This window comes from Ceratotherium simum, chromosome X (genome assembly GCF_057802395.1).
Source record: "Ceratotherium simum simum isolate JZ-2026a chromosome X, ASM5780239v1, whole genome shotgun sequence".
Taxonomy (NCBI): Eukaryota; Metazoa; Chordata; class Mammalia; order Perissodactyla; family Rhinocerotidae; genus Ceratotherium; species Ceratotherium simum.
Window position 1 is genome coordinate 51,117,410 of NC_141940.1, and position 60,948 is coordinate 51,178,357.

At 35.8% G+C, this 60,948-nt stretch overlaps 2 protein-coding genes across 3 annotated transcripts; one reads left to right on the forward strand and one right to left on the reverse strand.

The window, feature by feature from the left end:
- Positions 1–13,157: 13,157 nt before the first annotated feature.
- Positions 13,158–57,872, reverse strand: FAM133A (family with sequence similarity 133 member A). 2 transcript variants are annotated; one of them, XM_014792362.2, is made up of 4 exons: positions 57,801–57,872; positions 56,960–57,029; positions 34,664–34,752; positions 13,158–16,141 (listed from the first exon to the last, which is right to left on the reverse strand). In XM_014792362.2, exon 4 carries the CDS (start codon positions 16,036–16,038, stop codon positions 15,292–15,294), a length of 747 nt encoding a protein of 248 aa, XP_014647848.1. In that variant the 5' UTR covers positions 16,039–16,141; positions 34,664–34,752; positions 56,960–57,029; positions 57,801–57,872; the 3' UTR covers positions 13,158–15,291. The 2 variants fall into 2 exon arrangements, with proteins under 2 accessions (XP_014647848.1, XP_087283902.1); XM_087427776.1 differs by lacking the exon at positions 57,801–57,872 and adding an exon at positions 57,428–57,482.
- Positions 57,873–58,046: 174 nt separating this feature from the next.
- NAP1L3 (nucleosome assembly protein 1 like 3) lies at positions 58,047–60,664 on the forward strand. The gene has a single exon (XM_004436738.3). It carries the CDS (start codon positions 58,377–58,379, stop codon positions 59,796–59,798), a length of 1,422 nt encoding a protein of 473 aa, XP_004436795.1. The 5' UTR covers positions 58,047–58,376; the 3' UTR covers positions 59,799–60,664.
- The last annotated feature ends 284 nt before the right edge of the window (positions 60,665–60,948 follow it).

Genomic DNA, 60,948 nt, shown 5'->3' on the forward strand with positions numbered 1-60,948 from the left:
CCATTTATTGAAGAGATTTTCCTTTCTCCATTGCATGTTCTTGGCTCCTTTGTCAAAATTAGCTTCACTCTTCTAGAAGTCAAATATTCCCCAACATGTTCCATTCATCCCTTTGGTTCAGAGTGCATGTACCTCAAACATCTCTCCCTTCACTGAGTCATCTTCTATCTATTCTTTAAGATTTAGCTCAGATATCCAAAAAGACCCTGTTGACTTCCTCAGTCTGGGTTAGGTGTCCTTATTTTGTGCCTATCACTATAAATTCATTAATCACAATTTATTATAATGATTAACCTGCATGTCTATCTCCTCCACTAAAACCATGTCATAATAATCACCCTATCCCTAGTTCCTAGCAGTATCCAACACATAGTAGGGACTCTATAAATATGTGTTCAATGAGTCTTCTGTCTAGTCAAGCTCAATTTTATTAAGGTTTTGCTTCACTAACTCTCATGTAAAAACCCCAATATATAGCAAACATTACCACTAATTTCCTTTTTATTTCATAAACTACTTCTCAGATAGAAGTCAGTGTTTAAGTTTTGGCCTCGATGTTTGTCAAAAATGAGGAATCTCAAGTCTACACCTAGAAAATTTGATTCAGATGGTCTACCATGGGGCTCAGAAATCTATTTTTAACAAGCACCCCATGTGATTCTGATACACATAACCTGAGCACCACATTTTGAAAAACATTTCCTTAAATGAAATGCTTGAGATAAGGCTAGGTTAATGATGTATAAAGAATGTCCTGAAAGACATATTTGGTATGACTGTTTTAGCATTTTTCATTTATGACATGGATTTTGTCACACTTAACTGTGATCTAGTCATGTCAGTTAGTTTTATAAGAATGTTTTATAAGTATCTATAAATATGAGTTGAGTAGTTGATAGTATAGTGTATCATGCACAAAATGAAAAGATAGTTGTAGCCATGATTTATAACAAAAGTCTAACATGACTGGATTCTGATTTCTTCAACAGCTTTACCCAAGCATCAATAGGGAAAAAAGTTACTTTGTTAATCAGCAAAATACCATAAATTTTGTTCAATTGTTCATAAAGACAATTATTTGATTAAATAAAAAAAAAGGGTTTTTCATTATCTCAGTTCTCGTTTTTTCTTGTGTAATATGTTCGATATATAAAAAGGTAAGGAGAACAGTATATATATATACCCCTGTAACCCCACCCACCTTAAGAAATAAAGCATTACAAGCACAGTTATACTCTGGGATACTATTCTCCAATCAACTTTCCCTCCTCACACTCAGAAGTAGTCAATATCCTGAATTTGGTGATTATCCATGCATAACTTTTTAATTTTACCATTAATTTATTTATCTATAAACAAAACATGGAATTGTTTATACTAATTCATTGTGTGCCTATACTACAATTAATTTTTCCTTTCTCCTGTTAATGTTGCAGTTTCTTATTTCAATTTAGAGTTTTAAGTTCTCCAGTTTCAACTTCCCAGCTCCAACATCTTTTTAATGCTCCTAATTTGTCTAGTTTCCTTTTGACACACTTGAGAGGATCAAATTCTTCCCACTCTCTATTGCCACCATCAATTTTTCTTAGTTTTTTCTAAATTCTAATTTATATGAAGCCTTTTTGACAATTGAGTGTTCAAAGTAGACTTGCAAATGATTTTTCTGTACATAAAAGTTGAGATTATTCTTAATTTTTGTCTATAGAAACTTTTTGAATACACCTGGGATAAAGGGAGCATCTGTGTTTGTAGGCAGACATAGTGACTCTGCACTTCAAGGAGGTAAACAAGTGAAATCTTATCTTGTGCTTGGGAGGAGAACCATGAATATGAATATCTATTGAATAGCGCTGATGACTACTACACCAAGAAAAGTCCATCAGACAACTAGTGCATTGAAATATTTTATAGAATCCATCAAGTAGTGAAGTGATGATATGTCAAGTGGGATTTAGGACCTAGGCAACAAGATGGACAAGATTTGAGAGCAGGCTGGAGAGGAGGCCAACAGGAACAGACTGATCATCAACAGCTGGATCCCTATGCTCAATATATATTTGCCCCATCAGCTACACTCCAGCCTTCTACACCCTTTGCTTTCTGTCCTGGGAGTCTAACTATTATGGATTATATCAATAGGGTCCCATGCTATCTGGCTTCCAAGTGGGTTTAACAAAAAGGGAGCCCTGGAAGGAGATAGCTGAGAGGGGGCCAAGTGAGTCCCTAGTATTTATTCCCCTGACTATCCCTGTGAGGTCATTTCAGGCTTCCTGTGTCCCTTAATCTCTCTTGCCAGCAGAAGCAAGATCTCTGCATAGAACACTTCCAGTAGTAGCACCAGGAATGGTTGTCTCACAAATTGCAATTATTCCTCCTTGTGAGTTACCACCTATCAGTGTCTTCAGGGCTATAAAAGAGTGTGAAGGGGAGGCATGGAAGTGGATTATAAAAATGTTAAACCAAATTGGACAAAATTTAAGACTCAAAGAACTGAGTGCATTGACGTGGGTGTACTCACCTAGGATTCAAAGAGAACCTGGGAATAGCATTAACAGTCTTCCAGATTGACTAATTGAATTCTGGACTCAACAATGGCCTACAGTTAATGAGGTTAAAATGCTAGTATTTTCCTGACATACGCTGGAGCAGTGGTTCTCAAAGAGTAGCGCCTAGACCAGCATCATCAGCCTAACCTGGGAACTTGTTAGAACTGCAAATTCTTGTGGACCACCAAGATATGATTAAGTACTTAATCAGAAACTCTTGGCGTAGGACCCAGCAATGTGTGGTTTGACAAACCCTTCAGGTGATTCTGATGCACACTGATGTTTGAGAACCACTGCACTAGAGGAATGAGGCCAAAGGCCCGGGGAAATGGGAATGTTGGAATGAATTCATTATATGTAATCTTCTCAACTCTGTAGTGGCTGAACTCTGTAAGTCAGAGATAACAATAGGGGATGTTGTGGTGGATTTGGGTTCCCTGATATCAATGGAAATAATGGGATCCTGGTATGGTAGAGGTCAAGTAGCAGTATTTAACTATCAGAGACAAAGTGTGTGCAATTTCCCATTAAGCCCAGGAATGTAATGATAATCACAGTGTTTTGACCTAAAGCAAACTGTGGCTATGGGCAATTGATCACAGAGTCCCTAGAAATTAAATCAATTGGCAACTAGCCAATCAACTAAGTTGCCAGTTGGTAACAAAGATGGAAAAATTCCAAATCAAGTTAGAAGCCTAACTTGAGTCACTGGAGTGGGAATCCATGGTCTCTTCTCCAAATCTTCAACTTTGACAGAGTCAAAGCCCTTCAACTGAGGGGTAAACTGTGATCTTTTGAGGAGAGACGCTGCAACGTGGGCACAGGCTTACAAGGTGAACCCTCCCTCAACCCTTCTCCAGTGAGACCTGCAACAATTAACCCAAGTAACTGTGCAGTGAGGGAAAAAATACCCTGACCTTCTGGGGATTAATAGCTACTTACCTGGGATCTAGGTTGATGCCTAGAGACAAAAATGCCACTGTAGTCCACTGGTTAAAGAAGGTCCTTAGTGAAATCAGGTGAGAGATGGAGTCTTGGTCCACATCCATTTCCCAATACATCCATTTGGAATGTAGATCTGTTCTGTTATTTTCTCTGTTGCAGAGTATATAGTGGGAACAGATATATTAAGTAACTGGCAGAATTTCACAATGGCTCCTTGTCTCATAGAGTTAAGTTGAAATACTTTATAGAATTGATCGAGGTGTGAAGTGATGATATGTCAAGTGGGAGGGCTATTATGGTAGAAAAAGAACCTCATGGAGGGCTATTATGGTAGAAAAATTGAAGTGCTGGCCTCTTCCAAGATAACAAGCCAAAAACCCTGGAGAATTTGCAGTTATTAGTGCTACCATAAAAGACTTTGGAGAAGCAGGGGAAATGATTCCTATAACACTCCCATTTATCAAGCTTGTTTGGCTGGTGCAAAAGCCAGATGGATCATGGAAAATGACAGTAGATTATTGCAAATAATCAGGAGGTGATGCCAATTGCAGCTGTGGTTTCAAATGTGGTATATTTACTGGAGCAAATCAACACAGCTCCAGAAATCTAGCATGCAGTGACTGACCTGCAAAATGCTTCCCTTTACCTACTAATCAGTAAGGAATATCAGAAACAGTTTACATTTACATGGCATGGACAATGATATATTATTTACTGTATCACATCAGGACTGTGAACTCTCCTGCTCTCGGTCATAATACAGTCTGGAGGGACTTTGATCATCTTGACATCCTGCAGAATATCAATTTGGCCCATTAGATTGATGATATTATGCTAATTGGACCACTGAGTAGGAAGTGGCAAGCACCCGAGATCAGTTCTTACAAACTTCACCAGTGAAGGATCATTTCTTTTTTAATTTCCAATTTTTAAAAAGTTTTAATTAATTTTTTCATTTCATCAGACTAATACTTTTGTAAAATACAATAAATATAAATTACTAGAAAAATATTTATGTGATTGGATGCTGCAAGTATGTCAAATTTTTATATAAGCTTTTAAACATTTCTATCAATTTTCATATTTATCTTGTTGCAGACCAATGACAAACAGTTTAGGAACTGACACAAGTCCATGGACCATACTTTGAGTAGCAATGTCATAGATGCCTCAGTATGCCATATGAATGCCACAGAGTGGGAGGTGAACTATGCAAAATTTAAAGACCTGCCATATTATTGAAGCTTCTAGGAGTCCAGTGGTCTTGGGTATACTGGGATATTTCCTTCCAAAATGAGAGACAAGTTGCTTCACCTTTTAACACTCACCACAAAAAAATAGGCATAAGGCTTGGTGGTCCTCTTTGGATTTGAGAGGCAACATAAAACACATTTGTGCTGCTCTGACAGATCCAGTGGTAGTCTGTAAAGCTTCTAATTTTAAGTGGATTCTAGAAAAGAATGGGCTCTCCATCAGTTCCAGGCTGAGGTACAAAATCCTTCACTAATAAGGCTTTATGAACCAGAGGTCCCAAACGTATGGGAAGTTCTTGTGGCAGAGAGAGATGATATATGGAGCCTGTGGCAAACACCAAAGGAAAGATAATAGCACAGAACCCTTTGATTTAGGAGAAAGGTGTTACCTTACCCTATTCTCCATTTAAAAAACAGCTCCTGGCTTAAGACTGGGCTCTGGAACAGACTGTATTGTTCATCATGAACTGGTGCTATCTGATTCACACAACCATGAATTTGGATGTGCACAGCATCATTCATTATAAAGTGGAAGTGGTATGTACCTGGACTAAACAGATCTGGAAGGAAATGTAAAAATTATGAGCAGATGATCCAGTAATTGTGCTCCTTGGTATTTAACCAAATGAATTGAAAATTTATGTCCACACAAAAACTTGCACATGGATGTTTATAGCCAAAAGTTGGAGCAACCAAGATGTCCTTCAGTAGGTGAATGGATAAACAAACTGTGGTACATCCAGAAAATAGAATATTATTCAGCACTAAAAATAAATGAGCTGTCAAGCCATAAAAAGACATGGAGGAAACTTAAAATTCATACTACTAAGTAAAAAAAGCCAATCTGAAAAGTCTACATACTGTATGTTTCCAACTATATGGCATTCTGGAAAAGGCAAAACTATGGAGACAGTAAAAAGATCAGTGGTTGCCACGGGATGGGGGGAGGGAGGAATAAATAAGCAGAGCACAGAAGATTTTTAGGGCAGTGAAACTATTTTGTATAATGTTATAATGGTGGATACATGTTATTATACATTTGTCCAAATCCACAGACTTTACAACACTGAGAGAGTACTCTAATGTAAACTATGGGTGATAATAATGTGTGAATGTGTGTTCATCAATTGTAACAAATGTACCCCTCTGGTGCTTGATGTTGACAGTGGGGGAAGCTATGTGTGTGGGGGGAAAGGAGGTATATGTGAACTCTTTGTTCTTTCTACACAGTTTTGCTGTGAACCTAGAAGTGCTCTACAAATAAAATTTATTAAAAATTATAAGCAGATATCTCAGATTCTCATGGTACCTGGCTTATACTGCTTTACCACCTCTCCCTCAAACACACCTGTTACCTTATGAGGAGTTCCTTATGAGTAGTTAATGAGGAGAAAAAAGCATGGGCCTGATTTATAGATGGATCTGCATAGTATGCCAATATCACCTAGAAAGGATAGCTGTGAAAGTCACTGATGAAGGGAAATCCTTCCAGTGGGCAGAATATTTGTCAGTATATATGACTTTGCACATCAGTGGAAAGAGATGGCCTGAAGTATATATCTATATAAATTCATGAGCAAAGGCTAACAGGTTAGGAATTTGTAAAAATCAGAATTGGGTAATCAGTGACAAGGAAGTCCCAGGGGAAAGTATTTGGATAGACCTCTTCAAATGACCTAAGAGTGTGAAGACATTCATAATCTATACAAATACCAGTCAGAGGGCATCCATATTAGAGGGGGCTCTCAATAATGAGATGGACAAGATGACTTGCTCTTTTGGTTAGTCAACGTTTTTCCCCAGTCACTCTGATGCTTATTCAATCAGCCCATGGACAAAGTATACATGGTGACAGGGATAGAGGCTATGCATGGCTTCAAAAATATGGTCTTTCCATTGCCAGAGCTGACTTGGTTACCACCACCTCTGAGTGCCCAACCTACTCACAGCAGAGACCGATGTTGAGCACCTAATAATGGTATCATTTCAATGGATCAGCAGGCTATCCGATATCAGATTGATTACATTGGACCCTTCCTTTTACGGAGGAGGCAACACTTTGTCCTTGATGGGATAGACACATATTCTGGATATGGATTTTCCTTCTCTATCTGGAAAGATTGTGCCTGCACCACTGTTAATGGACTTACAGAATGCCTTTATCAATTGCGATGGTATCCCACACAGTATTATCTCTAACCAGGGGATATATTTTATAGCAATGGGCTCACACCTATAGAATTCACTGGTTTTTTTATGTGCCTTATTTAGTCTACTGAAGATTCATTTGCTATGACAAATAGGAGAAAACAACATGCAAGTTTAGGATGCTGCCCTAAAGGATGCAATGTATGCATTACACCAGTGGACAATAAATGGTACAATTTCTCTCACAGCCAAGAACTAAGTGGTGAGTGGGAGTGGCCCTTCCTACTATTACAGCTCATAATATACTTGAAGAATTTTTGCTTCCATTCTCACAATCTTGGGCTTGGTGGGTTTGTAAATCCTAGTGTACAAGGGAGGAATACTTCCACCAGGAAACAAGGTAATGGGTCTGATGGAAGGGAAGCTGAGACTACTTCACAGCCTTCCTTGAGCTCTTCATGCCACTAAACCAACAGGCTAAGAAGGGAGTCATTGTATTGGACGAGGTAATTGATTCTAATTTTAGGGGAAAATTGAGTTGTCACTACACAATGGAACAAAGAGGATTATGTTTGGAATCTAGGGGCTTCACAGTGGGGCAAGGGAGTAACAAGAGGTCCTCATCAACTGAAAACTGCAACAATCCAATACAGGCAGGACCACAGGGCTCATATCTCTCAGGAATGAAGGTTTGTTACACCCAACCAGGTAAAGAACCTCACCCATCCAGGTGCTGGCAGAGGGTAAAGAGAGCACGGAATGGGAGAGTAAAGGCACCTATAGTTGCCAATTTAGCGTCATGAATAGGTACAGAGGAGAAAAATGTAGCACTATGCTTTATGTTCCATTTATTCTCCTCCCCCACACTCCACCACTACTTTAATGAATTATGTCAGTAGTGCCTATTATTTTGGGTTGAGTATGATCAAAATGACATCATCCTGCAATGATATGGTAACTTGTGTGACTTAATGCAATCCCTTGTGGGGAGACATGAAATTTTCACTTAGATGAAGGACAAGAACGGATGCTGAGGTGTAAAAGGGGTGGGCAGTGCTCTGTATCTTTTATTTGCCCCTGCAGCTCTACTCTCCACCCTTCTTCAACCTGCTCTGTGCCCCAGGAGGCTGATTTATATGGACTATATAGATGAGATCCCATGACGTCTGATTTCCAGTTAGGTTCAGCTAATGGGGAACTAGGACAGGAGAAGAAAGGAGGAAAGTGAGATCAGGGTATTTGTTCTCTAAACTGTCAGCTCAGGTTGACTGTGACCATACTCAGCTCAAGGTGGCCTTCTATACACAACTCTCCTTCATAGTTCTAGTCCCATCAGGCCTAGAAGTACTAACAGCTCATTGTTACTAGCGCCGGGTTACTGCACTATCCCATGTGGTACTCCTACACTCCTACACTCTGCCAACATCTTTGTAAATAGCCCTTTTGTAAGTAATCCCTTTCATATTATCAGAATTTGTGTGTGCCACCTGTTAAATGATTGGATCTCTGATTGATACAATCCCCTGGGCAGTGCTCTTGGTACAGCCTACTGTCTATGACTGGGTGGGTATGTGCCAGATATCTATAGGCACTTTTCATATACATATATGAATATATATTGGGGGTAATCAAATTTTTTCCTGTTACTTGATTGCAATTGTCTTTTAGAATTTGATAGTTAAAGATTTATGCAATATTACAAGGGACTATTGGGCTTACAGAAATCATTCATATGGGATTCTTGGTTAGGTCTAGAAATATATGGCCATCAGGCAGGAGCAGTGACTGCTTAATTGCCATAATATGTCTTTCTTTAAAGTTTCAAATTTTTTGGTTGATATTTATTTTTCTATTTTTATCTTGCTTTTAGGTACTGAAATATTATTGAGATTGTTTTGAGTTATACTAGGTCATGGATTTTATTCACTGGTTTCCTTCCTGTTCGCTTGTGACAGATGTAATGGGGTTTTACTTACGGTTCTTCACTTTCTATTAAGCTTTTCGTACTGGTAAAATCTTTATCTGAGTAAAGAGGCCATAACAAAGGAAAACATGTTCTTGTGAAATTAATCGTGTGAAGGTTGAGGTAGGGAGAAAATGGGATACATCTTAAAAACAAATTTAGGTAAACTAATTGAATAAAGATTAGAATGCGGGGTGGATGGGTTGAAAATGAGATATATTGAAAATTAAATAATTAAGTTATTTTGTTTTGGGACACTAAAGACAAAAAGAAGATTACAATTACCTCTGTAAAAGGAGACAAATAATCTGTATCATAAAGAGAAGACAGGAGAAAATGAAGTCTTAAAAAATACAGAGAATTTATTTTATTATTTGCACTGTGGTGATAGATTGATGTAGATACATACACACATATGTAAGGCAAGGGAGTATTAAGAATGGGGGTGGGGTGGGGTGCAATATTGGGATGTAAGGGATATCTGCTGCTTTTGAAATGGAATAGATGGGAGTGGTTGAAAAGCTAGAGAGTGTTAAAACCTAAATATTTTCCATAGATTGACTCATTTAATTGTAGGGCTGCTGTGAGGCAGTCTGTCTGTCTCCAAGGCCCACATACTTAATCTCCACACTGTACTGCCTCTAAATTTGGCATTAAGTGTTTTCACCTAAGTTTGAAAATTAAGTTTATGGCAAAAGCTGCAACATGGACTAATCAAAACCAAATAACTTATACCAAGCCCCTGTTTCACAGCATTTAATGTCAACTGTATAATAACTGTGCTTAGGTAAAATGATTGGCAGCTAAAGTCTGGCCTAGGTTCTGAGTTGGGATGGGAAAGAGGTAGTCTCATGGCTATCAGTGGGCAGCTGCAATTGTCGATGTATAGAAAAGGCTTAGTAGTACCCATATGAAAAGGAAGTTCCAAGGCCAGAGACAAGGAAGTATACAAACACTTATTTTAAAAATATGCAACAACAATCCTGCCATGAGGTTGGCGAGGTAATAATACAAAGTTCCTTTGTTTGGTGTGAAACTTGCTTGCTTATGTAGTCCTTCAGAGCATAGGGGAGTCCTTTGGCCACACTAATGTATTTGAATCCTCTAGGTTGATACAATGCTGTCAAAGGAAAGAGGATGGGCAACAGGTGCAAAACTTCTCATTTTTAGTATAAACTGAAAGTTTTTGGAGATATCCTCTAGAATTATTTCTGTGCAAAACATCTTTTGTGAAAGTACTATGTAGTCAGAATCCTTAGGTAAAAAATAAATAAACAAATAAAAGCTTTCCTGAGTTGTCAGCATTATTGTCTAAAGCTCTTTGATGCAAATTCAGAGTCTAAACTATCATGGGATAGTTTTAATAGTGAGAATACTAACCTCATAGCCTGCAAGCCTGTCACACAGCAGGATCTACAAACCAAATGCAGAGACTCAAATTATTCAGGTTTTTTTCTTGTGTGGAGAAGCAGCTGGCTTTTACAAGCTCATATTTTCACTGGCTATTTTTAAATAGTACTATTACTAAAAATATTTGGTCAAGATTTTTTGAAAAATAAAGTCCATGCAAATATTTTATGACTTAATATAACCATTTTAAGTGATACAAATGGTTATTTTAATGGTTAATAAGTTGGTTTCTATTTATATTTCATAAGTTTCCATAGAGCTATAGCATTTTTAGTTCTCAGTAAGATAGCAGAATGGGTGATCATTTTGCATTATATAAAATAATTCTATAAACTTCATTTCAGCTCAAATTTACGGAAAAAATAAAAGATATACTTCCCCCACACGAGCAATAAGATGCTAAAAACAACTAGCAATAAGATAATTTATAATGGCAACATTATTAATAATGATAATCATTTGATTTCAGTAAACAGCTTCTGGGAAAAGACATCTGAAAGCACTGTATAGAGTTCTTGATTATACCATTCAAAGTAGTAGCTTATTGGAGGGAATATTAGCACATCTATGCTCACCTTAAAACAGTTCTACTCTTGCCAAGTTTCTGAGCACAAAATCATACTCACGTTGTGTTAATGTTATCAGCCTTCATCATAAAAATTGATCTAATTTCCTGTTATGAATCCTTATTTGAATGTTTTTGCATCCTGAAAATATAGTCCTTCAAATAGCCTGCTGTATAATCAGGATTTTTAAAGCAGTGCAAGACATATTAATCATGCCCAAAATATCTCAGTATGGAAGGTGGTGTCTCTCCTGGTTCTAGTAGAAATTTGGTAGGATGTACTAGATTTTCTTTCATTTTATCTTGGTATAAACATTCTCGATACATGCTACAAAATGGATGAACCTTGAAAATACTATGCTAAGTGAAAGAAGCCAGCCACAAAAGACCACATATTATATAATTCCACTTACATGAAATGTCCAGAACAGGGAAATTTATAGAGACAGAAAGTATGTCAGTAGTTGCTTAGGGCTGGTGAGGCTGGGGAGTGGTAGGGAGGATAGGATATGGAGTTTCTTTCTGAGGTGATTTAAATGTCCTAACATTGATTGTGATAATGCTTGCATATATTTGTGAGTATACTAAACAACACTGAATTGTATACTTTTAAATAGCGAATCATATACTATGTGAATTATATCTCAATAAAGCTAAAAATAGCGAGGCAGGGAGCTCATACATAGCATTGGCACATTGCATTCATTCATTCATGTTCTCCTTTCTCCCAGGGCCTGACCAACTAATTCAATTTAATGAAAATCATGTGGCACTTATCATATGCAAAACACTGTGTACCATCATTGCAAGAGATAAAAAATGAAATAGCATCTACCTTTAAGGAGGTTACAATACAGTAGGGGGATGATGATATAATGATAATGATAACAATAATGATGATGATGATGATGGTGATGATGATGATAGGGGGAGGAGGAAAAAGAAGAAATATCATTTATTGAGCATTTACTATGTGCCAGGAACTTTGTTAAATGCTTTAAATGTTATTTTGTCTTATTCTCATAACAATCTTAGAGATAGATACTACTATTTTTCCGATTTTGTATCTGAGGAAATTGAGGCACACAGAGGTGAACTAACTCACTTAGAGTCACATATCAAGAAATGGTACAGAGAGAATTTCTACTTAGTGCTTAGCCAAGAGCTAGTTCTCTTAACAACTAGAGTCCATAAATACACAAAATACATAATACAAGATAGATTAAGGTAAGTGTCATGCAAGAGTCAAGCAAAAGTGATAGAGCCATTTGAAGAAACAACACATCTTGTCTGTAGCTCAAGAAGGACGAGGAAGGTCAGTTCAGTTCTAAAGTACACAGGTATGTTCGAATGTTTGACTATAATTTTCATGAGTCATGAAGTAGCTACAAACCTATATCACAGATTAAATATTTCTTTTTTTGTAAAATAAATATAGTCAAACAGAAAATGACTACAGAGTCACAATGTCAACGGTACAACTAAGATAAACTTATAATACACAAAGGAGCTATTACAAGATATAAAATCAGAACCCCAAATTTTATTCGTTTTCCTTATCTCCAATCTAATTCTTTATCTTCAGCCTGAGATCTTTCATATTCTTCTCTTTTTGCCCGCAATTACATTCCTAATCTAGATTGTATTGATTTTTCCCCTCTCTGGTCTACTTTCTTATTGACTTTCCCACTGCTTCCCTTTCCACAGACAAAGTTAGTTGAATGTTATCGCTAAAGCTGTTCTTTTTATGAATCACATAAAGCAAATAACTAATAACTTTAGTGCTTTTCACATAAAGGATAAATTATTTTGCTTTCAGTCTGGAGGATACACATTAGATGTTCACCTAAATCTATTTAATCTGTTGTCCTCTACATATTTCCATATCACTTTTCTCTACCATATCATCTATACTTACATCTAAAAAATAGCATTCCTCTTCTTTATCAAGTCCCCATGAGTGCTTTTTAAATTTCCTTCCCAAACCCCTTACTGGAAGATTGTTTTGGCTATAATCAGAGGAATAATAAAGTAGTTTTACTTCCAAGACAGTCAGCATTGCTGATAAGCATGAAATATTATGCTAGACCACCCACTTCCTCAGTCATTACATAAAAACCAATGCAAATAAAATAACATTTCCTTCTACAATGGCATAAATGATCACCACCTCTGAATCAATCTGCAGACCACAGGAAGATCTTACAGAAGATAAGTGAGTTACTTTATGTAAATAATGAAACAGACATTCTAGAGTTATATGTTATTTTTCAGATTAGGTAAGGTGATGCTGTGGTAATAAAAAAGACCCCAAATCTCAGTGGCTTAACACATAACAGTTTATTTCTTACTCTCAATGGTTCACTGCAAGTTCATCAGCTTTCCAGGACAGGTCCCATACAAACAGTGACTTAGAGATCCAGGTTGCATCCATCTGGTAGGTACGTCATTTGGAGCACATTGCTTTCAGGTCACCATGGCAGGTAAAGAGAGAGTAGGAGGGTCATGCAGGACATTTTTACTGCTCCATTATCAAAATGACACATCACTTCTGTTTACAATCTCTCTGCTAGAAGTAGTCAAATGGCATTGCCTAACTACAGGGGCTAGGAAGTGAATGGGAGGACACAGATATTTGATAAACTGTTAATGTTTTTGCCACATTCCAAAATAATATGAGCTTTTTTTTCATATTTTAATGAAAAACAATTTCAAAAAGCTCTATATGGATACAAAATATCGCTTAAATATAATAGTTTTTATCAGTATTAGATATATTTTTAGGAAACAGCTAAAGTTATGAAGCTTCAATTCAAGGTGATCTAACATGGCATTACGTTTATAATGTTCTAAGAACCTTACTGAGAGATTCTGGTATTTCGATGGCAAAAATTTGGGGAGCCAATATGTTATTTATCTACTAGATATTTTTTCTATCTTCATAATAATTTTACTTGTGATTCAAGAAAGCCAACATGAAATCAGCTATTTAAAAACAAAATAGCTACTGATTCTCTCATCATGCCAAAATAATTTGTACATATGACATTACAATTAGCACATCCTCTGTAACAGGTGTTTTTTTGAGATATCAATTTATAATTCATATTACTCTGACATGTAAAAATGTAAAAATAAACTTCAACTCATGACAGCATTAGTGGTAAACATGAATCAGCTACAGACAGGAGACACCAAATATTAGTAAAATATGACACAGGAAGATCAATGATGTCATTATCTGCTAAACTCAACTCCTATTTTAATGCTTAAGACAACAAACTTTTAAACAGCATACTTACTAAGATTTTGGCAGTAGTTTATTAACAAGACACATAGCATACTAGAGGTCTGGCACTCAAATTGCTTACAGTAAACCAGCTTCAATATGAAGGCATTAAATATATTTTTTTAAAACCTTCTTGTTACATGCTAAATATTTTGGCAAGTGTGCAATTAAACACAGTAATGAAATTAATATAGTAAGATTAAGAAATTACAAACTTGAAACTTGCATCCTAAGCATAAATCACATAAAAAAAGGATTACTGGTTATATAGAATATCCCTGGATAATCAAAACTTAATAGTATAAAACATGCAAAATATTTCAGAATCTTTATTAATCAAAAAATACCAGGGTCTATTTAAAATGATTCTTCTCCAAAGGGTACCAAAGTTAATTCAAATCAAGTAACACTGTAATGCTAAATATTATTCAGTACTGTTGAAGTGGAGGTAAATTTCATAGAATTGGGGGCTTACTTGTACTGTAAATTGCTGTCTTTCTGTTCACCTGAAGCAGCATACAACAACATCCCAGAATTTCACTAAGTAAGAAAAGAATGGCTGCTGCACTGGCAAAAATAGAATGTGTAAGTATCAAAGGCACACTATTCAGCTAGCCAAAGTCATAGCAAAGTCTTTTTCCCCCACAGCCCTTTCCCCATGTAAACAAAAGTTTATTAAGGAGAAAAGTAAAATAAACTACACTTATCATCAAAAGTAAGGATTTTGAGACATCAATGTTAAAGTCCATGCTTCAAAAATGTCGACTATAGCTGTCTGGATGTTTCTGATTATATTTTAAAGATGTATCCAAATTAGATGCTTTTAACATTAGATACATTTTTTTTGTCAAAATTATTTATTATCTAAAACATTTTACTCTAATTCCAAACATTTTAACTACTAGTATGACAACAGGGTTTTAGCTCTCAGAGGAATGAACCACTGGAAGAAAAAAACACACAAACAAACAAAATCCTACACTTAAGCTGCAGGCAACAATTATGGTCCTTTCTGGCACAGTGGCATTTGACTGGCAACTCTAAGTTCAGGAATAATTCTACTAACACAGGGAAATCCATACGTTTTGGTAAATACGCCTTAACATTCACAGTTGAAGTTTCCTTTAGACCTTGCTTTTTTAAACAGGAAAATCCTGCTTTTATTCTTAATGTTATTCTGACTTGTGACTTGAACCTGACTTCTTTTTCTTCTTCTTACCATGTTTCTTGTGCTGTTTCTTCTTCTTCTTCTTTGCTTTTTCCATTGCTTTCTCTCGCTCTTCACGTCTCCTCTTCTTTTTTGCTTGCACCTCCTCTTCATAATCTGATTCTGATGAGGACTCTGATGATAAAGGTTTATCCTCAGGATAAGTCTTCTTTCTTTTTTTGCTGAGACTTCTAACATACTTTTCTTTCTCTGTTTCATCCTTTGACTTCTTTTTCTTTTTTACAGATTCCTTGCTCTCTGCTTCAGATTCATATGTAGAGCTTTGTGATGAGTTGTGTGAACGATTCTTCTTTTTCTTTCTCTTTTTTCCTTGTTTCTTTTCCTCATGCTCAGAATCTGAAGAACTGCTTGAAGAATCAGAGCTTGATGAAGACGATGAAGACCGACAAGATTTCTTCTTTTTCTTTTTCTTTCTTTCTCTTTTTTTAGATGAACCCTCATTTCCACTTAATAATTTCTCTCTGCTTTCTTCTAGTTCTTTCTTCCAATTCTCGTTCATTTTTTCTTCAAATTCAGCTAATGCCTTGGAGCCTTTCTTTTTATTTTCTAATTGTTTCTTCACTTCTTCCCATGTGGGCCTTGGTCGATTCAGATAATCTTGTATTGTTGGGCCTGCGGATTGAGTTGGGCCCCTCCATCTGGCCATTGCTATAGGATTCATATAGGCCACCCGATTATCCCGCTTCCCCATGGTGCCTGATGGTTCCCAGAGCAGACTCTCAGTTGCTAAGGAGAATAAGGATAGACATCCTCCTTAAATTCTTCATCTGCTGATATACCAAGCGGGTTCCATTCTGTGAGAGAAGCAGATGGAATGATTACAAATCACCTTAAATATAAGACAAAATAAACACATAAGCTTAATTGTTCACTGTCTATCACATAGTACAATAGAAATTTCCAAAATCTTAGACCTTGGGAACAAAGAATATACACATTTAAGGTTCTTGCATATTTTAGACATTGTGGTATGACTATAACATAAACTTAAAGTGTTTTATATACTTCATGTAAGGTTCTGACTATCTAAAACTTTTAATTATTATTTCCTTTTATATTGTATGATACTAACTTTTTTTCTTTCATTCTGCCTTATATGGTATAAAGAGAGAGAGAAATTTCTATAGCTAAATTCTATACCAGGTAGACCTTCTCCAACTTAGGAAAGTGCAGCACAATCCCCTCTATCTAGGAGTCATACCTGAAAAATCCTTCTTCAACTCTCACATCCAATCCATTACTAAATCCTACTGTTTAAACCTCCACAATAGGTCTCATATCCATTCACTTTTCTCCAAATATACTGTCATCAACTTAGTGCAGGCACTATCATCTCTCCCTTGACTATTAATCTCTAGTATTTATTAAGTATTTATTATAAGCCAGGGACTGCTCAGTGTTTTGCAATGGATTATCTCATTCAATATCTAGACTAATGTTATGAGGTTGATTCTATTATTATCCCTATTTCACAGATGAAGAAACTAAAGCTTAGAGAATTTGAGTAACTTGCACAAAGTAACAGCTAAAACTGGTAGAACCAGGATTTAAATCAAGGCAGCCTGACTCCAAACCCTGCACAGCTAACACAACACTATATTGCCTCCTTACATCAACCTCTTAATTGATAGCCCTATTTCTACCATTAGTCTCTTCCATTCCAGTCCTACACTGTAATCAGAAGGATCTTAAAATACTCCAGTGGCTCTACGTTATAATGAGAATCAAATCCAAACTCCTATAAAGGTCCTGTTTGATCTGTCCTGCTTATCTCTCTTACTTTCATCTAGAGTCACTCATCCTTTTCCTCAATTCTATCTTCTCCAGTCTTCTCTTGGTTTCTGGAACATGCTAAGCTCCAAGCTTAGCCATCATGGCCAGTTCCATCTCATCTTTCAGGTCTCAGTTTAAATGTGAATTCCTCAGAAAGGCAACTATTAGGTTGAACTATATAAAATTGCCAATTATATAGCACAAAAACAGTCAAATTTCATATGGTTCAACCTTGTATTAAAGTACATTGCTTCTGTATCTACCTTCATACTCACTGTTTTGTATCACAGTTTCTTGTTTCTTTTATTCATAGCACTTAGTAAATTGTTGATTATTTTGTCTGTTTGATATGTGTGTGTGTTTGTGTGTGTGTATGTGTGTGTATCTGTACCCACTGCTAAATATAAGGCCAAGAAAGGTAAAGGCCATGTTTGATCTGTCTTGTTTACCATGGTGTTTCCAATACCTAAGACAGCATGTGGCCCACACTAAATACTCAAAAAATATTTGCTCAATAATAAACAAACAAATGAATGGATAGATGGATGGATGGATAACTTTGGGAGAGAGGAGCATTCAGAGAAACCTTTTGGAGTTGGTGATATCTGTACAAGATTTTGAATGATAAATAGGAGTTCACACAGGAAACGAAGGACATTCCAGGCAGAAGAAACAATATGTGAAAAAATACAGGAATCTGAAAGAGCACCATGTATTTAATGTTGATGGAGCCTAAAGTGCAAGAGGGCAGTGGCAGGAGGTGAGGCTGCACAGACAAAATAGCCCAATCATACAGGCTCTCTTAGGTCATTTTAAAATCTTGCATATTGTCCTATAGTTGTTAGGAAGCCAACAAAGTCTTTTAAGTGGAAGAGAAAGATGCTCAGACATATGGTAGATTTTTCTGTCAGTCTCCATCTTGACTCTTGACTCTAAGTCAGCCTAACATACCTACCCATCATAAGCTGAATGCCACAGATGTTATAGTGACTCTTGGTGATAGTTTCCTGCATTTGATTTGTTGTGTTCCTGATCTTATTCTCCTTCCCCTTCAGTTTTGTCCAGCTTCTCTTAGGTCTTTCTGTCATTTTCATTCTTACCGCTACTCTAAAGATCTGTCAAATATCATTGTTTCTCTGACTTGATTATCAAAAGCACTTAAGGACCTTAGTTCATATTCAACTGGCTGGTTCTCTCTGCTACTGGACACTTAGAATAGTATAATCCATTAAAATTTCAGTTCCTTGAGACCTAGTTCTGACATCATCTAGAAAGATAGGCAAAGGCCCGTACACAAAGGCTTTGGATGTGATGATAAGGAGGTTGGAATTTATTCTATGGGACTTACAGTGAAGCTAACGGGGAGATATTGACTATTTTAAACAGGAGAGTGATATGGTCATATTTCAGTGTTTAAGAGACAACATTTTTAGAGTGTGAAAGATGAATTGGAGGCACCTAAGACTGAAGGCAATGAGATCATTTAAGTATTCATGTAGAAAAGAAATGAGAGTCTGAACTAAAAACAGTGCCACTGTGAATGAAAAGAGTGGGGAGGATTCTGGGAAGATGTCGGCATAGGAGGACTCTGAACTCACCTCCTTCCATAGACACAACAAATCTACAATTACCTGTGGAACAATTACCTCTGAGAAAGATCTGGAAACTGGATAAAAAGGACCCCCACAACAAGGGACAACACTGACAGGCGTGGAAGAGGCAGAAACATACCTCTGCTGAGGAAAAAATCACACACTAGCTGCAGCACTTCACAGCCAGGAGCAATCTTAAAGGTACGAAGCTTTTCCCAGAGGAGTGGGGGGATCTGAGCAGGAGATCTATGCCACAACAGGCATCTCAACCTTTAGATTCAGCACAACTGAGACAAGTTCCCATAATACCTGGCTTTGCTGGCTTTTAAAACCAATAGGTAATACCCCCAGAAAAGCTATGAAACTTCAGATAAATAATAGCCTGCTCTTAAAGGGCCCATGCACAGATTCGCCCATTCCAGAAACCAACACAAAAACCCCAGAAAGAGAAGTGCATAGTCTTTTGGTAAAAGAGACTCACTTGCTAAGCTCTGGATGCATCTCAGAGGCAGGAGGCAGGTAGGCCCACCTCCCCAGGAACTGAGACACTGGTGGCAGCCATTATTGTGACCTGGTGCAGTCCTGCTGACACAGATGCTGGCAGACACCATTGGATTTCTTCCTCTGGCCTGTTAACACAGGGGTTTGCCCCACCCATTAGAGTATTGATTTAATCCAGTGCAGCCAGTGTAGGTAGCCCACCCTAGGAACTGGCTCTGCTCACCAGCAACCCCACAGGGAACTGGTGGGCCTGTGTAAGGCAGGGTGCATGGAACCTCTGCAGCAGGGCAAGTGGGTCTGCCCCAGTGGGGCATGCACATGGGGCGGGCCTGTGCTGGCAGGTGTCTGAGCCTGTGGATGGTGGAGTGTGTCAGCCACAGCTGACATGTACCCCTGAAGAACTCAAACAGCCACACAGGGGTATGACACACCTTCTAAGGCCTGAAACTATTGTGTGTTGCAATGCCTGGGGCCGGTCCCACCCATCTGTGCTCCTTAGAGAGCTGACAACAGCCTCACACCACTGAGAGCCTCACTGGAGCCCAGCAGCAACTGTGATCCCATGAGCCTAGCAACCAGCCATGCTGGGGGCCTAACTCACTTAATAGCAAAACAACAGCAGTTGCGTGCTATTAGATCTTGCAGCCAGCTGTGCTGTGGCTCACCCCACCTGATAAAGTGACTAAGGTGACCATAGCAGCCACATGTGGCTGAGCCTTACAACCAGCCAGCCTAGGGACCAGCCTAGCCTATCCATGTGCCTGCAGCAAGAGCAACCCCATCACAACAGAAGGGTACATGTAGCTCACACAGGGGACACTTCTGGAACATCTGGAACAGGTGATGAGAGGAAAGCACATTGCTGGGCTCCATAGGGCATCTCTTACATAAAGCTACATTTCCAAGATTGGGAGACGTAGTTGATCTACCTAATACATAGATATAAGCACAGAGAAATAGGCAAAATGAGGAGACAAAGGAATATGTTCCAAACAAGGGAACAGGACAAATCCTCAGAAAAAGAACTAAATGAAACAGAGATAAACATTTACCTGATAAAGAGTACAAACTAATAGTCATAAGGATGCTCACTAATCTTGGGAGAAGACTAGATAAACACAGCGCAAACTTCAACAAAGAATTGGAAAATATAAAACAGAACCAATCAGAACTGAAGAATACAATAATGGAAATGAAAAATTCACTAGAGGGAATCAACGGCACAGTAGATGACACAGAAGAATGGATCAGTGATCTGCATGAAAGAGTAGAGGAAATCACCCAAGCTGAACAGAAAGAAGAAAAAAGAATTAAAAAGAACAAGGATAGTCTAAGGGACCTCTTGGACAATATCAAGCACACTAACATCCATAGAATAGGTCTTCCAGAAGGAGAAGAGAGAGACAAAGGGGCAGAGAACCTATTTGAAGAAATAATAGCTGTAAACTTCCCTAACCTAAGGAAGGAAACAGATATCCAGGCACAGGAAGCACAGAGAGCACCAAACAAGATGAAGCCAAAGGGCTCACACCAAGATACATTATAATTAAAATGTCAAGAATTAAAGATAAAGTGAGAATCCTAAAAGCTGCAAGAGAAAGACAACAAGTTACATAGAAAGAAAACTCCATAAGGCTATCAGCTGACGTCTCAGCAGAAATCTTACAGGCTAGAAGGGAGTAGTATGATATATTCAAAGTGCTGAAAGGAAAAAACCTACAGCCAAGCATATTCTACCTGGCAAGGTTACCATTCAGAATTGAAGAAAAAATAAAGAGTTTCCCAGACAAGAAAATATTAAAGGAAATTATCACCACTAAATCAGCCCTTACAAGAAATGTTAAAGGGGCTTATCTAAGTGGAAAAGACAAGACGACTAATAGGAATAAGAAAATTATCAAAGGAAAAAAATCACTGGTAAAGGAAAATATACAGCAAAGGTAGCAGATCAACCACCTATAAAGCTAGTATGAAGGTCAAAAGACAAAAGTACTAAAAATATCTATCTCCACGATAAGAGATTAAGGGATACACACACACAAAAGACATTAAATATGATATCAAATGTAGGGGGAGGGGAGTAAAAGCATAGAGCTTTTAGTAAAAGGTCAAACTTGAGATCATCAAATTAATATAGATTGCTATTTATTACATGTGAACCTTGTGGTAATTACAAAACAGAAATGTATAATAAATACACAAAAGACAAAGAAAAAGGAGACCAAATATAATACTAAAGAAAGCCATCAAGTCACAAGGGAAGAGAGCAAGAGAAGAAGAAAGGAACAGAGAAGAACTACCCAAACATTCAGAAAACAAGTAACAAAATGGCAATAAGTACCTCCTTATCAATAGTTACTTTAAATGTCAATGGACTAAATGCTTCAATCAAAAGACATAGAGTGGGTAAGTGGATAAATAAACAAGAACCATACATATACTGCATACAAGAGACATTCTTCAGACCTAAAGATACCAACTGAAAGTGAAGGGATGGAAAAAGATACTCCATGAAAATGGAAATGAAAAGAAAGCTACAGTAGCAATACTTATATCAGACAAAATAGATTTTAAAACAAAAACCGTAATGAGAGACAAGAAGGGCATTACATAATGATAAAGGGAACAATCAAACAAGAGCGCATAACACTTGCAAATATCCATGCACCCAACATAGCAGCACCTAAATACATAAAGCAATTATTAACAGACCAAAGGAGAAATTGACAGTAACACAATAATAGTAGGGGACTTGAACACTACACTTACATCAATGGATAGATCATCCAAACAGAAATCAATAAGGAAACATTGGCCTTAAATGACACATTAGACCAACTGACTTAATAGATATATACAGAATATTCCTTCCTGAACTGCAGGATACACATTCTTTTCAAATGTACAGGGAACATTCTCCAGGGTAGATCATATATTAGGCCACAAAACAAGTCTCAATAAATTTAAGATTGAAATAATACCAAACATCTTTTCTGACCACAAGGTTATGAAACTAGAAATCAACTACAAGAAGAAAACTGGAAAAGCCACAAATATGTGGAGATTAAACAAAATGCTACTGAACAACTACTGGGTCAACAAAGAAATCAAAAGATATCTACAGACAAATGAAAATGAAAATATGACATGCTGAACTTTATGGGACACAGCAAAAGCACTACAAAGAAGGAAGTTTATAGCAACACAGGCCCACCTCAACAAACAAGAAAAGTCTCAAATAAATAGTATAAGAATACACCTAAAGGAACTAGAAAAAGAAGGACAAACATAGCCCACAATCAGTAGCAGGAAGGAAATAATAAAAATCAGAACAGAAATAAATGAAATAGAGACTAAAAAAACAATAGAAAAAAAAATCAATGAAACTAAGAGCTGGTTTTTTGAATAGATAAACAAAATTGACAAATCTTTAGCTAGAATCCCCAAGCAAAAAAGAGAGAAGGCTCAAAAACTAAAATCAGAAATGAAAAAGGAGAAATTACAATGGACATCACAGAAATACAAAGGATTATAAAAGAATATTATGAAAAGCTATACACCGAAAAATTGGATAATCTAGAAGAAATGGATAAATTCTTAGAATCATACAACCTTCCAAAACTGAATCAAGAAGAAATAGAGAATTTGAATAGACCAGTCACCAGTAAGGAGATCAAAACAGTAATCAAAAACCTCCCCAAAACAAAAGTGCATGAAAACATGAATGCATAAAGATATATGAACCCCTATGTTCATTGCAGCATTATTCACAATAGCCAAGACTTGGAAACAAGCTAAGTGCCCATCAGTGGATGAATAGATAAAGAAGATGTGGTATATATACACAATGGAATACTACTCATCCACAAAAAGATGAAACCGTGCCATTTGTGACAACATGGATAAACCTTGAGGGTACTATGCTAAGCGAAATAAGTCAGATGGAGAAAGTCAAATACCATATGATTTCATTCACAAGTGGAAGATAAAAACAACCACCGCCACCACAAACAAACACGTAGATACAGAGATTGGATTGGTGGTTACCAGAGGGGAAGGAGGGAGGGAGGAGGGCAAAAGGGGTAATAGGGCACATGTGTGTGGTGATGGATTGTAATTAGTCTTTGGGTGGTGAACATGATGGAGTCTACAGAGAAATCGAAATATAATGATATACATCTGAAATTTATATAATGTTATAAATCAATGTTACCTCAATAAAAATAAATAAATATAAATGAATAAATCCACAAAAAAAAAGAAAAGAAGGGAAAATATATGAGACATGTTGAGCAGATTTTACTGAAATTAATGACCAATTGGATACAAAGGATGAGGGAGAGAAAGCAATCTAGGACAAGGTCCTGGCTTGTGAGACTAGATAAAAGGCAATGCCAATGACTGGGTAATATAGGAAATGGCACAGACTCTGAGAAAGGTCTAGGTTCAGTATTGGATTCATAAAGTTTGAGGTGTCTGTGAGATATCTCAATGAATTTGCATATAGGAAATCGGATGTATGAGTGTTGGCATTCTGGAATGTGACCTGAGTTAGAGATAAAGGATTGGCAGTCACTGAGTGATGGCTAAAGTCATGAGAGAAAATTAAAGTACCTTGGGGAAAATGAAAATGTGTTTGAGTACTGGATCCAGTTTAACACCAACATGCAATGGGTCAACAGAGAAAGTAAAGCCTACAAAGAACACTTCAGAAAATTAGCCAGAGTGGTAAGAGCTAGACTAGTATCAGAAGAAAAAGTAAAAGTCACAGAAACACAGAGGGAGAACGAAGTTTCAAGGCAAGGACCACAATCCTCAAAGGAGTATGTTGATGGATTTCATTTGAGCAATCATTAAATATCAAAATTTTGGGAAAAAACCTAGATGTCCATCAATAACGAACAGGTTATATAAATTTTAATATATGTATACAATGAAATACTATATCCACAACATATTGTTGAGTGAAAAGTTCACCAAATGTAAACATTGGTTATTTCTGCATATTGGGGAGGCATTATTTCATTTTGTATGTTTTCCTATAATGTTCACATTTTCTACAATGCACAAGTATTATTTTTCCTTTAAAAAATCTAGAAAATAAAAGATGTCATGGACAACAATATTAAATGCAGCAGATAGGTCAAGTAAGATAAAATTTGAAAATGTAAATTATATTTGGCTATTAAGAAATCATTAGTAACCTTTGCTAATGCAATTTCAATTAAATAGTGAGGGCAGAAGCCAGATGACAGTGGGTTAAAGACTAAATGGGAGGTGAGAAACTAGAGACATAGGGTACTTAAACTCATTTGAGAAAAAAAGTAAAGAGATAATAAGGTAACTATAACAAGGGATGTAGTATTAAAGAAAATGATTCTTTTTGTTGTTGTTTGTTTTTATCAGAGAAGAAACTTGAACATATTCACAGGGTGACAAGAAAGATAAAGTATAAAGAGAAAGTTATAAGAAGATAGGAAAGAGAATAACTGACATGGCAAAATCACAGAGGAAGCAGACAGGAATCAAATTAAAGCCACAGGTAGATACTTTTCTTGCAAGAGCAGAGGCAAAGAATAAAGAAAGGGTATGGGTACAGGTTTTTCCTTTTTTTGGTGGAGGGAGAGATGAAAGGGAGAAAGTTAAAGTTGAAATATTTCTCACATAATAGCCTTCTTTCACTCAATGGTAGGTGCCAAGGCCATGTGCTATAAGTAAGGCAGGTTGAGGTAGCGTAGGAATTTTGAGACCAATAATTAAAATTTGAATAACTGCAGAGGGGAATGGGAGAGGGTGCTGACACCAGACAAGTGTTGTGGAAGGCCTTCAAAACTGCAGAATCTGTGTGTTCTTTACTCAGAAGATAAAGCACACTGAGAAAAGAGAAAAAGTAACACCAACAAAGTGTTATGCTCAAATACTCTTTGTTTTAAAAGTATTATGGTTTACCTTCTGTTTCCATTATAGAAGAGAAACTTGATTCTCGATATCTCTATTTATTCGTACGAAGTATGCTATTTTTAATTTTGTATTAAGATTGGACACTAATTGTGACAGCCTTGCTGGTAATCTGGGTGTTATAACAGTTATTTGTTTGTTCATTCTTACAACAACTCCCTTTTGATCATCTCTTACGTACCAGATACTATGTTATATGCCATGGAGATTATGGTCTAGTAAAGGTAACAGTCATTACACAAATATCAAACAAATGAGTATATAATTATAATTGTGATTAGAATTATGAAAGAAAAGTACAGGATGCTATGAAAGGTATAATGAGGGACCTGATTCAGAATGGAATGTCAACTCTGAGATACTAACATACTTTCTGAGATCTGATGGATACATAACAGCTAGCCAGATGAGGGGGTAAAATAGGATGGGAGTAATAAAAGAGCCAAAGTTGATTGAATGTTCCAAGGAGAAGAAATATCAGATGCTAAGTCCCTGAGGTGAAAAGGAAAAGCCAATAACAACACAAAATATTCACATTATTACACTGTTGTAAACCAGTCATCATATCAATTTCTCCTTCTTGAAAGTGATTGTATCTATACCATTTTTTATTAAACATCCTCAGGTAAAAGTCAATAAGAATTTAAGTTAATTAAAAGCATATTTTAATGTTTCACAGGGTAATTTTTATTGTAAATATCACTAAGGTAGGTTATTTTAGAGAACTACTCTATTTTACAAATCATTTCATTGAATTTTCAGTGATATGTGTAACTGTAGACGAATTCTCACAGACACATGCATGCCCGTCAGTTGAAAATCCTTTCCAAAATAGTTAGCAATCATTCTGAAATTTAATGTGAAGCACCCAACTCTTCTGCAAAGGTCTGGACATTTGGATGAGACCCCTATAAAAAGTAATTATTTTCTTTGTTTACACTAGCTAATGTAAGTTTAAGTATCACACTACTGAAATAAATGCCTCTTACAAATCTGCTTAAAGGATTTAAGATAGCAATGAGTCTACTAAATTATAAAATAATAATAATCTGCACATATATACTAACAATACCTTTAATTATCACACTATGTTTTGCCATTTGACATTGAATAATAATATAGTGAACAGCAGCAGCACAATCTAATTCACAGGCCAAATAAGAGACAAAGAGGGTTTATGGAGAAATTAGTGATACTTCACAATTTTCTGAATATATCTAGCTCTAGCAAGTGTACGTAATGTGATATCCTTTCTTCTAAGCAAAACTCAAGCATGAATACATTCTATTCTCGTTGTTAACATGACTTTTTTGAGGGAGGAATTATGGCTCTTATCTTGGCTAAAATCAACACGATAGAAAGCTGTGCTGTGTTGAAACCATTCTCACGTGAATTCTCTCTAGCATAGTTGCATCATGGAGCATCTGTCATTCTAGGGAAAAGGTGTAGAATTTGAAATACTGCCTCTTTTCTCTCTTTACAGAATTGTCAAATTACAAGCGATCAGTCTCTATCATCTTAAGATGATACCAGAAAGCTTATAGCAGCAATAAAATATTGCAGGTGCAAGAAATAAAAGAGAAAAGAATGGTTATGAGAGGGTAGAAGCTCTAAGTATAAATTTTAGCTAAGTATTTATTTTAAAGAAATGAGTGCTTCACCCCTATATTTATCTTAATATAGTAGTACAGTAATAATTTTGGATTTTATATTCAGAAAAACAAATCATCGTTATTGTCTAGCTTTTATGCTAATGAAGTAAAATGCTTTTTCAAAACAAACTTTTTATTTTAGAATATTTTTAGACTTACAGAAAAGTTGCAAGTATAGTACAGAGAATTCCTGTATCCTCTGCATGCAGTTTCCCTTGTTAATATCTTACACTAATATGGAACATTTGCCACAACTAGTGAGCCAATATTGACAGATTCATATTAACTAAAGTCCATTCTTCATTAAAATTTCCTTATTTTTCAGCTAATGTCCTTTTTCTATCCCAGGAATCCACCCAGGATACCACATTACATTTGGTCATCATGTCTCCCAGACTCCTCTAGACTGTGGCAGTTTATCAGAATTTCCTTGGTTTTGATGACCTTGACAGTTTTGAGGAGTACTGATCAGATATTTAGTTTTTTAGAATGCTCTTCAATTTGGGTTTGTGTGATGCTTTTCTCACAGTTAGAGTTAGGTTGTAAGTTCTTAGGAGGAAGAACACAGATAAATTATCATTCTCATTACATCATATCAAGGGTACATACTAAGGTGACTTATCATTGAAGTTAACCTTGATCACCTGACTGAGATAGTGTTTGCCAGCTTTCTCCATTGTAAGATTACCCTCCTGTTCTATACTGTACTCTTTAGAAAGAAGTCACTATTTGCAGTCCACACTTAAGGAATGGGGACTTATGCTCCACCTCCTTGATGGGGGAATATCTACATAAATTATTTGGAATTCATGTGTATGGGAGATTTGTCTATTCATCCGCATTAATTTATTTTTTCAATCATTTATTTGTGTCAGTATGGATCATGAGTATTGATTTTATACTTCGGGCAGTATTTCAATACTACTTTATTTTGTTGCTGAAATTGTTCCAGCTTCAGTCTTGGGGAGCTCTTTCAGTTGGCTCCCATGTCCCTTGGACATACTCGCATCATTTTGCTTCTTAAGTGCTTCCTTACTTTCTGGCTCTACAAAACACTCCCATATCATTTTGTATATCCTCTGCATTAGCCCTAGAATCCTATTGGGGTACTGTTGCTTCTAGGCCCTCTCAGTAGAGAGAGCTAGGAAATCATTTTAATTAATTAATGAAATCATTTTAATTCATTCAATCACATATTAAGTGTGAACTAAGTACCTGGCACTTGGACGACTAATAAAAATTATTTACAGATGATATGCAGAACACTGTGTGGACATCTAGGTGACATGACTGACTCAGAATCAACAGAATCCATGTTATGGTTATTTCTCGATTAGTATGAATGGATCTCTCCTGCATACATTTCTGAAACTGTTTAAAAGGTCTAAGAGTATAGTCTAAAGAAAAGAGCAAAGGCCCTCAGAAGAACTAGCTGTGCCCCTTTAGAAATCTGCCCTAGTCGTGAAGCCATCAACAAAATAACAGTATTGTTTATAGTGCCAGTGTCAATGTTTTAACCATTATACACATAAGCACCAAATCAACTAAGCATTTGCCAAGAAGGTACTTATTTTGTCAGTGCATCTGATAAATTTTAGAGACTCACTAGCAACTTTCCCGAGTTTTCTTTGACTACAGATTTTGTCCTACAATGTGTGTTTAGATGTGGCTATATATGATGTAACCAAAATGTCCTAGGAGCCCTGAAAATTCCAGTTCCTCTATTCAAGGGATCTTCTTACATAAACCAAAGCTAATTGAATACTAGTTTCTTTCCATCTGTGTAACATGACTGCTAGGAAAATATACCCTAAAAATAAGGTTTGCCACATATCTTCTCCCCATTGTCCAAGTTTCTATTTAACAGATGTCTTATAATATGAATTTTGTAGAAACCCTTGACAAAATCCCTCAAGTTACAAAGTTTGTTGAGTCAGTGTTTTTCAGCCCTGAACACCTAAAATCAATTTCATTCACACCTGACTAGGGTGCAAATGCAATATCATTGATCTATTAGACTTTCAAAGTGAGATAGAACTGTACCTTCCATTTATTCCTTATAATTTTATCTACATTTTGGTGTAAAAAGTGATATATTTTATATTCGAGGATCACGAGATGCTTCTTGAGGCAATGTACTGTGTATTCAAACAGAATTGTAGTCTAAAATCTGTTAACCTTTCCCTAGGATCTAGTTGTGCCAGGATACACTTGTCATCTCTTCTAACAGCTTATAAAAGATAAGGCCCTAAGCATAGGAAGTAAAATACCAGGGGAACTCCTTACTATTTTGCCAGAGAATACAGTTCAAAACACATCTATTTATGCATGGCTTTAAATAGCCATACTTGGTTTTACATGGATCAATGCTTCAATCACTACCTTCTGTACCCTGCCACCCTGACATGATTTTTAATATGTATTTCTAAAAACAGAACAGAGAATTTGATGTAATATGCATGTATGAATATACTGGCTATGAAATAGCTAAAAGCATCACAGTTATTTATTGAAGGGGTACATTTACATGAGTCACATCTCTTCTCACATTTGAAATAACTATATATGCATATTTCCTAAAAGTTCAAAGGCCAGAGAGCATATAGACTAATTGTTACAATAACTAAATTATAGATGCTTATTGGAAACGATAGTAAGTTGTGCTCAGAAGCATCACAAACTGTGAAAAATTGTATTAACATTACTTTATGATGCCAGAGTCAAAGGGGACTTCATTTCTATGACTGGTCTGATTTGAAAAACCGTGTGGAAGAGATGACTCAATATTCACCCTCAAGGGGAGAAAAAAAAAGTTCTCAATACCAGGAAGAGTACTGAGGAAGCATTGGCTTGATGAAAGCAGATAAAGTAGTATCTTAGGAAAATTCACTAGGCAGGCTATATTAACTTCACTGATGCAGCAAATCATCATTAGAGTTCATTATCATTAGAGCTGAAGGCCCAGCTCCCCCATCTACTTGCTGAGTGCTCTCAGAAAAATCATATAATCTCTCTGTCTCAGTTCTCATATCTGAAAATTGAGTTGATAATGATCATTCTCTTTTACAGTCCCATCCCCTGCCCCCAGGTTCAAATGAAATATTCTTTGGCCATAGTTTTAAAAGTGTAAAAGTCTATATAAATGTAAAGACTTGATATTCCTATGACTATTATCATTAATCATGTAATAATGATTGCAACTATTCAGTATTCCACCATGAACAGGTACTCTTCCATGGGGTTTATATGTATTATCTCATTTAATTCTCACTACTCCATGAAGTAGGTACTATTATTTTCCCCATTTGACAGATGAGGAGACTCAGTCTCAGGAAGGTTAAGTAATTTGTCCAAGGTCTTATAGCTAGTAGGTGCTAGAGCCAAGATTAGATCCCTAGCAGACTGATTTGAAGCCTGCATTATTAAAGAATGTTGTAGCACGAAAAGTGGCTGCAAATTCTAGCTGAGGACTCTAATGAAAATACAATGGCTATTTGCAGCTGTACGTCTATCCCTTAAGTTCAGAAAGTCACAGGACAAATGTTCCTCTAAAAGGGCAGAAGAGAGTCTAATGTTAATAAAATTTAAATTGGCTGATAATATCAGTTTCTATAAATTGGGACAACTTGAAGCAGGTGTTCCACTAACTTGTTAAATCTATCTAAAATTTTCAGATACATGAAGCATAAATCTCTCTTGGGGTGGGAGTGGAGATGGGAATCTAGCTTAAACTAGTGAATGTATTTTTCTGCATTACTATGTGGCTGGATACAACTAACTTTTATGATAATGAGGATAACTTGGGAAAACAGCAGTGTACAGAAAACTCAAAAACACCATTTAAATTATTATTTTCAACTTTTTTCTTTACCCAACCTAATTACCAGAGCTGTCAAAATGGATTGATTCAAGTTTTCCCTTTTCTCTTCACACCTGCAAGTGTGGGGATGCTTAAGGAAGAGTGTTAACTATAACTAGCAAAAAGGAAATGGAAACTATCCAAATCAGCCTGGATAATCCATAAACTTTACAAAGAGTTTCTTCCTTTTATATTCCAGATTATTTACTACCTATCTCTGTTCTTTCACATGGCTGTTTATGTTTTTGCCATTTATATTTGTAGATTGTCATTTGAAATTTCCTTTCCCTTCATTGGATTGCAGATCCCTGAAGGGTAAAGGCTATAGCATTGCCCAGACTACCATGCTCTATCCACTGCTTTGGCAGATATTCTGAGTCACAGGATTTGCTAACTTGACACTTAACAACATGTTATATCAGTTTATTTTTACCTATTTATTATATCATTGCCAGCAGCAGTTGTCATGCAGTACTCAGGAATACAGAAAGGTTCCACAGTAGGAAGTCAACTGTTTTCACCTAGACTCCCCTGAATCTTTTTCACCCTTTGTCTGACACTGAAATAATCTGACTATATTATTGCCTGAATCAGGAATCTGAAGATCTCAATATATTTGCTTTATTTCCTCCGAACTCAGTAACTCTAGATAACCGTTATTTTCTATGGAAGAAGTCAATTCTAATCTGGAATCCCTCAACAGCCCTGAATATGAGCATACAGATTACTTATGCAATCCCTAAAATCTTTTGATAAACAGCTCTATTAAAACCCTGTAATCTATTTGGGTAAATCTATTCCAAAATATTTGAGCAGGAAATTCCTCATCAGGGAAATAAATTTGATATCCTAAAAATCAGAGAAACACCTAAAATGTTTATGACATGCTGAAACAGAAGAAAACTTGCTTTTCATCAGTCTGAATTACTGATTTAGAAAATAAATCATGGTTTTATAACTTTATTTTGACCATAATACAATTTAAAATGGAAAAAATATTATAAACTAAGGTTGAATTTGTATGGCGAAAATATATAATCTGAATGTAGGTGATTCACTTACTCACTTGACAAACATTTATTGAGATCCTACTATGAGCCAGGCGCTAGTGTTAAACAAGATAGATAAAATCCATGAATTCATGAGGCTTACATTTTAGAGGAGGAATATAATTAACAAATTTGAGCTTTATTTCAAATATGTCAGAATGAGTCTCATCAAGACTTTAATAGAAAATACCAGGTGGGGGGAGATAGAAGAACAAGTTAAATGACATAATGAGGAAACACACAGATAAACCCAGAATGTGGGACATTCTATTAAAAAGGAAGCTAGTCTTTTCTAAAAATTACATGGAGAAAAATGAAGATTGTTCTAGAAAAAAAGATTTAAAAAGACATAATTAAATGCCATGCATGAACTTTGATTTTATCCTGGTTCAATAAAAAATAAGTATATGAGGTTTCTTTTTGGAGTGATGGGAATGTTTTAAAATTAGATTGTGGTGATGGCTGCACAACTTTTGCAAATTTGTAGTAAATCACTGAATCTTACACTAAAAATAAATAATTTTCATGGTATGAAAATTATACTCCAATAAAGCTGTTAAAAAAGATTTTGAGGGGACATCTAGGGATATCTAACATTGATGGGTATTAGATGATATCAGGGAATTATTTTTAATTACCTTAAATATAATATTGAGAGTATGGAAGAGATTGGCCCTTATTTTTAGGAAATGCAGGCTGAGAATTTTGCATATAAAGCATCATGAGGTCTGTAACTTACTTTTTTTTTTTAATTTTATTTATTTATTTTTTTCCCTCAAAGCCCCAGTAGATAGCTGTATGTCATAGCTGCACATCCTTCTAGTTGCTGTATGTGGGACATGACCTCAGCATGGCCGGAGAAGCGGTGCATCAGTGCGCGCCCGGGATCCGAACCCGGGCCGCCAGCAGCAGAGCGCGTGCACTTAACCGCTAAGCCACAGGGCCAGCCCTGTAACTTACTTTCAAATTGTGCAGCAAACAAGAGAAACCAAATACAACAAAATGATAAAAGTTCATGACTAGGTTGTGAGTATACAGGCGTTCACTGCAAAAGTTTGTCAAGTTTTCTATGTGCTTGAAAACTTCATAATAAAAAGTTGGAAAATGTGTTAATTTTTAAGAGAGAGAGAATAAAAATAGAGCCATTTGAAGGATATTAAGGAGTGATATGATTTGTGGTTTTTGGTCATCTTAACAAACAAATTGGACCTGCTTACTGTATGATTTGATCAGTTAGACAAAAATCTCTCAATTGCTGAAAACTAAATAAATTCAGTGTATTGGGAAATAACTGATTATGAAGCTACAAATAGACTTGGCCTAATGTCTTATCTGCAACAGTACAGGAGTACCCCCTTATCCATGAGGGATACCTTCCAAGACCCCCAGTGGACGCCTGAAACCACGCATAGTACCGAACCCTGTATATACTATTTTTTTTCTACACATATACCTATGATAAAATTTAATTTATAAATTAGGCACAGTCAGAGATTAACAGCAATAACTAATAATAAAATAGAACAATTATAACAACACACTGTAAAAAAGTTATCATAGATCTTAGCAACCACAGCATACGATTTTTTTCTTTCAATTATTAACTTTCACCTTTTCACTTAAAGGAAACACTTTACAGCTTCTCTTTGGCATATCCAAATTGCCAGTATCACGACTCTTGCGCTTTGGGGCTATTATTAAGCAAAATAAGGGTTACTTGAACACAAGCACTGTGATACTGGGACAGTTGGTCTGATAACTGAGATGGCTACTAAGTGACTAAGTGGATAGTAGCTTATAGAGTGTAGATATGCTGGAGAAAAGGATGATTTACATCCCAGGCAGGACGAAGCAGGATGGCACGAGATTTCATCACAATACTCAGAATGGCAAGCAATTTAAAACTTATGAATTGTTTATTTCTGGAGTTTTCCGTTTAATATTTTTGGACTGCACTTGACCGTGGTAACTGAAACCACGGAAAGTGAAACCGAAGATAAGGGGAGACTACTGTATAAATAGTGGTCATGCACTTCATCTTTCCATTCTGCTTCCTATCTGTTCCACCTTTTACCTTTCAATTTTGGCTAGTTCACTTTTGTTGTTGCCAACACATAAAGTCAAGGTTCTCTAACGCTCTTGACATAAAAACCAAAGACCCTAACTGAGTCTATGGGCTCCAATCTAAATAATCTGGTCATTGCTTATCTCTTCAATCTTACCTTCTGCCCCATTCGTCCTCCTCCCTCTCTGTACTTCAAACTCAATGGCCTTTTTTCAGTATCTTGGATATACCATATTCCCTCTACCTAGGGCCTTTGCATGTACTATTCCCCCTCCCTAAGTGCAACCTGAATGTTATTTATTTAGAGAAGCCTTTCTTGATGTCCTTGACAAAGTTAGGTCTGAAAATTATGCCCTGATAGGATCTTGTACTTATTCTTTTAATACTCATTGCAATGATAATTGTCTAATTATTTGTGCAACCATTTGTTGAATACCATTCTCCTCCACTAGATTATGGGTTCATAAGGAAAGGATCTATGTGTATTGTGCTTATTACTACCGAAGCCCTCACAAAATATTAGCATATAAATGTGCTATTGTTTCTTTCATTTAAAAACCAACAAAAACCACCTCTCTCAACCCCATTTCCCCTGTTATCTAATGCTCCCTTTCTCTGTTGCCCTTTTTTAGCAAAACTCCTGGAAAGAGCTGTTCATACAGTTTTCAACTTCTCTCCTCCCATTTTCTCTTGATCCCACACCAATGGGGCTTTCACGTCAACCACTCCATGGGAATATTTTTTGTCCAGGACACTAATGACCTCCATGTCATTGAAAGTAATGATCAATTCTCATTCTTTATCTTAACTTCACCAATCAGCATCAATTGACAAAGTGGATCACTCTCTCCTCCTTGAAACACTTACCTCAATTGCCTTACAGGATTACACACACTCGTGGTTTTCCTCTCACCTTCCTAGCTACTTCCTTCCAGTCTCCTTTTCAGGCTCTTCCACTTTGACAAAAAACAAATGAGAAATGAGATAATATTTGTTAAAGTCCTTGCACTAAGTTGGCAGTAAGTTTTAGATTATAGAACTAAAACTTAAAGTAACAAAAAATGGAAACAAATTTGAAGAGGTATGCTGACCAGAACAAAAGGTTCTTTTATTCAGGCAAAGTAATAACCCTCCTTAAAAGGTTATGATTAGCGCTTTCTCACCATTATAGTTATTTATTCAATTGTAAATAGCTATCTACTACAAGTAACTACAGATTTCTCCCTGCTTTCATACTTTTTCTACCCATAATTGGTCACCTAATGTATTCTTTCCTCATCGCCTACTGAAACTCCTCTACCCTCAATGGAATCATTGTTCTGAAACCCAATTTCTTCAGACAAAATTCGGCCCCAACACCTGGACTCCTATTTTATATTTCTATAGTACTTTCAACTTTATAAAGTACATTAATAAAAGAGCAATATTGAGGTAAATTTTATGAAATAATTTTACTATCTAAAACAATCTAAGGAATAAATTAATTTTCTATCTTCCTTGGTGTCCCTAAACTTTGATGACCAACATAGACTGACCAACAGAAAATTTTCTGATAGCAATAACAGATATTACTCTAAGACAGTTACTCAAAGTGTGGTCCCAGGACCCATGGGGGTCTCCAAGACCCTTTCAGAGGGTCTGCAAGGCTCTCTGTTTTCCAACTATGTTATTTGTGTGAGGCCTGATTTTCTTCATATATTTCAAGCAGAATAGCATATCACAACAGACTGAATATAGAGGCAGATATGAGAATTATTAAGTCACCACTAAACAGATATAAAAATGTAAAATAATACATCTCTGCTCACTAAATATTTTTAATTTGGAAAATATGGTTACTTTTCATAAATATTATCTAGTTAAAATGTAATGGTCTTATTATTGGTATTTTCAAATGAGTTAAATATTTTAAACATTTCTCAGTTTTAGTTTTTATTACCATAAATATCAATAGTTATTATTTATCAGATATTATTTACCACATAAACAAATGCTCTTTGGGGTCCTCAGTAATTTGTAATAGTGTAAAGGAATTCTGAAACGAAAAAATTTGAAAACTGTTGTTCTGAGAAAATGTTTCTTAAAGTATGTTCACTACCATCTGCATCAGAGCCATCTGGGATACTTGTTAAAAATATAGATTTGTGGACTCCATATAATATCGAGCCTGAAGTGAGTCTGCTCACCCATTGTGCAGCAAGTCAATCTCTGACAGCAGGTGTAGTGGAAGAAAGTAGGAATTTTATTGCAAAGAGCTGAGCAAAGAGAACAGGCAGCTAATGCTGTGATCCCGAACTCCCCGAAAAGCTACAAGCAAGGGTTTTTATTTGGGGTTTTAGGTAGGGGAGGGGGAGCATGTGGCCTTGGGGGCTGAAGTTCTAAGAGTCCTCCACACTGGCATGACTGTCTGTTCTATGTGTTGTATGCAGTGGATTTTCAGTCTTTGACATCTAAAGTCTACATCAGTCATTCTAGCATCTCAGTGTTCCTGCAAGATGCTTAGTCAGGCAGGGAGCTGTTACCAAGTTCCTCTCTTATCAGTGGTCCTCCTGCTCTTCTGCAAGGCAAGCTCAGAAACTTTGGTTATTTTGTTTCCCACGTTAACCTTGTGGGTACAAGGCACAGTTTCATCCCAATCCAGGGAAATTTTAACTCCTTCATCCTCAATTTCACATAGAAGACCTACTAAATCATAACTTCTGGGATCACAAACCTACATTTTTAACACAGTCCTCAGATAATTCTCATACACACTAATATTAGAAAAATCTAATAAAAAGGTACATAGACTTTGGAGTCTGATGGATTCAAACCCTAGTTTTGCCACTTCCTGGTTGTAACCCTAGACTACATCACTATCAACCAATTCCCTGCTCTTACTTTGCCCTCCCCCATCTCCTGAATCCTCATCCAACCGAACATCCTCAATTAAATAGTTCTTCATTTCCAGAGGAAGCTCAAAAATTTCTATATAAAAGGAGTTTAGGGGTAGTAATCTAGTTCTTAGAGAAAGTTAGGGACTTAAAGTTGCACTTCCATAGGAAGTACGTTGTTTTTACTTAGATTGTTTTATTTGGGGTGGTTATGGGGAGATGATAGAGGTTTGGGGGGGGGATAATATCTCCTAGGCTACTCCGTGTCATCACCACTTACGTATTTCTTCTGCTCCTGAACAGAGAAGGCCTCCTCAGAGGATATTATTTTCTGTTCTTCACCTGGGAGCACATAGCACGGTGAAGTTGGCAGCCATTTTGTTTTCTATTAGCCCTGCCTCAAATCAGTTATCCTTATAATACTGCCGTCTACTTCCTCAATACTCGCTGTGATTTGCATACACAGTTCTGACCCATCAGAGGCCTGGAACTGGTTATGATGTTATCGATTTAGCCAATTAACAGAAATCTAACAGAAACCCATGAAATTTTGCCCAGCAGTGAATGATCACTTTAAGAACCACAGGCCTATTTAAAGAAAGCAAAGCTCTCTGTAGAACAGTGCTGTTCAAGGTATAGTCCACTAACCTTCAAGATCAGAATCATTTAGGGTGTTTTTTAAAAATGCAGATTCCTGTGCTCCACCCCAGTCCAAGTGTATCAGAATCTCTGGGAGTGAGACCTAGGAATTCGCAATTTTAATAATTTCCTCAGGTTATTATGGTATAAATTAAAGCCTGAAAACTACTGCCATAGGGGATATTTCAACAAGAAACAATAAAAAAAATAGGAAAAAATAAGCATATTCTGCATCACCACATACTTCTTTTATTGATTGCAAATGGATGGATGATGTCACCCATATACCCTTCCATACAGACATAATATTTGCTTCCTTCCATGTAGACACTATTTACAATTCTATCAGTATGCCACTAGTACGAGGATCAGGAAGGCTAATTCAAACTAAAGTACAAGATATCTATGTATAAATCAGAATGTCCATCTATTAGTTTATAATGGGAAATATTGTAAACGGGGATATTCAGTTGATAAGCAGCATATTCTGAATCTATTAGACAATATACATACAAAACCAAATTATAATCAGAAATTACATAGTGAACCAGGAATCATTAAAAAAGGGGTCAATAGATATTCTTAATGATTACTGCCTCAAGATTTAATTTGATTTACCTACCCATCTCCACCATTGGGCTGGGGACTAGAGTATTCCAATCTGATAATCAAGGCACTCTTTTTCCTAGACATTGCTAGAAACTCACAGCTAGCTCTCTGATTTTCCCTAATGTAGTAATTGTTTTTGTGATAATTCAGTCTTCTGTTAAATGATTAGATTTTACCTTTTCAACTTATGATGATCACATTCTATTCATACCTCCCTGAAACTCAACCAAAACTTTGGGTGTTTCCAAATTGAATTATCTATTCACAAGAAGTCTCTTGGTTTAATTTTGCAGGTGGCTTATCTTAAAATGGCTTTTAAGTTTTCTTAATTTCACTTGAATTTCTGACTCCATTGTATTGATCTTACAAGATATCTGGAATTTTGAAAATATAAGCAATAAAATTTTAAAGAGCTCTTAAGAATGTTCACTGTGATATCTATACTATATTCTAATGGTAAAAGTGTCATGGCAGAAGTTTTACATTATAAGTGTTATATTATGGTAATTAGAGAATATTTTCAAAACTTTTCCCTGTGTTAAAAGACATTCCATAAAGATGGCAAATAAGCATATGAAAAGATGCTCAACATCATATGTTATCAGGGAAATGCAAATTAAAAGAGCAACAAGATGCCACTACATACCTATTAGAATGGCCAAAATCTGAAATCCTGACAACACCAACCATTGACAAGGATATGGAGCAAGAAGAACTCTCATACATTGCTGGTGGGAATGCAAAATAGTACAGCCACTTTGGAGGACATTTTGATGGTTTCTTACAAAACTAAACATACTCTTACCACACAATCCAACAACCACACTCCTTGGTATATATGCAAAAGAGTTGAAAACTTATGTCCACACAAAAACCTGCATAGGGATGTTTATAGCAGCTTTATTCATAATTGCCGAAATTTGGAAGCAATCAAGATATCCTTCAGTATGTGAATGGATAAGTAAACTATGGTACATCCAGGCATTAGAATACTATTCAGCACTAAAAAAGAAATGAGCTATCAAGCCATAAAAAGAGATGAAGGAAACTTAAATGCATATTACTAAGGGAAAGAAGCCAATTTGAAGAGGCTATGTACTATATAATTCCAACTATATGACATGCTGGAAAAGGCAAAACTATGGAGACAATAAAAAGATCAATGGTTGCCAGGTGTGGGGCAGTGGTGGGGGGAGATGAAAAGGCAGAGCACAGAGGATTTTTAGGGCAGTGAAAATACTCTGTATGATACTATAATGGTGGATACATGTCATTATACATTTGTCCAAACCCACAGAATGTACAACACCAAGAGTGAACCTTAAAGTGAACTACAGACTTTGGGTGCTTATGATGTGTCAGTGTTTGTTCATCCTTGGTAAAAAACATACCGAGTGATGTTGATAATGGGTGAGGCTATGCATGTGTGGAGGGCAGAGGGTATATAGAAAATCTCTGTACCTGCCTCTCAATTTTGTTATAAACCTAAAACCGTTCTACAAAATAAAGTCTTAAAAGATGTTCCAAATGAAATTACTATAAATAATAAGCATGCCATATCATCTTTCCTAAAACATGTTTAGCCATATCGTCATTTCTATCTTTTTCATTTCTACTCCAGTTTCTTTTGATCTTTTCTTCGCCTTCTAAAGATAATGAGATGATCTCTGTTCTGCCAACCCAATGCAATTTTTCTACGTGGGCACTCATTCCACTCGTTCTTTCTCTTTTAAAAATAACCCCTGGATTTTTTAAAAGGTCTAAAATATAGGTGTTATTTTTTACTAGATAATAATCAACATTTGGCTTTTAATGACGATTATATTTATAATTCATTTATCTAGGTAATTCTTTGTTCAGTCTTTGTTCAGGACTTATAGATTGTGGAAATATTTCAAAAGAGTAACTTGAAGGAAGCAAATGCTAAACTTGCTGTTACTTCAAAGTTATAAAAGCTTGTTGTGAAACTTATAAAAAGCCTTAGTTTAAAAAAGCAACAACAGTAAAATTAGTACTAAAATGCATGGATGTGTGCTGAATTGAGAAGGGCCCTGGACTTAGAAAAGGGTTCTAATGTTGCATCTCACATATACTAGTTACATAACCTTAGGTCGGTCTTTTAGCTTCTGTGAGTCCAGTCTTCACATCGACAAAATGAGAAAAGTTGTCTCTATTTTATGGGTTTTGGTAAAAATCAAATAAGGTACTATATGTAAACATACTTTGAAAAGGTAAATGTGTCAGGCTGATGCAATTTCTTATTGTTAGAATTGTTAGTATTAAAATCAAAGGGAGGATCTATGACCCTATTTAATAAAAATTTCAAATCAAATTTTGAAATTAAGGAATATATATTTGAGTGACATTACACACACACGCGTGCACACACACACACACACGATGATAAGCTTTTAGGAGGGTCCTATAAATAATACAGATTGCTATGCAAATGCTATGGACCAGGTATGCTCTACTTGCTATATATATATTATTCTTTACTCTTTTCCCTGTCTAATTCATCTTCTACATTGCCAACTCTAGTTACCTTCCTTTAAAAAAAACTCTGATTCAGTCACTCCCTAACGTTTATTAATTAAACTTGAATTCCTTAGCTTGGCAGAAAGACCCCAGCCTTGACCTGCGTCTCTAACCTCATCTCCCCTTAACTCTCTTCCTCTTATTCTCTCCTCTTCCTCCACTTTTCACTGAGATCCCTACACTTCAGCCACAGAAAATACCTTACAATTCCTCAAATATTCCAGGACCTATCCTCACTCTTTGACTTTGAACAAACATGTTGTTTCCTTTGCCTAGACTAACTTTTCTTTAATCCCTGACTTTCCAGATGCTCCTAGCAGGAAATAAATACTTTCTTCCTTATATTCCATGGCATGTTCACTCACTCATTCAGCCAATATTTATTGAGTGTTTACTATGTGCCCAGCACTGTGCTAGAAAATGCTGGTATTCAATCATGCTCCGTAACCTCATAGATTTTAGAAATGCTCATATTAAATAAATCCACAAATAACTACATAATTAAAACTGTGATAATGCTATATATAAAATGTATAGAGTTTGATGACTGCACATAACTAGTACTTAGTCTATAGGTTCAGGGAAGACCTCTCTTTGAAAGTGGGATTTAAAATAAGACTTGAAAGATGAATAGTCATTAGCTAGGTAAAGAGGATGGGGGCCTATTCAAGGCAGAAGGAAAAACATAGTGAAGGTACTGAGACAGGAATGAGCTTGGCTCCTTCTAGAAACAATAGGCCAACATGACTGAAGAGTAATGATCAGTGATGATGGTGGCATGGGATGATGCTGTAAAAATGGGTAGGGTCATGATCAAGAAGTTTGTAGGCAATATTAAAGATTTAGAACTTTGTCCAAAAAGCTATGGGAAGACTTCTTCTTTTTTTTTTTTAATAATTTTATTTATTTATTTTTCCCCCAAAGCCCCAGTAGATAGTTGTATGTCATAGCTGCACATCCTTCTAGTTGCTGTATGTGGGACTCGGCCTCAGCATGGCCGGACAAGCAGTGCATCGGTGCGCGCCCGGATCCGAACCCGGGCCGCCCGTAGCGGAGCGCGCGCACTTAACCGCTAAGCCACGGGGCCGGCCCGTGGGAAGACTTCCAAATAAAGGAAAAAGAGAGACATACTCATATTTGCATTTTAGAAAAATCATTCTCTCTACTATGTGGAAAATAGATAGGAGGTAAGAAAGATTGGATGCACAAGAAATGTTAACCTAGGTGAGAGATGATGGTTACTTGGCCTAGGTTGAGGCTAAAATGACATGGCTCTTGAATAACACCCTTAACTGAGCATCATACTATACATGAAGTGTGGAGCCACTGAAAATTTTAAGCAGGGAAGTGACATGATCATATCTTCATTTTTAAAAGATCACTTTGCCCCTTGTATGGAGAAGTGATGTTAGTGGGCTAAGAAGAAATGCAGGGTGATGAGTTAGGGAGTAGTCCAGTTATGATAGTTTGGAATGGGGTGGTAGCAGTAGATGAAGATGGTCTGGATTAGGATGTTGGCGCTAGAGTAGGAGACAAATGGGCAGATATGAGATACTATTTTGGAGGTAGAACCAAGAGGACTCAGTGACTGATTGGATATGGAGTAAGGAAGAAAAAGGAATCAAGGATGACTACCAAGTATCTGGAGCTTGGCAGTCAGAGGTATCATTTATAGAAATGGGACTCACTAAAGAAGAATAGTGGTAAAGGGTGGGTGAGCAAATTGTTTTCGCACATATTAATTTTGAGATTCCTCCTAGATATCTAAGTAGAGATTTTGAATAGGCAGTTGATTATATGAGCCTGGAGCTCAAAACAGATGCACACTTGACTATCTGCCTTATACTTCAGTTAGTTTAGACTCCGACACTACATGGAGAAATTCTTTAGGGCTGTAATAATGATTTATTATTCTATTATTTCCCATGGTATCAAACACTTAAGAAGTGCTCAATATATCTGTTTGTTTATTTGAATTAAATTATGTAGTCAATCTCAGTCACTGTTTCATCACAACTCTAGACACATGATTAATACAACACACACAAAAAAATTCAGTAACCCATACATTTTGCTTTACAAGACAAGTGGTAGTTTAACATGTTTTTTGACTGAATTGGCATAGCTCAATAGATATCTTATCACTGGGCTTTTGGAGTTTGAAGTGCTTGGAACACAAATGCTTATAAAGATACATGCATGCTAGAACTTCTGGCTATGTCTGGGTGAGGAGACTAGGAAATCTTCTCCCCTAAAAGCACTATAAACCAGACAAAATTAACAAAAGCAACCATTTCAGCACTTTGGAAATTGACCACAACCATACATCCATCTAAGAAGCGTTTATTCTTGAAAAAAATCGCTGACCTTGGGGTACAAAGAGTGGGAATCTGTGGCATCAGGGCCTGGAGCTGCTCCCATACTCCCCACTCCCAGTTCATTCAGCTCAGAGGTTCTGCCAGGACTTAGTCACTGAAAACCACAAAACATTGCTGAGAGGAATTAAAGAATATCTAAATAAATAGAGAGACATTTCATATTCTTGGATTGGAAGACTCAATATTATCAAGATGGCGATTATCCCCAAATTGATGGATAGATTAAACGCAACCCCTATCAAAATCTCAGCTGGATTCTTCACAGAAATTGACATTGACTAGCTGATCCTAAAATTCATACGAAAAGGGACCAAAATAGCCGAAACAAACTTGAAAAAGTTGAACAAAATTGGAGGACTCACACTTCCAGATTTCAAAACTTAAGATAAAGCCACAGTTAACCAGACAGTGTGCTATTGGCACAAAGATAGGCATACAGATAAGTGAAACAGAATTGAGAGTTCAGAAATAAATCCTTACATTTATGGACAACTGATTTTTCACGAATGTACCAAGACAATTCAACAGGGAAAAGAATAGTCTTTTCAACAAATGGTGCTGCGACAGTTGGATACTCACATTAAAAAAGAAACAGAAAAAGAAATTAGACCCTTATTTCACACCATACACAAAAAAATAACTCAAAGTGGATCACAGACCCAAATTTAAGAGCTAAAACTATAAAACTTCTAGAAGAAAATGTAGGGGAAAATATTCATGACCTTGGGTAGGGCAGAGAGTTTTTAGATATATTATTGAAAACATAATCCATAGAAGAAAAAATTGATAAATTGGACTCTATCAACTTTTGCTCTTCAAAAGTACCCAATAAGAAAATAAAAATACAAGCCACAGACTAGAGGAAAGTGTTTGTAAATCATGGATCTGATAAAGGGCTTGTATACAGAATATTTGAATAACTCTTACAACTCAATAATTATTAGGAAGACAAAGAGCCCAATTAAAAAATGGGCAAATGATTTGAATAGACATTTCACCAAAGAAGATATATAAATGGCTAAAAAAGGACATGAAAAAATGTACGTCATTAGTCATTAGGGAAATGTAAATCAAAACCCCAACAAGAGACCACTACATACCTACTAGAGTGGCTATAATCAAAAAGACAAATACTACCAAGTATTGGGGAGGATATGGAGAAAGTGGACCACTTGTGCATTGCTGGTGGGAATGTAACATGGCACAGACACTTTGGAAAATGTTTTGACAGTTTCTTAACAAGTTAAACCCAAATTTACCAGGTAACAGCAGTTTTACTCCTAGGAATCTAACCATGAGAAATAAAAATATATGTCCACACAGAAACATATATGTAAATATTCATGGTAACACTACCCATAATAGCAAAAAACTGGAAAAAAATCCAAACGTCCATCAACTAGTAAATGGATGAACAAAATGTGATATATCTATACAATGAAATACTATTAATGAATTGAAATGAACAGGCTATTGATACATGCTACAACATAGATATACCTTAAAAACATTATGCTCAGCAAAAGAAGCTAGAAACAACCACATATTGTATGATTCCATTTATACAAAATGTACAGAAAAGGCAAACTTACAGAGACAGAAAACAGAAGAGTATTTGCTTAAGCCTGGATGTGGGAGTAGGGATTAACTGCTAATGGGCCCCAGAGAACTTTTGGGATGATGGAAAAATTTTAAAACTGAATTGTGGTGATAGTTGCACAACCCTATTGATTTATAAAATCACTCAATTATACACTAATAAAGAGTGAATTTTATAGTATGTATATTATATTTCAACAAATCTGTTTAAAAAAATAGGGATATAGTAAATGGAAGAATTTGGTGGACTTATTTAAGTCCCCTGTTGGCTTTCCTTAAGCCTACGTATGTACTAATTTTCATAGTATCTCCATCTATGCTAACACTCTACATACCAATAAATCACAAGCTTATATTTCCAGCCCTGACTGCTAAGCTTTTTTCCAGTTCTAATGTCAAATATCCAGTTAACTTTCATACTACTCCATGCAAAAGTTAACTAACTCCTCTTCTCCACCTCTTACCTCAATCAGCTTTCCTTCTCAATTTTTCCATAACTATCAGTGGCACCTTTATCTGTTCTCTATTCCTCACAATTTCAGTGTTGTTTTCAGTCTCACTACCTTAATCCCCACATTAAATTAGAAACCTAGCAAACTAATTTTTCTCCAAAGCATCTCTTAAATTTGCCCTTTCCACTATCTAATCAAGCCTTCTTAGCATATCTTACTGGTTTTAAATCCTTATATACAGATGCTAAAGCAACCTACCTCAAGTACCATTTTTCACATCACTATTGTCCTTGAAAATCTATAGTACCTTTAAGTATACATATATATATATTTTTTTTCTTTCAAACAAAAAATTTGCTAAAAAAATTTTTAAACAAAAAGCAACTACAGAATACACCACCTACATGTAAGCATAGCTAATACCTTGTTGATTATACTTCCAGATATTTTAATGTGTATTTATGCCCTTTATTTAAAACATTAATTGATATACATAATATTTTGTAACCTGCTTTTGTGGTTGAATACTATTTTTTGATTATCTTTCTAAGTCAATAAATATTCATCACTGTGGATAGCAGATTAGTGTTCTTTTGTATAGATGGACTTTTATTTAATCAAATATTATTCCCTATTATATTAAATTTAAATTTATAAAATCCTCTTTCAAAGTCTTCCCTAACCTTATGTGCTCTAACATCATCTCTTATTATTTTTCAATGTGAACTCTTCATCCCAGACAAGGCAATCTGCTCATACCTCACATATATCTAGTTAATTCCTGCTCTTTACATCTTCTTATACACTTAGTACTGATATATAACATTTTCACATGATATTTTTTACTTATTAATATAATTACTCTTGGGGTGCTTCACGCTTTTATTTTTTCTCTCCTAAATTAGACTGTGTGCTACATCAAAGTCAACTTTCAAGGTTTTATTTTTTTCCCTGTATCCTCAAAGCAATCACCACAGTGCTGAGTATACAGCAGGTAATCATTAAATGAATGTTGATTTAAATAAATAATTCACATTCTTGCATTCATTTATCATAAGTTTATGAGCACCTACTATGTGCATAACACTGGCTTAAGTGCCATCAAGGAAACAAAGAAATATATGGTACATGATCTCTTTCTCAAGGAGTTTATAATCTTGCTAGGAGAAATAAGGCACATGAAGGTGTTAGACTATACAAGACTACCACTCAAAAAAGATGTCAAGGAGCAATCTATGATTAAGAGGAAATGAGGAAATAGAAAATCAGTGATTCAGAGATCAGAAAAAGAGCTGAAGTTAGAAGAGATAAATTAAAAAGTAAGAATATTCTTAGAAGAGAATATTAAAAAGTGAGAGAGGTTGAGAGCATTTCAGGCAGGAAAAATGGACTGAGAAGGGCAGAGATGAGAATTCAGGGTTTATGCAGAGGTTTTAGGAGAAAATCAAGTTTGAAAAGGTAAGTTGAGGCCAGAAAGTGGATGGCCATGAATGCCTGATTAAGTTGTCCAGTCTTTATCCTGTTAAAATAGCCATTTACTGAGCACCTACTATGTGACTGGTGGTTTACATGCATAGTGAACATTGTCATATGTTGGATACTGGGCAACCACTTCCTTAGTCTCATAGTACTCTGATTTTCTTTCGAGAAGAGTCCAGTGAGACTATAACTAGAGGCCTTACCCTCCTGTAGTGAAGGGGCAAGCAAGTAAATTGTAAATGACCAAAGTTCCAGTTTATCTCATCCTCAACATCATGACTACTACAACATGAGACTACTCTGGTTATGAGGCCCTTGTTGTGTTTTCTGCTTCCTAGGTATCCAGAGCTACTTCAGTTTCCACCTATTTCTAGACCTGACTCACTAGCCTTCCACAGACTCTGTGAGACCCTGTTATTTTTCCAATGAATTAAATCTGGGGTAAGATAGCCAGAGTTGATTTATGTTGCTTGCAACTAAGAAGTCCTAATTAGTATAGTTATATATTATCTTCTACATTTCACTGGTAAGGAAACTGTGGATTAGTGAGATTAAGTAACTTCTCAAGGCCATACAGCTAGCAAGCGGCAAATGTGGGTATGTTTGACTCTGGAATCTATAAAATTACTTACCACAGGCTGTCTAACTTCAAATCTAGTTTTCTTTTCCCTACATCATTCTTTCAATGAGGATTTACTACAGATTTTCAAGAAGAGTATGACATGATGAAAATGGCATTTTAGAAAAGTTAATTTCACAGTAGAATATAGGCTGGAAGGGAAGCAAAATAGCTCGAGGCAGGGAGATAAGTGACAAGAATGAGGTAAATAACCCAGATGGGAAATGACAGAGGTCTGAAATAGTGAAATGACAGTTGGAATGCAAGAGAGTATAGAAGGGAATAGTTACTAGAATACTTTATCAGTCATAGCTATCTCTTTGAAATGCACATCACATTAACTTTTTTTTTACTATTTTATAATAACTTTGGTCCAGTGATTTCAAATTTCAGTCCAGTAAGCATATGTCATTTACAAATTTAAACAGAATCTCTTAGTAAGCATATTGTAAACTTATAAGCAAATGTACATCATTTGCAGCTAAATTATGTACACAACATTTGTAGAAAAATGCAATTTGCTTAGTAATTTTATGATCAAGCAACATGTTATGGCTTGAAATTTATTGAAATCATCACAAAACCACAGGAAAAAAAGGAGACTACAAAATCCAAATAGATATTTGTAGGAATTGGCCAAAGTTTTTCCCAGAAAGGTAAAAATAAACTTTTCAGAAGAATGATTGATCCACTCATGATCTTCATTTTCCAGGTAACATAAGTCTCTAGAAGCAAGAGTCATTTTCTCCATTAACGTGGTTATACAAGTCAATAGGAGAAACAACAAGAGTTTTGAAATAAGAGGAAAGAAAACAATTTGAATGAAAGAAAATTTAAAATACTTAGTTTTTTGGATTGTAACTAGTATTTGGGTGGTGAACATGAGATCACGATATAATCCATGCAGAAATAGAAGTATAATGATGTACACCTGAAATTTATACAATGTTATAAACCAATGTTACTGCAATAAACAAAAAATTCAAAAAAAAAGAAAAAAATTAAAAAAAAATAAAATAAAATACTTAGTTTTTGTGAGCACAATGGAAAAGAGGGCAGTGCTGCCTCTGATAATGTTATAATTAGCCCAACAAAATATCATGTTTGGGAAAAAATAACTACATATAAAAGCTTCAAATACCAATCAGAATAAAGCATGAACTGCCTGACAAATGGTGCATTTTGCAAGGCACTAATGTATGATGATGCTTCAGACTAGGTTGTATGAGCGCTGCTCAAGCAAAAGATAGCTCCTACTTTGCAAAAGCAGTAATTGGGACAGCACTCAAGCTCTCTAAATAAACTCTGCTTGACTAAATAACAACCAAATTTTGTTCAAACAATGCTATTCATTGTTGCCTTAAATTTTTCCTCCTTTAGTTACAAAAATCATACATGCTCATTTAAAAATTTAAAAAAATGCTTCGGAATAGAAAATAAAAAGTTAAAGCTTTTCCTTCCATCTAATTACATGAGTTTGGCGTGTATATTTTCAGGCATTTTTCTATGAACATGAAAACACACAAACATGCACACCCCATATATACATCTTTTTATGTGTACTTTTACATAGATGAGATCATACTGAAGATATTGTTTTGCAACTTGCCTTTTTCATTTGACACCCTACTGTGGACATCTTTTATACACATTGAGAACCAGCTCTTTTCTTCTTAGTTACCAAGGCAGACGTGTTCTCAAGCTTTGGTTTCTGGCATTTTCCCAAAAGCTTAAATGCTTCAATAACTACTTTTTGTGTAAAAAAAGAACACTTAACTTCCCAAGGAAAAGTATCTTTTAAATGACAAAGAAATGGGGGACTTTGTTTTCTAATGTCCTACAAGAAAGGAAAATTCAACGTGACATGTAGATGATACTTAATTCAAATAACAAGGCTCTGATAATAAAAAAAAATAATCTGGTTCTCCTAGTAGCCTTTTTAAAAATTATTTTATTGTGGTAAAAACCCTTAACATGAGATCTATCCTCTTAACAAATTTTAAGTGTATAATACATTATTGTTGACTATACGTACAATGTTGTACAACAGATCTTTAGAGCTTATTCATCTTACTTAACTGAAACTTTATGAGTAGCCATTTTTATGATATCCAAAGTACAATTTATTGAAAGGAGATGCCCTGATGTTGTGATATATAGTTTCCTTTAAATGCCTATTATTTGTAAAGCAATTTTCAGAAAATTATTTACTAGAAATCTTGTGTTATTAAAGAAAATACTAATGAAACAGAGAGTTGAGTAAATGAAACTTTTAATTTCATATTAAATATGGATCCTTATTAGATTCCAGGATTTTTCTTCTGAAGACTCTGCATAGCCTCTTAGCTATTAAAAAAGTGTATAAGATGTTTCTATTTAGAAATTGGTTGCTAAAACACTAATTCTTTGAATCCTGAAAATTTAGTAAACTAATGTGATTTGCCGCGTGGCAGTTATGCACCAGTAAATTTGGCACATTTAGGGGACAATTATTAAATAAAAGTAGGATGTAATTAAAGGCTAAAAATCGTTTTTACTTCAGCAGCAAGTGAAAACAGACCTGCTATCAGGGAGCCAGTTCATTAGTTCAAGAAGTTTCTTAGTACTAAGTGTGTTCTCGTGCAGAGCAATACTCTGTGCAAGGATGGAGAGTTATACACAAGAAAATATCTTGGTCCTGTCCTAGGGAAATGTAAAATACACTTAAGAAAAGAAGGTGTGTGTGTACATATAAGAAATGACCTATGTGGCTCTGTTATAATGTTTATCAAAAAGTATACAAAAATGTAATGTAGCCTGAGTAAATAAGCCTTAAAAGAAATGAAGAGTTAAAGAACTACATTCCAGTGGGAAAGCATTCCTGGAGAAGATAAGTTTAGTAAGGAAGTTAGAATTCACTGATTGAGCACTCACTATGTTCTAAGGGTTTTACATGTATTATATTATTTAAAGCTCACCATGGCTCTATGAGGTAGGTACTATTATTATTCTCATTTTACAGATGAGGAAACTGAGGCAAAATGAGTTGAGAAATTTGCCCAAGGTCACCAGAGGGTAAAAGACACAGTTTATACATATACACATAGGTCTGATTCCAGACAGTACAGTATCACTAAAATTTTGGGATTAGAGCAGGGATAATGATAAGTGTTTTCAGGAAGATTTTTCAAAGAACTATGTATAGCATACATTAGAAGCTAGGGAAGAGCGTGGACGCAGCTGCAAGCAGACTGATCATTTAGTCTAATAATTTACATAATTCTTTCTTTATGTCATTTTTAACCTTTTTTACAGGGAAGGCTAGACACATTCTCATGTCAGATAATGAAACTGTATTAATTAGTTTGGTTACCTCTAAACAGAAAATGCTTAGTCTTTTAGACAGACAAACATTGGTTATAAAAGACAGACAAACCTGCTTAATATTATAATTTTGAAATTTTGGTTACATCTGTTTTAAGAGACTCACTAAAACAAAGTAATAAATCTGGAGAATTTATGGCTCCATTTCTTGTTTCTTTCTCTGTATTAAGTGGATTTTTTGAGGAAAACTAAAAACAAAGAGTTCATTAGACATCCTATTCGTTTACTCACTTGTAGTCAGTCATGATGCAATTTTCTTGCTTCTTCTCTTTCATTGCTGAGTTAGAGAACAGTGAAGTGTTAGCTATCTTCACCTTGAAAATATTAATACCAGATTTGCTGAAGCATTAGCCTTTACTACATGCTAAGCATATAATTTAATTGAAAAGCCTGCCACAATGGAGCATAACTAAACCAAGGATATTAATTCTCACCTTAACAACAAAATGTGACTTTGGGTCACAAGGCAAATTCAACTTATTTTCTAATTTGAAAGGGATGATGCACATGTAAAACACAGCAACTCAAGCTGATTAAATTCATTAGCCTTGGCCCTGGATCATACTCATTCAACTGGGATAGGAATCCCCATGTGGCCCTGTGAATGGTATAATAATAGAAAACACTTATTGAGTCTTTATGCATCTGACAAATAATTTACATAGATTCTCCCCTTAATTCTTATAAAACCACCCTATGGGGCACTTCCTATCATTATCCTCTTTATAAAGATAACATAACCTATGAGAGGGTTGGAGATGTGTGACTTGTCCAGGGTCACACAGACAGTGAGTGGAAGGATTTAAATCCAGGTAGTCTGACCCCAGAGCCTGTGCTGTTGCCTGAAACTCACAGGAAAATGGATCAGATCATCATAGTGTATCTTCCTGGGTGTCAATTTTACTCAGGAACAAGGAATCTTACCTTACATAAAAACTAATGTCAATAAATTATGGAATACAAGTCAAATATTGAAAAGAAATTTATAGTTAAAATGTATAGATTTCAAGGAGTTTCCTGCTTTCAACGGGTAGCTTCAGGTCATACATTCAGGCTCCTCAAAGTACAGGTTCCTCTGCTGCTAGGGATACTTAAATGGAAAAATTCCTAGGATATTTTTCACTTAATTGTAGATTGGATACATTGGCATTTACTTTAAGCTCTGACCTCCCAGTGTTTGGCTGTTAACCAAATAAAGTCATTAAGTATGTTAGAATTAATGAAAACCATCTTTTTCATTAAATTAGCTTGTTCTAGTATACCTTGTCAGTTCAAGCTAAGTCCGTTGTGTAAGCCAGAGGAACTCGAGGCCTGATGCCTTTAAAGGTACTAACACCACGAGAACATAACTATTACCAGGGGAATGGACGAGTGGCCATGGCTGTCACTTATCTCCAGTTCCAGCACCTCTGTCCAGAAGTTTATTCAATTTTGTTCATTAAAGATGGTATGGTAGAGTGGTTAGAAACTCAACATCTGGAATCAAATCATCTGGTTTCACATCTGGGCTCTTCCGATTATGAACTATATGACCTTGAACAAGTTATTCACTTAGCAATCATTGAGGATACAAGGATGATATGAGGATAATACCATATAAAGATAGTATGAGGATGATAATAAACCCCTCAGTGGGTTTATTAAATTGAAATAGTCAAAGTAAAGCACTTGGTCCAGTGTCTGATACATTGAAAGTGATAAAGTTAGTTATTACTATTCAGTGACAACTATGAACACTTACTACATAATACTTAGAATAATTCTCTATTATTGGAGGACCTGAACAATCTTTACCCCTTAATCTGCCCCTAAACCAAAATCATTAACATTTGTGAAAATGACTTTTTGAATACCTAATAATATATGTGAAAGTGTGTTAATCATGGAATTGTCTGTAATGACAAACACCTGGAAACACCTAGCATGTCCATCTAATAGAGAAGGTGTCATTTTCCCTGATCTGTATAGGGAGGTTGGACTAGATCATCTCTAAAATTCCTTTCACTTCTAACGAGGACAATATTTTCACACAGCTGTTAGTTAGGCTTGACATCATTACTCTAAGTAATAGAAAATAAAAAGGGAAATCTAAGGTATTAGATGAGTATTTAAAATTAAGTCACAATGCACAGTACTCTAAACCAACACGTAAAAAATAAAAAAAAAATCTTATTAATATCAAGAACAGCAGTCATTATTTAACACATTGAGAGTTATATTATATTTTAATATATATATAGTTAGTTGTATGTAAATTCTATACTCTTAACCTTCATAATAGAATAAAAATGAATAGTGCCAAAAATAAACACGAGATACAAGTTCAAGGCTTAGAAAATGATTATATAATTTAGGACTGTTAGGAAGTTTGAAAGCTCTCAAGAAAGAAAGGGGGCTGTGTGTGGTGTAAAATATTATAATACTTGGCATGGAATTATATTAAAATTGTATTGATTTTTTTTTCCTTTGAAATAGCAGGAGACATTCTGTAGGCAGATAATGCCAATCAGGATGAGTGGCTATTTGACCTTAGAACTATCAAGACCTAATATTATAATTAATATCAAGGAGTTGCCAACATCCATGAAATTTCCACCTTCATGCATATTAGAGTTGGAAAATCTCTATTTGTAGATTCCTATGCTGCTTCCAAAATAGAAGTCACAATATAGTCAGAAAGAAATGCTATGAGTGGCTTGAGACTATATAATATGAAAGGTTACTTTACACACAATCTTGATCAATAATAATATTATTAAAAATATCAAACAATATTGAATTTGAGTTTTATGTGCCATTATTAGCCCCATTTTAAAGAGGGAGAATACGGGTAATAAAAGTGAGGTAGTCTGCCCAATATCTAATACAACTAGTGAGAGCAAATACCAGGATTCAAGCCCAGCAATTCTGACTCCAGAACCTATACTAAAATCACTTAAGTAATAATGTCTCACTAAAGGAATCAAATACTGAGGCTTGATTATTGTTGGGATTCTCCTCTTTTATATTCTAAGACAGGGTTTTGTGAATTATGTGTATGTTGTTTGATACAAAAATGACCATCATCTCTGAAGAGCTGCAGGATATGTATTTGTTCCCACTGGCAGGAATATTTGCAGTACCATAAGACTCAATTTTCCTCAGAGGATGCACTTAATCAAATTAATTAAACATATTTTGGAATTCTGGATGAAAATTGACATAAAATGTCAATTTTGGCTTGTTCTACATTGTCCAAATGTAATGCAAAATTAAGAAATAGTTATTATAGTCAGATATACATGTATGGACATTGCTCACCATTCAAATACTTTGAATTTTTTCCCTCTTTTTAGCAGAATTAAATAAAATGCTTCCAAACTTGCAATAAAACAGGTTTGCTTTATTTGAATTTTAGTGTGGGAATTCTTCAAATGAGTACTATCAGCAAAAGATTCTTGACTGCCCTTGTAAAAGTGTTCCTCTGTGATGTGGATTTACATTTTTGAACAATGTATGCTATTTTTAAGTTGAAAGCTAGCATTAGAACAAATATCCAAATAAGTAAGTGATTTTCCTTTTCTGCCATTGCATAAATTGTAACTGCCCTTTTAAACTCCATGCAGTTAAGGCTATAGTGCCAGAAATGTAATTCACAAATATTTCCTTTAAAAATCAGTTATAGCCACATACTATATTCTATTCATTTGTGTGTATCCTTATTTTAGGAATGAGTATGGAATGAGACAATTTTGCTTTGAAAACCATAGTATGAAATAATAACCATTTTTTATTGTTATTCCTTTTTAAACCATAACTTATTAACCGCTTGAAAATACTTTTTATTTACATTTTAGCCAACAGGTCTCTCTTATCAAAGGGGAGAAAAACAAGGGCATTATTTGTGCTCCTGAATAATGCTAGCTACCATCCCTCTGGCTGGACTGTAGACAGTCACACACTGGCAACTCCAGGAAATAGAAGAGTATTTGTATTTCTTGTTTTTATTTGTTTTCTAGGTTATTACTGCTATTTGCCACTTTCTCTCAGATATTTGAGAGCAGAAATGAAAGGCCAAGGATGAAGATCCAGCTGCTGTAACTGTCTCCACTGTAATGAAATTCTGTTAGCCCAGTATTTGGTTCTCATTCTCTCTCAAACATATCTAACAAATATTTACCAATTAGGTGATTAAAATCAATATATGATGGAACAGAATAAAGAGTCTAGCATATACCCACACATATATGGACAACTAATTTTTGACAAAGGTGCAAAGGTAATTCAGTAGAGAAAGATAGTCTTTTCAACAAATAAAGATAGAACAATTAGATATCCATATGTAAAAAAAAATTTCAATTTATATCATGTAACACATACAGAAATAGATCAGATCTAAAGTTCTGAAAGTACAAAACTTCTAAACAAAACTTCTAAAAAAAGTAGAAGAATATCTTTGTGACCTTGGGCTAGGCAAAGATTTCCTAGAAATGATACCAAAAGCATGGTACATAAAAGAAAAAAAAAGATGATAAATTGGACTTCATCAAAATCACAAACTTCTGCTCTCTGAAAAACCATGAAAGGCACTATTAAGAGGATGAAAAGAAAATCCACGGATTGGGAGAAAATATTCACAGAGCTTATATCTGATAAAACACTTGTATCCAGAGTATATAAAGAATTCTCAAAACTCAATAGTAAGACAACAACCTAATAGAAAAATGGGCAAAATATGAATAGACACTTCACCAAAGAAGATATGTGGATGGTAAATCAGTACACAAAAAGATGTTCAACATCATTAGTCATTAGGAAAATGAAAAGTAAAACCATAATGAGATACTACTACATACCTATTAAAATGGCTAAATTTAAAAACAGTGACCACACCTAGTATTGACACTGCTGGTGAGAATACAAAATTGTACAACCACTTTGGAAAACACCTAATTTCTTAAAAAGTTAAATATACACACCAACAAATGAAAACACATGTTCATACAAAGACATATACAAATGAACATAGCAGCTTTATTCACAGTAGCCCAAAACTCGAAACACAAATGCCTATCAACAAATTGCGGTATTTCCAAGTAATGGATAACTACTCAGTAACAAAACAGGAAAATGACTCTCCATGCACACAACAACATGGATGAATCTCAAAATAATTATGCTAAGTGAAAGAAGACAAGTAAAAAGAGGGGTATATTACATGATTCCATTTATATAACATCCTACAAAATACAAACTAACCTATAGAAACAGAGAGCAGACCTTTATTTTTTATAATTTTTACTTATTAGATTTTATTTGCTAATAAAAACATATGTTTTTAAAAAATACGGATCCCTAATTCATTTCTTACTCCAAAATACTAATTCCTGATGGTACAAAATTTAACATGTATATGAAACCATTAAAGTGCTATAAAAATGTAAGATCATTCATTAAAAAAAAGTCCATCATTTTAAATGAAAATAAGTTGTAGAACAATATTTATGTCGTAACTCTATTGATTTAAATCATTTTCACAGTATATGTTTTGATTTAAATTATGAAATGAAAAGATATGCACCTAGTAAGTTTTATTCACCATTCTATTGCTATCCTCTACCACATGTGCTTGGCACATGGCAAGCACAGGAATGTATTAGCTGAATGACTAAATAAATGAACTCATTCATTGTTGATGGGACTGTAAATTGTGATAACTTTTCTGGAGAGAAGTTTGACAATATGTATCAAAGAATAAAATGAGCACACAATTTATTCCAGCCCTCTCATTTCTAGGAATTCATCCTGTGAGTAATTTTCACAAGTGCATACAGTACATATCCAGGGCTAATTTTCTTATAACAGGAAAATATATGTATGTTAGTGGAGAGAGAGTGTGGGAAATAGGTGCCCTATAACAGGAATCTGGTTAAATAAATTAAGGCAAATATTTCCATGGAATATGTATCTATTTTAAAATAAGATGTTGATTACTTACCATGAAAATATAGCCACAATTGATAAATTAAATGAGCAGATTACAAAACATAATATGATGTCACATAGATAAAACAGTGTATATAAATAGGCAGGTGTGTATATGTACAAAGAAATTTCTGGAAGGAAATGCATCAAAATGCTAACAATGGCTATAGTTTGGTTGTTAAGATTGTGTATTTTTACTATCATTGGAATTTTCTATATTGTATTTTTTCTTTAAAATGCTTATATACTTTGACAATCAGAAATAAACAATAAAAGTAGATCCATTTACAAAATAGAAGACAAGTGCTTCCTAATTTTTTATAAAATATATGATGAAACGACAAAGCACAAATCCTACAATAAAAAAGTAACATAAAAGTTAATCTAACATTTTCCTCATTTAAAATAAAATAATTCATATTTTAATTTACTACTTGTATTCTATGAGCAGGTTTAGATAGTGAATGTGATTAATTAGGCTATTTTCTACATTAGTATGTCAAATCACCTCCGTGGATTTTTCTGCTTCCATAGAAATATCAAGATATCTTCCAATTAAGTCTTTAAAAGACTATATTCTGTGAATTTTTATTCAAATACAGGTAGGTAATTCTTGTCATTCATAAAAATGGGCTAAATATGTTCCTTACCTTTTAATGAAAGGTAAACACTGGTCTTTTTGGATGTACCAAGGGAGTTGTTCTGTAGCAGAAAAGAATCCTGTAAATAAAAATAACAGATACCTGTTTTTAAATTTCATTTTCAAAAGTTTATTCACATATTACTGGACTTGTAAATCACACTTTTAATATGGCTAGAATTTTACAATGTTAGAAGGAAATTGGTGGAAGATGACATTGTGAAGTATATATTGACAGAGGATGCACGTTCATCAGCACAAATTCCCCTCCCATTCTGCTGTTTGTGGAATTGAAAACTGCTGCACAAAAGTATAGAGCAAACCTTCTGCTTTTAAATAATACTACCTAACATTTGAATACCCTTTTATTTTATCTACAAGGTTTGAAGGGCTAACTGGCAAGTCAGCAGCAAGATTGAGGTACATTATATGCCAGCTTAAAGAGAGAAATATAGTAAAAATGGTGCAACTGACTCACGGCAACATGGGCTCGAAAACCTTGTAGATGGATATAAAGCAGGCTTGCCAAACATCACAGACAGCACTTATTAAAACTGCTACGTGGAATGCAACATGCCTGCTTTCTAGCCCCTCCCTCCTTTGCCAATAAACGACTCTCCTTTTTTTCCAGTGTAAAAATACATGCTCATAGAATATTTAGATAAAATAGATTAAAAAAAATCATCCATAATCACACTACCCAATGATGCCACTGGGAGTACTTTCATCCAATTTTTTAAAAACAGATTTTTGTCAAGAGGCCCCTGATAAACCAAACGGGAATTTAGGATGAGCGGATGGGAGAAAGATACTCCTCTTCCCTCGTTAGGAACTATGGCTAGTATTTTTACCTCATATCTAAGCTTTTTTTTTTTTTTGAATTATAAAACTATAAAGGTAGAATTTAAAGGGGAAAAATCGTCTTCCAGGGGTGTGTGCCTCAGCTACCAAGGAGCGTCTGGGAAGATGGGCGGAGCCTGGAAGGCGGGCGGTGCGTTTGGTCATTCATTGGGCTTAGGGACTGTCAATCAAACTTGCCCAGCAAATGAGGTGCGAGCTAAAGGCACACTGGGAACTAAACTAACAGGAGGTCTGACTGCAAGGGGAGGGGGCTGCCGATCTAAACCGTGAAGAGAACTTGGGGTCTCACACTGCGCTATTTGGCTGCGGCACGCCTCTGTCCACCGCGGCGGCAGCCGGGAGAGGCCTTGCCACCGCCGCTCTCGCGCAGGCCTCCACTGCCGCTGTCATCTCCGCGCGATCGCCGCAGCCCAGTCCCGCCCCACGCTACTGCTGCCTTCGCCGCTGCCACCTTCTCAGCCCGGGCCGCTGCCGCCACCCAAGCATCCGTGAGTCATTTTCTGCCCATCTCTGGGCGCGCGGTCTCAGCAGTAGTCACCACCTTTAGAGGTTTACTGGCTTGCAAAATGGCAGAAGCGGATCTTAACATGGTCTCGGGACCTGCCGCCCAGGGGGTTGCTGAAGAGATGCTGGCTAGCTCGTCTAGCGATTCTGGGGAAGAATCTGACAGCAGTAGCTCGAGCAGAAGCACTAGTTACAGCAGCAGTGGCAGCAGCAGTAGCCGCAGCCGCTTATATAGAAAGAAGAGGGTACCTGGGCCTTCCAGAAGGGCGCGGCGGGCTCCGTCGGGTAAAAAGTTCGTGGACCGGCTGCCTCAGTCAGTTAGAAATCGTGTGCAGGCGCTCAGAAATATTCAAGAAGAATGTGACAAGGTAGACGCTCTGTTCTTAAAGGCAGTTCACGATCTCGAACGAAAATATGCTGAACTCAATAAGCCTCTATATGATCGGCGATTTCAAATCATCAATGCAGAATATGAACCTACAGAAGAAGAATGTGAATGGAATTCAGAGGATGAGGTGTTCAGCAGTGATGAGGAGGTGCAGGAAGACAGCCCTAGTGAAATGCCTGCCTTAGAAGGTGAGGAAGAAGACGACCCTAAAGAAAAACTTGAGGTAAAGGCTGAAGAAAATGAGGTACCTAACGAAATTCCTGAGGCAAAGGCTGAAGAAAAAGCAGAGTCTAAAGATTTGCTGGAGGCAAAGCCTGAAGTAAAAGAAGATGCTAAAGAAGTCCCCCAGGCAAAGGCAGAAGATAAAGGACAGCCTAAGGCAGTAGAGGCTAAGGCAAGGGCTGGAGTAAAAGAGGCTTCTAAAAGAGTTCCTGAGGTCAGGCCTAAAGAAAGAGTGAATCTTAAAAGAGCTCGTAAGGGAAAGCCTAAAAAAGAAGATCCTAAAGGCATTCCTGACTACTGGCTGACTGTTTTAAAGAATGTTGACAAGCTTGGGCCCATGATTCAGAAGTATGATGAGCCTATTCTGAAGTTTTTGTCAGATGTTAGCCTGAAGTTCTCAAAACCTGGCCAGCCTATAAGTTACACATTTGAATTTTATTTTCTACCCAACCCATACTTCAGAGATGAGATGCTGACCAAGACATATATAATAAAGTCAAAACCAGATCACGATGATCCCTTCTTCTCTTGGGGATGGGAAATCCAAGACTGCAAAGGCTGTAAGATAGATTGGAGAAGAGGAAAGGATGTTACCATGACAACAACTCAGATTCGCACAACTGCTACTGGAGAAATTAAAATCCAGCCAAGAGTGGTTCCTAATGCATCATTTTTCAATTTCTTTAGCCCTCCTGAGATTCCCCAAATCGGAAAGCTGGAACCACGAGAAGATGCTATCCTTGACAAGGACTTTGAAATTGGTCAAATTTTACATGATAACGTCATCCTGAAATCAATCTATTACTATACAGGAGAAGTCAACGGTACCTATGATGATGGCAAAGATTATAGAAACAGAAAATGTCGAAAATAAAAAAGAGGCTGCCTGAAAGAATATTCAAGAATCTCAAAACTTCAAGCAGAAGTGAAGCAGGTTTATATAGCGTTGGAAAAAAACAAACAAACAAAAAAACCTGCCTCATAACCTCAACACTAGTATTCCTTACAGTCTGGTGTTTTCATATTTTCTTGGTAGTCTAAAAAATTGTCTTAAGTATCAATTTATTCTATCTCGCCTGTTGTAGTGTAATATTCTTCAAAATATGTAAACTGCTGTCAATTATCTAAAGCATGTTAGTTTGGTGCTACAGAGTTTTGATTTTTGTGAAGTCTTTTTGTCATGTTCCTACCAGAATATAGCTGTGAAAACTGTCAGAATTGTTAACTGAGACAAATATTTGAAAAAAAAGTTCCTGAAGTATCAATGCAAGTGTTTTTTTTTTTCTTTTTCCAGCCCAGAAAACTAAGGGTTTAAATCTGCTTGCACTAGCTGTGCCTTCATTACTTTGCTGTAGGAATACAGTGCTTATACCAACTAGAACAGTGTATTGTAAAATTTAACTACTTGAAAAAAGATTAGCGTACATTTAAGAATGTCCATCAAAACCATATATGATACAACTGTGTGCTTATTTATGTGACATACTGGTCTATAAATTTAATCATAATGAAGTTATTGTTTACCACCGAGGTGTTAATATGACCCAGTATTTAAAAAAATGTTTCCTCATCTTATACTGTGTAATTGTAAACTAAAGTTACTAACCATATTTTCTTTGTATATGTTCTACTTTGCCTTTCATTGAAAATGATCACTTTACATCATTTGATTTTTTTCTTGTTCTTCTATTACAACCTAAAATAAATAAATGTCAAATAAAGTGTATCATGCTATGAGAATCTAGCATTTTCTCCTAATTATAAAAAATATGCCTATTATAGAAAAAGTAGAAAATACTGAGGAAAAGGGAAATTTTAAAAAATGTAACTACTATTAACATTCTGATATATTTCCCAGAACTTAGCTCTTCTTTGGAGGATACACATTCAAGTGATTGGAGAGAAATGGGATGGGGGAGGAAGAGAAGAGGAGGGGAGGGAGGGGGAAGGAAAGGGGAAAAGGGTGGGAGAAGAGAAAGTGGGGAGGGAGAGGGAAGAAGGAGGGAGGGAGGGTGAGGAGAAGG

Excerpts from the sequence above, each read along its gene's own strand:
- FAM133A (XM_014792362.2), bottom strand. The coding sequence starts at position 16,038 with ATGGGGAAGCGGGATAATCGGGTGGCCTATATGAATCCTATAGCAATG.
- NAP1L3 (XM_004436738.3), top strand. The coding sequence starts at position 58,377 with ATGGCAGAAGCGGATCTTAACATGGTCTCGGGACCTGCCGCCCAGGGG.